The 72,089-nt window shown below is 40.7% G+C and overlaps 2 protein-coding genes and 1 long non-coding RNA gene across 4 annotated transcripts in view; all 3 read right to left on the bottom strand.

Annotated features, from left to right (window-relative positions):
* The window catches only part of LOC131348292 (uncharacterized), a 3,832-nt gene extending 2,145 nt beyond the window's left edge, over positions 1 to 1,687 (bottom strand). The window contains exons 1-3 of the mRNA XM_058383109.1: positions 1,460 to 1,687; positions 834 to 1,045; positions 1 to 143 (exon numbers count right to left, since the gene is read on the bottom strand). The exon at positions 1 to 143 is cut by the window's left edge and continues 114 nt beyond it. Of these exons, the coding sequence (XP_058239092.1) occupies positions 1 to 143; positions 834 to 1,017 (327 nt within the window). The 5' untranslated portion in view covers positions 1,018 to 1,045; positions 1,460 to 1,687. The remainder of the gene's footprint in view (positions 144 to 833; positions 1,046 to 1,459) is intronic.
* Positions 1,688 to 30,819: 29,132 nt separating this feature from the next.
* On the bottom strand, positions 30,820 to 31,932 carry LOC131348319 (uncharacterized). The gene is made up of 3 exons (XR_009203911.1): positions 31,686 to 31,932; positions 31,450 to 31,501; positions 30,820 to 31,362 (listed from the first exon to the last, which is right to left on the bottom strand). It is a non-coding gene; the product is annotated as an uncharacterized LOC131348319 (long non-coding RNA).
* A 2,570-nt stretch (positions 31,933 to 34,502) lies between these two features.
* Positions 34,503 to 40,582, bottom strand: LOC131348256 (trichohyalin-like). Of its 2 annotated transcripts, XM_058383049.1 has the most exons (4): positions 40,342 to 40,582; positions 39,389 to 39,449; positions 37,891 to 38,619; positions 34,503 to 37,373 (listed from the first exon to the last, which is right to left on the bottom strand). In XM_058383049.1, exons 2-4 carry the CDS (start codon positions 39,411 to 39,413, stop codon positions 36,103 to 36,105), a joined length of 2,025 nt encoding a protein of 674 aa, XP_058239032.1. In that variant the 5' UTR covers positions 39,414 to 39,449; positions 40,342 to 40,582; the 3' UTR covers positions 34,503 to 36,102. The 2 variants fall into 2 exon arrangements, with proteins under 2 accessions (XP_058239032.1, XP_058239031.1); XM_058383048.1 differs by lacking the exon at positions 40,342 to 40,582 and having other exon boundaries at positions 39,389 to 39,541.
* Between the last annotated feature and the right edge of the window lie 31,507 nt (positions 40,583 to 72,089).

Below are 72,089 nucleotides of genomic sequence, written 5' to 3'. Positions count from 1 at the left end.
GGATAGCAGTGCTCTTAAGAGACCGAAGAGGGAGAGACCTTGAATGTTTATGATGGCATGCGTTTTTGTTACTTTTAGTGGCTGAATGAGCTCCACATTACCACCAGTCACATGTGCTGCAGTTAAATTAACCTCATCTGTACCTGAAACATATAAACAATCAGTACCAGGCATGTTAGATAATAATGACAACACGATTTGGATATTTTACCTCAGTAGTCTTCAAATGTGCCTAATTAGGCTCACAAGAGGGCTCTTATGTACTAGATTTATTGTTGTATTGCCGTAGATTATTACTTACATTTGCAAATTAGTACTCAGACCTCTTATACTACTGATATCTACAGTATAAAGCACTATTTAACACATAAAAACTATTTGTCGGATCTAAAATGCTAAGCACGATAAATTAGTTTACATATCACACATCACAATCATTCTCTTGAACTGGCATCAGACCAGTAAAATATTAGTAATTAAATATTAGTTTTGATGTTCTGGATCGTTTTTGTCTGAAAGTAGACAGAGAGGAATAGAAAAATCCAACCTTTTGCTATGAATCTAGTTCTGCCTCTAGATATTCTTTAAATATACAAAGGCACTGTTTAACTGATGTTTCTGGCTTTCATTACAAATCTATGTACAGTGTATGCTGTTATCATTTGAAGCTTAATATAAGTCATTTAAAGTCATGTTTACTACATCACTATAAAATGGCATACAGTATTTGCACACATAGATAGTTATTGAGCAGGTTTCACTTTTATTGTGTTGGTTGTAAGAATATTTCATATTTAACCATGAATTTAAAAGATAGCCATGGGTCAACTTACAGATCTCACAATGTGGGAGATGCAGATGACGGATAGAACCTTCAAGGCAGGCAATACTGTACAGTGGTCCTGCAGGCTGCTGTTGTCCTAATCCCTCCAAGGAACAGCTGTCCCAGGACACTATTCTGTACAGCACTTCCCCTTTCCCATCCATCTCAAACACAAGTTTGGTCAATTTGCACATAAACTGACCAGCATGAGGGCAGAGAAACCTTAAAATAATAGGAAAATAATAGGACTAACAACATGTCCTGCTATAATATTGTCAGCAAGAGTTTGTTTGTTTAAATGTATGGGTGGAAAAATAAAACATTTCTTCTCAGAAGAATGGTGGATGCTATACTACCTATGTTTTGAGTATGTTTTTCAAGCATGTATAGGTGTGAGGGCCTTACATTTGGGTGTGCACTGCAGCAGGCAGTGAGATTTGGAAAGAGTAGTTTAATTTTCAGTATACATACAGATAACCTCTTCTGCATAATTGACTAGTATTTCTTTATTTTGTGTGAATCTGCTTGTCTGCTGAGCACTATGAATAAAATCATAAAAGCCTGGATATGAAATCTGCTACTCCAGAATGCCTTGCTATTGACTTTTTCCCACTTGGAATTAAAGAGGCATGTTACCTATATTCATCTTTGCTCTGATTGTCAACATAGTTTTCCACCAATTCTGGAATGAATACTTCCACATCTGCCTGTGAAACAAAAATAGACAAGGTGTGGACAGTATTATTATGAGTATTAGATGAAGATCAGACACCATATCATGAGTATTCATTTCAAAAACTTGTAGCTGTAACTTTACAATTTCCATAAGATGATGTAAATTCAACTTTGAGACCATACAATATTTATTAAGGACATCAGTGCATGAAATGCAATATATTTTTTAAAGTGCATTTTAATGGACAAATTATATGAGTGAAAAAACTGAAAAAGCTTCTTGCAATATCAAATGTTTTATAATAGTATTTTTATTATACAACCCAAATTCCTTTGTTGAACTCGAATAAAATGAAAATTAAAAGAATTTCAAATCACATGAGCCAATATTTTATTCACAATTGAACACTGATAACATAAATGTTTAAACTGAGAAATGATGCACCTAATGTTCTCTGTAGGTGAATGATCTGGACTGCAGCTAGGCCAATTCAGCACCTGGACACTTCTACTACAAAGCCATGCTGTTGCAATAGCTGTAATATGTGGTTTTGCATTGTCCAGCTGAAATACACAAGGGGAGCATGTGTTGCTCTAAAACCGTTATATACCTTTCAGCATTCATAGTGCCTTCCAAATCATGCAAGCTGCCCATACCATACGCACTTATACACCCCCATACCATCAGAGATACTGGCTTTTGAACAGAACGCTGATAACATGCTGGAAGGTCTCCCTCCTCTTTAGCTCGGAGGACTTGGTGTCCGTGATTTCCAACAAGACTGTCAAATTTGGACTCGTCTGAACATAGAACACTTTTCCACTTTGAAACAGTCCATTTTAAATGAGCCTTGGCCCACAGGACATGCAGGCACTTTTGGACCATGTTCACATATGGCTTTCTTTTTGCATGATCAAGCTTTAGTTGGCATCTGCAGATGGCACAGTGGATTGTGTTTAGCAACAGTGGTTTCTGGGCCCATTTAGTAGTCAATGACAGAATCATGCCGATGAATGATGCACTGTTATCTGAGGGCCCGAAGTTCCAACAAAGGTCTTTGGCCTTGTCCCTTATGCCGAGTTCACACTGCATGACTTTTCCATTGCCAAGTAGTTTTGCAAAGTCCCTAACTAGTTTTGCAAAATCAAGTCAGAGTTGAGCGCGTGCACATGAGTGTCAATTGCGCAGTGTGAATGACCAAAAACACGATCTGTCCTAGTCACCGATGATGACAAAGTCGTGCAGTGTGAAAGGAGCTCTGACTGAAACATACCTCGGTGATGACCTACAGCCAATGAGTGCAAGTTACAGGGCAGTGGATAGTTCAGGGAGGAGTTAAAGACCACAATACCAGCAAGCATGGTTGGAGCACAATATTATAGTTTAATAGAGTGTATAGGTTTTTATCAGAAAAAATATCTTAAATATAATTATATCAGAATAAATAAGCTTTACAATAGCATCAAACAGAAATAGCACATTGCAAAATTATTCATTTGTTCAATTATACAGAACGCACAATCCTTGTTCCCGGCACAGTCCATTTGGCTTGGAACTTTTTTGGGGTAACATTTCCAGTCTTGCGCGAAACCTCCGACATCATGTGTGATCTTGCATTATTTTCTTATTATTTCTCGCATATGTGCGGTTGTGAAATGAAGTTTGCGGACCAGACAGAGTTGTCAGCGATTCTTCCTAACGTGAAGTCATGCAGTGTGAAAGCTTCTGACGCCAATCCAGCATGCCGTGTGAACACAGCAACGACTAAATGCTACCCTGGATAGCCGTGCAGTGTGAAAGCAACAATGATCCGATTACTTTGGAAATCGTGCAGTGTGAACCTGGCATTACACACAAAGATTTCTCTTGAATCTTGTGATTATGTTATGCACTGTGGATGATGAGATTAGATTTAATTTAGATTAGATTAGATTAGATGTTTATTGTCATTGTACCATGTTGCATGTACAAGATTTGCAAAGCCTTTGCAATTTGACGTTGAGGAACGTTGTTTTTAAAGTATTATATAAAGTATTCTTTTTACACACTCTTTTATAGATCGGAAAGTCTCTGTCCATCTTTACTTCTAAGAGACTCTACCTCTCTGACATCCCTTTTATAGCTAATCAGGTTACAGACCTGATGTCAATTAACTTAATTAGTTGCTAGATATTTTTCCAGCTGAACCTTTTCAAAATTTCTTGCTTTTTCAGCCATTTGTTGCCCCAGTGCCAACTTTTTTCAGACCTGTAGCTGGCACAAAATCTGAAATGAGCTCATTTGGTGGATGAAAGTGTAAAATTTCTCAGTTTAAACATTTGTTATGTTCTCTATGTTCTATTATGAATAAAATGTTTGCTCATGTGACTTGAAAGTCTTTTAGTTTTCATTTTATTCACATTTAAAAAACATCCCAACATTTCTGAAATTCGGGTTGTAATAATTCAGGTGAAAAAGGTCATCTGTATCATAAATCATGAAAAAGGCCAATATTTTTTGTCACTCAGTTCAGAAAGTGAAACCCATATATTATATAGATTCAGAGTGAAATATTTCAAGCCTTTACTTCATGAAATTGTGATGAATATGGCTTACAGATAAGGAAAACCCCAAATTCTGTGTCTCACTACCTGTATGTGTAACACAGTAAATCTACATAACATTCTGTTACATTGTGCTAATAATAACAATTAAACAATAACATATGTATGTTTTATTAGATCATTTCTATAAATATAAAATTGCTCTGCTATTAGCTTATGTAATTATAGAACCTTGAATGTGGAGAACATTAAAGACTCATCAGTTCATTTAGATCTCCTCCCATACTGAGGTGTGGCCCCTTATTAATGCAGGAGAAAATGGACTGTATAAGATAAGAGACATTCTGTGGGAGTCTGTAAAATGTAGTATATGTAATTATAATGTAAGTTTATAAAATATCAGACTTTACCATTAGTATGAAGTCGAGTTATTTACTTACCGCTGGGAGAGGGATCATGTAAAACAACAGAGAGAAATGTAATGTTAGATAAAATACAATGGGATAACTTATGATTTGCAGTCAGAACAGCTGATAAACAATCTTCACTCTAACTACCATTAGTGGTGTGTGTGTGTGTATGTGTGTGTGTGTGTGTTGTGTGCAGTTCTCTTTCATTATCTCATGTTCGAGATTCACCTATGGGAAGTGCATCCTTCTGCAGACCTCTGACCTTTGCAGAAGCATCCAATTACATCAAGTCTGCCATTACAAGCAGGAGCGTGTGCCCAATGCCAGGTACACGTGTGCTCAATGCCAGGGACTGCTCAGGTGACATTTACCTCTCACAACGCCTGAATATATTTATCTTCCAGATGTTACTTTTACTTACAGCTCGTTCACTGGGTTTTGACTTTACTTTATCTCTGGATCTGCCTCTACCAGATGCAGTTGTCTCTTCAGCAGGGTTAGCTTTTGTATTCTGCAAGCTGCCAATGCTTGCACATTTTATTAGGCTGCCCACCTCTTACCTTGCTTTTCTGCCTCTCCTTCTGCTGTTATGGTGCTTACAAAAGCATCAACAGCTACCCCTGTGGTTAACTAGTCGCAAGCCTCATGGCCACTAAGAATTCACATTCCTACTGCACTGTCTGCATGGGCCTTAAGCATGCTCAAGAAGCTTTCCTCGACTTTCCTGAGAATTATAGTAATGGCTTAGTGCTCCCTAGGAAGCTCCTGTATCGCAAAAGTGACTCAAAGTGGCTGCTACTAAGTCAGCAGTATATATAATCAGTATATTAGGTTCAGATGACAAAGAGGCCATCACTTCTTCTGTAACCCATCAGGCCACTGCTCTCACGGCCCTCAAATGGACAAATGGACACAGAATCACATGTCCTATCTCAGCTTTTCCAAAATTCCAAGAGAGAACCAGTCAGGAGTGTCCACCACAGTCACCTCCATCCCAGCCACCTACCGCTGTGTGCTCTCATTCTGCTCAGTGGTGTAGATATAGCAAGCAGGAAAGTAACTATCAACCACTTCTGATCAACATGGAGTTTGAGCTTGTACTTTTCCCAGTACCTCAAACTGTCTTTTTGCACAGCTCAATTTGCAAAATGTAATAAAAACTGCACACACATTGTACACACACTGCACTTTCTAACAATATCAGAGTCACATTACATCACCATTATAATCTTTGTATTCATATGTTCTATTTTACCATATTTTGAAAAATCATCTGTCACTGAGTTTTTACCCTTACATAAAATAATCTTTCCCTAAAATATGCAAACAATATATACACATATACAAGAGAATGCGACAAGCTGTGAATTTCAGACTACATGCTTACTGGAGATCTTGTTACTGAAAGCTTGCTGCTGATGAATATGAACAGGTGTGTTTACTTCTGTAGCTCTTTCCATACTCACCAATCTGTAGAGCAGATTGCTCCATTTTCTTTCTCTCAACATTTGTCCATTCTTTCTCTAGCTGTGGAAGTGATTAAAACAGTGAAGATAAAGTGTGTTATCTGATTAACAGTACACAGGTTGATTTTATTCTATTTATTTTTAGGAACATCAGGTAGCCATAATCAAAGCAAACAGAATTCCCAGACACTGAAAGCATTTTATATTTTTATATAAATATAAAGAGTGACAGTTTGTTTTTTTGCATTTTCATTTGGGGTGCTATTTATTTTACCACATAGATATTACGAAATTTTTTTTTAATTTGATTAATAAAAAAATATTTTTATGTAAATTCATTTTGTTACTGTTGTAGAGTGTCTGCACAGATTTTCAAATTAAATTGAGCATGTTAAACCATGTCTGTGCCACTTCATATGGAATTTAAGTTGACTTCAATGGGGTGAGGGTCATATTTCTTTTTACATTTCTTTGCTTTACCTCAGGAATAATAAAAACCATAACAATAACACCAGAAATAATAGCATATTACTTACAAACAGCTCAACAACTGTGTTTCTAGGAAAATCAAATGTGATTTTTTTTACCCACAACAAACCATAAATAGGAGTGGTTATCATGGTAACTCATTTACCGCTCACTGAGCACCGGCCTTATTGTAACATAACTTAGATTTTTTTGATGTTGTTATCATCAGTATGACGTTCGTTCATGTATAATATTTAAGAATAATTTACTCACTGTCACAAGGCAGTCTGGGCCTGAACACCAGAGGGAGCCATCGCCCGAATATTAACCGTTTCTGCCCACTTCCGGTCCAGAGGCGTATTTAAGCAGCGCGCTATCTCAGCCCCGTTGCGAAGCATTGTTTCCTCTTTCGTTACTTGCCAAGCCTTGATAAAGCCATTGTCTAGTTTACCTTGTGCATGACCCTGCCCGTTTAGCTTTTGACTACGATTTTCGGATCTGTGTTTTGGTTTTGATCTCAGTGTTGCTTTCTGGTTTTGACCCATATTCTTCGTGACCTCGACTAAGATTTTGCCTTCGGTCCTTTATATAATCTGCATATGGATTCTAACACTCCTACGTCTGACGAGACGTTACAGAATGTTTCGCCAGAAATGAGTCCAGCAGATATGCAAGCGGCATTATGGCGACAGCGAGTCCTCATCCAAGTATCAGGCAGAGGTAGACGCACTGAAAGCCGCAAACCAACAGCTCCAGCAACAGCCACTGGATCAAGCGGCAGCCGCGGCACCAGCACACAACGTACGCAGCGAACTTCCTCGTTTTGCTCTGCCAGAGAAGTTCGACGGATCCGCCGATCGCTGCCGGGATTTCCTTTGTCAATGCGATAACTACTTCGCTCACCAACCTGAGGCACACGGCAACGAGAGAACCAGGTACGCGTTCATATTATCCCTGCTAACTGGCAGAGCGCTAGATTGGGCAGCAGCGGTTTGGGACTCCGACCCTCAAGTCAAATCGTCCACGGATTACTTCGCTAACTTGATCAAGGAGGTATTCGAACACCCGGCTGGAGGCAAGGATGTTTCCGTAGAGCTGCTGGAATTGCGCCAGGGGGTGGACACAGCCGCGGATTGGCAGCTCAGTCGGGATGGAATGCGACAGCTCTCATGGCTGTTTTCCGCGAGGGACTCAACCTGGAATTACAAGCTGAAATGGCATGCCGTGACACCAACGTTACGCTGTCACGATACATTTCCACAGCCATCTGTCTGGATAACCTGCGCCGCCAACATCGACCTCCAGCCACCACCTCACGTTCCATGCCATGTCGTATGATGGAAGTTCAAAACTACACAGAGGATTTTTCTGAACCCATGCAACTGGGAAGGGCTCGGGTTACAGCGGAAGAGCATGAACAGCGCACCAGGCTCAACCTTTGCTTCTACTGCGGGAAACCAGGTCACAGAGTGCTCCGATGTCCCGAAAAACCATCTACATCACAGGTAGAGACCATAGAGCGTTTATCCAAAGTTTCTCTTCTGGCGTACCTGTTCCTTGCTCATTCTCAGTTTTTTGTCACAGCATTAATTGATTCGGGCTCGGCGGTCAACCTCATGGACGAGACTCTGGTGCACGATCTCCACATCCCCGCGGTCCCATGCATACCTCCGCTCAGAGTGACCGCCATCAATGATCAGCCCATCGGAGGGGGTCTCATTTCTCACCATTCTCAGCCCATTGACCTCCAACTCGGATTATTCCATCATGAACGATCATCGTTCTTTGTCATCTCTTCCCCGTCCAACCCCATAGTGCTGGGCCTTCCATGGCTGCAACTTCACGACCCACACATATCCTGGAAGAACGGTGACAGCCGAAGGTGGGCTCTTTTCTGCATAAAGAACTGTTTTCAGAATCATACTCCTCGTCAATGCCTTGCTACGTCCATAGAAAGCCCAGGTTCGTCCAGTCTAATTTCACTCCCTCCTGAATACTACGGCCTACAGGAGGTTTTCAGTAAGGAAAAGGTGACCAGGCTCCCACCGCACAGACCATGGGATTGCACCATAGAACTCCTCCCCAACACCGTACCACCCAATAATCGAGTTTACCCTCTCTCCATCCCGGAAAAAAAGGCTATGGAAGACTACATCGAAGAGGCCCTTGCTGCAGGATATATCCGGCCCTCTACATCTCCGGATGCGGCGGGTTTCTTCTTTGTGGAAAAGAAGGATGGAGGGCTCCGGCCATGCATTGACTATTGCGGTTTGAACGCTATCACAGTGCCATACCCCTATCCTCTCCCTTTAGTTCCAGCCGCCCTCGAACAGCTACAAGGAGCTAAAGTGTCCACTAAGCTCGATCTGTGCAGTGCCTACAATCTGATCAGGATAAGGAAGGGAGATGAATGGAAGACTGCTTTTCACACCACGAATGGACACTATGAGTATTTAGTCATGCCATATGGACTCACCAACACCCCCGTGTTTCAGTCCATGATAAATGAAGTATTCAGAGACATGCTCCACAGTCACGTAATAGCTTACATTGACGACATTCTGATTTATTCATCCGACTTTGAGCAACATATTTCCCACGTTCGAGCCGTCCTCCACCGCCTTGCGGCCCACAACCTCTTCGTGAAGTTGGAAAAGTGTGAGTTCCACTGCTCCTCCATTACGTTTCTGGGTTACGTGATTTCTCAAAAGGGAGTGGAGATGGACCAGTCCAAGGTATCAGCGATCATGTCCTGGCCGGAGCCCACCAGTGTTAAAGGCCTACAGCGATTCCTGGGGTTTGCAAACTTTTATCGCCGTTTCATTCGGAACTATAGCACCACAGCCAGTCCTTTAACCTCGTTATTAAAGGGAAAACCACAGAAACTAAGGTGGACTGATCAAGCCAGTACAGCCTTCAATAAGCTCAAGCAAAGCTTCTCCTCTGCCCCCATACTCCGGCACCCACGACCGGATTTACCTTTTACAGTGGAGGTGGACGCCTCGAACAGCGGCGTAGGGGCGGTGCTCTCTCAACACCAGCCAGAGTCTGGCAAACTACACCCGTGCGCCTTCTTCTCCCATAAACTAACACCGGCGGAGTTGAATTATGACGTGGGCAACAAGGAACTTCTAGCCATGAAGGCTGCTCTGGAAGAGTGGAGACATTGGTTGGAGGGGGCAACTCACCCGTTTCTTATTCTCACCAATCACCGTAACCTTGCGTATCTTCGTGAAGCAAAACGCCTTAACTCACGCCAAGCCAGGTGGGCATTGTTTTTCTCATGTTTCAAATTCACTGTCACCTATTGTCCCGGGTCCAAAAACGGGAAAGCTGATGCACTCTCCAGAATTCATGAGGTCATCGAATCACCCTCACACCCAGACACCATCCTCCCACCATCTGTTCTGGTAGCCCCCATATGTTGGGACATCATGAGAGAAATCGAACAGGCCTACACCTCAGAGACACCACCCCCAAATTGTCCACCATCCAAGCGTTATGTGCCCACTGTGCTCCGTCCTAGACTGATTAGGTGGACCCACGAAAGCCCCAGCACAGGCCACCCAGGCATACATCGTATGACCCAGTTACTGCGTCAGACCTTTTGGTGGCCTTCTCTAAACCAGGATGTGGAGAGGTTTGTACGCTCATGCTCAGTCTGCGCCCAGTCTCGGACCAACCGCCATTTACCTGAAGGCTTGTTGGAACCACTACCCGTCCCACACCGTCCCTGGTCTCACATCTCCATAGACTTTCTCACTGACCTCCCCGATTCGCAAGGCTTCACGACGATCATGGTCGTCATTGACTGGTTCTCCAAGGCTTGTAAATTAGTCCCCATGAAAGGCTTACCCACGTCTATGGAAACCGCCTTGGCCATCTTTCACAACGTGTTCCGGAATTTTGGTCTCCCTGAGGACATAGTGTCGGACCGAGGCACACAGTATACCTCCAGAGTCTGGCAGGAGTTTTGTAAACATTTGAGGATCAAAGTCAGTCTGAGCTCAGGATATCATCCCCAATCCAATGGTCAAGCCGAACGTCTGAATCAAGAGCTGGGAAGGTTCCTGAGGGTATACTGCAGCAAGGAACAGCACAGATGGAGTGAGTTCATCCCGTGGGCCGAATATGCTCAGAACTCCTTAACCCATTCCTCTATGGGGCTGACGCCGTTCCAATGTGTATTTGGCTATCAGCCACCATTGGTCCGAAGAGCCCTCCGACGTCCCCGCGGTAGACGAGTGGTCCAGGCGAATCCAAGAGACCTGGGAACGAGCCCATGTCCGCCTTCAAAGGGCAATACGTCGACAGGTAATTCAGGCCAATCGCCACCGTCAGCCTCACCCAACCTACCAGGTGGGTCAAAAGGTTTGGCTATCCACACGCAACCTGAAACTCAAACTGCCCTGCCGTAAGCTCAGCCCCAAATTCATCGGCCCCTTCAAAATTGTTCGCCAGATTAATCCTGTCTCGTATCGCCTAGAGCTGCCCGCCTCTTATCGCCTCTCACCCACATTTCATGTGTCTCTGCTCAAGCCCTATCATGAACCACAAACTGCGGGCCCCACTGCCCATGAGCCACCCCCTCCCCCGGACATTGACGGCTCCCTCACCTATCGGGTGCACACCATTCTTAACTCACGTCGCCAGGGCAGCCGCCTCCAATACTTGGTGGACTGGGAGGGGTATGGCCCGGAGGAGCGCTGCTGGGTCAATGCGCACGACATCCTGGACCCTGCACTCATAGAGGAGTTTCACCAGAACTTTCCCCACAGACCCGCTCCTCGCCCGAGGGGGCGCCCTCGACGTCGAACACCTGGAGGTGTTCCTAGACGGGGGGGTTCTGTCACAAGGCAGTCTGGGCCTGAACACCAGAGGGAGCCATCGCCCGAATATTAACCGTTTCTGCCCACTTCCGGTCCAGAGGCATATTTAAGCAGCGCGCTATCTCAGCCCCGTTGCGAAGCATTGTTTCCTCTTGCGTTACTTGCCAAGCCTTGATAAAGCCATTGTCTAGTTTACCTTGTGCATGACCCTGCCCATTTAGCTTTTGACTACGATTTTCGGATTTGTGTTTTGGTTTTGATCTCAGTGTTGCTTTCTGGTTTTGACCCATATTCTTTGTGACCTCGACTAAGATTTTGCTTTCGGTCCTTTATATAATCTGCATATGGATTCTAACACTCCTACATCTGACAAGACGTTACACTCACCTGATGAACATGGACATCTTTAAATAGATGATGGACTGTAAAAAATGCAAAGTAAGATTGTTGAGATTACTAAAAACAATTGTTATTATTTTGTTCTGCATTCTGTCATAATAGTATTAGCTAAAGAAATTCTGTGGTTGTTCCAAAGATGTTTGTTTTTATTCTTTACTTGTTTGTTTCTATTCATCTGAAAAAAGAATCTTTTCAGTACTTACGGTCTAAAAAAGAAAAATGAAATCACCAGATCACTTAAATTCTGCAGCATTATCCAGTGCTCATTTCTCTCTCTATAGTTATATACAATTTAGTAATGTTTAACTTTTAATTAAAGTTGTTCTTACCTTGCTCTTCTCTCCTCTGTTGATCCTCTTTGTGACGCTGGATGTGAATAATAAAGTGTAAAAGTGTTGTGCATGATGTCAGACTTTAATGATGAATTGTAAAATGTAGCAAAGAACTGTTACTCTGGTCATAAGACAATATATGTGTCTCTTCATAAACAAAGGTAAGCTAGTTAAAGTTGTACAATAAGCTATTGCACACAGTAAATCTACAAAACATTCTGTAACCCTATGCTGTTAATCATATGCTCACATTGCAGTGATTCATCAGGTACAGAAACATAAGTGCAGTGAGGTAACACACAAGTGCATTGTGGGAAAGAACTGACTGATGGAAGGGGAATATTAACTACTGATCAGATTCCTTAACGTAAACACGATCTGAAAATGCTTTTTATGTTTCGATTTGATTCCTGGATTTGATTCCTGAAGTGTAAAATATGATATAAGTTCATAAAATATCAGCCTTTACCATTAATGTGAAGTTGATCTACTTACCACTCCTAAAGGTGCCATGTAAAACAACAGAAAGAAATGTAATGATTAGCAAAATACAGATGATTGACTGTAAACATATGATTTACTGTCAGAACAGCTGCTAAACAATCTTCCCTCTGTGGTTTCAGTACAAAGATGCTCAACTACAATTTTAAACCTTTTTTTTTTAAATAAAATATACAACAGATTTTGGATCTATATAAATAGTTTATATGTAAATATTGAAATACTTCTCTTTTTTTAGTGCAGTAACACATATCTGTGATCAACTGTTGGACACAGAAAAAATATTTGAAAAAAGTGAAAAAAAGGAAACGAAGAAAATAGTTCAGAAAGCAGGTCATTTGGATTAAGGTTGTAATGGAAGTTAAACATAGTAGAGATATTTAGGAAAGAAGTTATAGCCCAATAAACACTGTCTGGAGAATTTAAAACGAACATAGATGTGGAAATGGCCAAGGTACTGAGGGACGGGAGATTTATTGATAATATGTAAAGCAGAAGAACAGAAAATAAAGCTATACTTACTGAAAATATTAGTAAGAAAACTGTGTGCGAAAGGAGGATTATTGTGGAAATAAATTAACCTAGGGAGTGATAACAGGAATACTGACAGATGAAGAGTATAAGAAGAAGAATAAAGAAGAATAAAGAGGCCACAAGGTTATCACATCCAAATCTACATACACTATATTGCCAAAAGTATTCGCTCACCTGCCTTGACTCGCATATGAACTTAAGTGACATCCCATTCCTAATCCATAGGGTTCAATATGATGTCGGTCCACCCTTTGCAGCTATAACAGCTTCAACTCTTCTGGGAAGGCTGTCCACAAGGTTTAGGAGTGTGTTTATGGGAATTTTTGACCATTCTTCCAGAAGCGCATTTGTGAGGTCACACACTGATGTTGGATGAGAAGGCCTGGCTCTCAGTCTCCGCTCTAATTCATCCCAAAGGTGTTCTATAGGGTTGAGGTCAGGACTCTGTGCAGGCCAGTCAAGTTCATCCACACCAGACTCTGTCATCCATGTCTTTATGGACCTTGCTTTGTGCACTGGTGCACAGTCATGTTGGAAGAGGAAGGGGCCAGCTCCAAACTGTTCCCACAAAGTTGGGAGCATGGAATTGTCCAAAATGTCTTGGTATGCTGAAGCATTCAGAGTTCCTTTCACTGGAACTAAGGGGCCAAGCCCAGCTCCTGAAAAACAACCCCACACCATAATCCCCCCTCCACCAAACTTTACACTTGGCACAATGCAGTCAGACAAGTACCGTTCTCCTGGCCACCGCCAAACCCAGACTCGTCCATCAGATTGCCAGATGGAGAAGCGCGATTCGTCACTCCAGAGAACGCGTCTCCACTGTTCTAGAGTCCAGTGGCGGCGTGCTTTACACCACTGCATCCGACGCTTTGCATTGCACTTGGTGATGTATGGCTTGGATGCAGCTGCTCGGCCATGGAAACCCATTCCATGAAGCTCTCTGCGCACTGTTCTTGAGCTAATCTGAAGGCCACATGAAGTTTGGAGGTCTGTAGCGATTGACTCTACAGAAAGTTGGCGACCTCTTCGCACTATGCGCCTCAGCATCCGCTGACCCCGCTCCGTCAGTTTACATGGCCTACCACTTCGTGGCTGAGTTGCTGTCATTCCCAAACACTTCCACGTTCTTATAATACAGCTGACAGTTGACTGTGGAATATTTAGGAGCGAGGAAATTTCACGACTGGATTTGTTGCACAGGTGGCATCCTATCACAGTTCCACGCTGGAATTCACTGAGCTCCTGAGAGCGACCCATTCTTTCACAAATGTTTGTAAAAACATTGTCTGCATGCCTAGGTGCTTGATTTTATACATCTGTGGCCATGGAAGTGATTGGAACACCTGATTCTGATTATTTGGATGGGTGAGCGAATACTTTTGGCAATATAGTGTATGTCAAAGAATGCAGTTATCATGATCAGGCAGGCATTTCATATTCCAGAATTTTACATTGTGGTAGGAAAAAAAATCAATGATCAATGTCTACCAGCATTCACAGGATAAATTCTGCCAATGCTGGATACAAAACCATGAAAAGCAGTTGTCAGACTGTTCATAATTATCCAGTTTACCAGCACATATTGGGATAGAGAAAAACAAAGTAGCAGACAAGGTAGAAAAAAAAGCCATGAACAAAGTTACAATAGACATTAGGAGAGCAAAAGCCAAGAGTATAATTAAGAGACTGAAGGAAATATGGCAGAAACAATAAACAAAGAAGAAAAGGGTGGTAGTTTTATGAAATTCAAAGAAAAGTTCAGAGAGATGAGATGTGCAGGAAGGAACTAGAGAGGCAAGACAATGCTATCAAGACTTTGAAGAATTTGTTCAGAATTAGTAATTTTAAAAGAACATTATTTAAAATGGGAAAACACGAGGTATATGCAACTATTTTGGACAAAAAGATAAAACAGATGTCAAGTTACACTGAAAGAATTATAAAGAAGAAAGAAAGAAAGACACTAATGCAAAAACTAAGAAATGTTAAAAGGGACTATAATCTAGTAGATATTTTAAGTAAACATTAAGGGTACCTGAGATTTTAATTACGAAGGTAATTAAAAGAATATAATAAGTTTTTTTTTTTATTTAATTAAATCCTGATCCACACCCTTTATCACTTTTTACAACCTTTTAAGAGTGTTTGCCAACCACCATTGTGTATACAATTTTGGAGTTTCTTTGTTAATCAACTGACTTGTCATAGTTTCTGAGCACAATGTTAAAGAGCAAGACCTCTCACTTTCAACAAGAGCTAGTCTTTTTCCTAGCGTTAGCCTGTTAGCTCACACTGTGACTCTGTCTGATTCTGCAGCAGTCTGATCACAGATGTCGTAGTGTAACTCTGCTCATTCTGACTGCCCTCATTCAAACACAGCACACAGTCTACAGAACAAACTAGCAGCCCAATATTACCTAGCTTTTTGTGTTGTTTTGCTTGTCTGTGATGTACATTCAGCTTTTAAGCTTTCAGTATCAGTGTGTAGGTCAGATTTCTGTGTCTGTACAACACTAAATGATAAACTAGACAACAGCATGATGAATGTTCTGCCAGAGATCACAGTCTGTTGTGTTCACTACACTATGCTCATGATGCTCATATATCTATGTGCTATTGCACTCTGAACACACAGCACAGTCTAATCTATTTCATCTGTACAATAAATATATTATTCATGCAGCATCAAGATATCACTAGCAAAAGAAAGGGGTTTATACTTACTTCTACGTGCTGCAAGCTGTGAAAGTAAATAAAACAGTGTGAAGATTTTATGCATGATTACAAGTGTGAATTGTTCCATGTGAAAATATCTAAAGTAACTGTTACTGTGCCCCTCAAAATAACTCAACACACAGCCGTTAATGTCTAAACCGTTGGCAACAAAAGCGAGTACACCCCTATGTGAAAATGTCCAAACTGGGCCCAATTAGCCATTTACCCTCCCTGGGGTCATGTGACTCGTTAGTGTTACAAGGCCTCAGGTGTGAATGGGGAGAAGGTGTGTTATTATTTGGTGTTATTGCTCTCACACCCTCTCATACTGGTCACTGGAAGTTCAACATGGCACTTCATGGCAAAGAACTCTATGAGGATCTGAAAAAATGAATTGTTTGTCTACATAAAGACGGCCTAGGCTATAAGAAGATTGCCAAGACCCTGAAACTGAGCTGCAGCACGGTGCGCAAGACCATACAGCGGTTTTACAGGACAGGTTCCACTCAGAACAGGCCTCACCATGGTCCACCAAAGAAGTTGAGTGCACGTGCTCAGCATCATATCTGGAGGTTGTCTTTGGGAAATAGACGTATGAGTGCTGCCAGCATTGCTGCAGAGGTTGAAGGGGTGGGGGGTCAGCCTGTCAGTGGTCAGACCATACGCCATACACTGCATCAAATTGGTCTGCATGGCTGTCGTCCCAGAAGGAAGACTCTACTAAAGATGATGCACAAGAAAGCCCGCAGACAGTTTGCTGAAGACAAGCAGACTAAGGACATGGATTACTGGAACCATGTCCTGTGGTCTGATGAGACCAAGATAAACTTTTTGGTTCAAATGGTGCCAAGCGTGTGTGGCAGCAACCAGGTGAGGAGTACAAGGACAAGTGTGTCTTGCCTACAGTCAAGCATGGTGGTGGGAGTGTCATGGTCTGGGCCTACATGAGTGCTGCCGGCACTGGGGAGCTACATTTCATTGAGGGAATCATGAATGCTAAAATGTACTGTACTGTGACATACTTAAGCAGAGCATGATCCCCTCCCTTCGGAGACTGGGCCGCAGGGCAGTATTCCAACATGATAATGACCCCAAACATACCTCCAAGACAACCACTGCCTTGCTAAAGAAGCTGAGGGAAAGGTGATGGACTGGCCAAGCATGTCTCCAAACCTAAACCCTATTGCACTTCTGTGGGGCATCCTCAAACGGAAGGTGGGGGAGCGCAAGGTCTCTAACATTCATCAGCTCTGTGATGTCATCATGAAGGAGTGGAAGAGGACTCCAGTGGCAATCTGTGAAGATCTGGTGAACTCCATGCCCAAGAGGGTTAAGGCAGTGCTGGAAAATAATGGTGGCCACACAAAATATTGACACTTTAGGCCCAATTTGGACAATTCCACTTAGGGGTGTACTCACTTTTGTTGCCAAAAGTTTACACATTAATGGCTTTGTGTTGAGTTATTTTGAGGAGACAGCAAATTTACACTGTTATACAGGCTGTACACTCACTACTTTACATTGTAGTAGAGTGTCATTTCTTCAGTGTTGTCACATGAAAAGATATAATAAAATATTTACAAAAATGTGAGGGGTGTACTCACTTTTGTGGGATACTGGATGTCTTAATAAAGAAAGAGGAAAACTAAACAAGTCATCTTACACAGTAAATCTGTATTATGTCGCATTATGCTAACAAACCACTAGTTACCCTCAAGGAAGAGAAATATCTTGTTATTTACTGGAAAATACTATTTTTTTAAACTATGCATGTCTTTACCAACATACAATATGTCCGTATCTGTGCATTTCCCCCTGTGTATTTTAAATATATAGCAAAATAGTTTTTAATATATCTATGTGCTATTGTGGTAGATAATGAATATACAGAGTTTAAGGTTCCCACTTCCTTTAATTAAAACCCAGACATTTATTAATCTAAAAACTGAACACATAACATAATGACATGCTTTGCTGCTATTTTGTCTATATTTGTTATGACAGCATGTGATATGTCTCAGTAGGTTTTGGAAGATGCCTCTTGTTATGTTTTTCTCTCTTTCACTCACAAATCCCTCTTTCCTATGAAGGATGTTTTATAAATGAAGTGAAGGACTTCTGTTCTCAATTCTTTCAGGTCATGTAATGATGAGAATTGATTAACGGAAGTAGAATTTGCAGAGTTTTTTAAATCCGCTTTGGGCGGAGGGGGGGGTTTGTCCATGGTGTCACTATACTCAAAGTTGTGTGGGTAAATTTTAACAAAGAGGCTAAAAGGGGGGTGAGATTTGTTAGGTCAGGGGAAGTTCCAGGTGGCAGGTAACTGAGTTGATACATCTCAGGATCTTGAAAGGACCGATATATCGGGGGCTGAGCTTCCTGCAGGGAGTTGAAGGTGGAGGTTCCAAGTAGACAGCCATACTGTCTGGCCCGGCTGAAATTCGGGGTGCGGTGGCAGCAGCGGTCGGCTTGGAGTCGTTAGCAACAGCAGTGTGAGCTTTTTCTCACACGTTATGCTGCATTCCATCCTGCCAATCACAGCAGGGATGTTGGAGGGTTCTCCTTAGGGGAATAGCGAAGGCTGGAACCCCAAGACACAATGGAACAGAGTGAGTCTGGTGGAGGAGTGAAGCAGCGAATTTGGAGCATATTCGGTTACTGGAAGAAATACACTCCAACTATAGTGCTTATGGCTGCGGTATGACAGCAGGTGTCAGTTAATCTCCTTATTTAGCCTTTCCATTTGACTGGGGATGGTATCCAAAGGTGAGGCTGACATTCATATTCAGGTGGGTACAGAATGTTCTCCACACTTGCGACGTGAACTGTACCCCGTGGTCTGAGACTATGTCCTCTGGCAGCTTATACTCTCTGAAGACATAACAGAACAGTTTGATGGTGGTTTCCATGACCATGGGGGACTTTTGAGAGGTATCAGTCTGCACATCTTAGGGAACCAGTTGATGATGTCAAAGATATACCCCTGTACCTGGCCTTTATTTGACACTCTCACTCGCCAGAGTTAGCAGCGAGTATTATAGCTATTGACTTAGAGTCTGCTCTACCTGACTTTGTTGGTTTATTTGCCTGATGCCTCTTCTGTTCCTTCCAGGAATTAGTATTGGCCAGTTTCAGTTTCTCCTAGCCTTGCCTTCTTTTTTGTGAGAGTGTTTACGAGTAAAAAGGAATCTATTTTCACTAACCTGCTTCCTCTTGGTTATTCTCTGTGGTGCCATGTTACACCAGCTGGTAGATCAAATTCAAATTAAAATTTTATTTGTCACATACAAACATATAACATGTAGTGACATGCTTTTCTCGACTGCCATGGTTCCAAGAGAAAGATAACTAAGATTTTAAAAAAATAGAAATATAAAAACTAAAAAGTAGTAGAAATATTTAAAAATAATATTAAATATTAAAAATATTTTTTAAAATATGCAATGAGGTATAGGACACTGGATGCGCGCATATATATATATATATATATATATATATATATATATATATATATATATATAAACTAGAATCTATCTATATAGAAACTAGAATCTTATATATATATATATAAAAACTATAATCAGGTGTTCCAATCACTTCCATGGCCACAGGTGTATAAAATCAAGCACCTAGGCATGCAGACTGTTTTTACAAACATTTGTGAAAGAATGGGTCGCTCTCAGGAGCTCAGTGAATTCCAGCGTGGAACTGTGATAGGATGCCACCTGTGCAACAAATCCAGTCGTGAAATTTCCTCGCTCCTAAGTATTCCACAGTCAACTGTCAGCTGTATTATAAGAACGTGGAAGTGTTTGGGAATGACAGCAACTCAGCCACGAAGTGGTAGGCCACGTAAACTGATGGAGCGGGGTCAGCGGATGCTGAGGCGCATAGTGTGAAGAGGTCGCCAACTTTCTGCAGAGTCAATCGCTACAGACCTCCAAACTTCATGTGGCCTTCAGATTAGCTCAAGAACAGTGTGCAGAGAGCTTCATGGAATGGGTTTCCATGGCCGAGCAGTTGCATCCAAGCCATACATCACCAAGTGCAATGCAAAGCGTCGGATGCAGTGGTGTAAAGCACGCCGCCACTGGACTCTAGATCAGTGGAGACCCGTTCTCTGGAGTGACAAATCGCGCTTCTCCATCTGGCAATCTGATGGATGAGTCTGGGTTTGGCGGTTGCCAGGAGAACAGTACTTGTCTGACTGCATTGTGCCAAGTGTAAAGTTTGGTGGAGGGGGGATTATGGTGTGGTGTTGTTTTTCAGGAGCTGGGCTTGGCCCCTTAGTTCCAGTGAAAGGAACTCTGAATGCTTCAGCATACCAAGACATTTTGGACAATTCCATGCTCCCAACTTTGTGGGAACAGTTTGGAGCTGGCCCCTTCCTCTTCCAACATGACTGTGCACCAGTGCACAAAGCAAGGTCCATAAAGACATGGATGACAGAGTCTGGTGTGGATGAACTTGACTGGCCTGCACAGAGTCCTGACCTCAACCCTATAGAACACCTTTGGGATGAATTAGAGCGGAGACTGAGAGCCAGGCCTTCTCATCCAACATCAGTGTGTGACCTCACAAATGCGCTTCTGGAAGAATGGTCAAAAATTCCCATAAACACACTCCTAAACCTTGTGGACAGCCTTCCCAGAAGAGTTGAAGCTGTTATAGCTGCAAAGGGTGGACCGACGTCATATTGAACCCTATGGATTAGGAATGGGATGTCACTTAAGTTCATATGCGAGTCAAGGCAGGTGAGCGAATACTTTTGGCAATATAGTGTATATACATATATGTATATATAACTAAAATTAATCTAGCCATGGGGGTCACAGTCCAGTGACTTCTGTGCCGGTGCCAAGCCCGGATAAATAGAGGGGGTTGCGTCAGGAAGGGCATCCAGCGTAAAACATTGGCAAATTTAACCACGCGAATCGTCAGTACTCTAAATTTCATACCAGATTGGTCGAGGCCCGGGTTAACAATGACCGCCATCGGCGCTGTTGACCTACACGGCACTGGTGGAAATTGGGCTACTGTTGGTCGAAGAAGTAGAGGAGGAAGGAGAGTGCATAGAGAGAGAAGAGGAAAGGTAAGAGTGTAGGACTGAGAATAGGAACTCTGAATGTTGGTACTATGACAGGGAAAGGTAGAGAGCTGGCTGATATGATGGAGAGAAGGAAGGTGGATATACTGTATGTACAGGAGACCAGGTGGAAGGGTAGCAAGGCTCATAGTATAGGAGCAGGATTCAAGCTGTTTTATTATGGTGTGCATAGTAAGAGAAATGGGGTAGGTGTGGTCCTGAAGGAGGAGTTTGTGAGGAATGTTCTGGAGGTGATGAGAGTGTCAGACAGGGTGATGAGTCTGAAGTTGGAGATGGAAGGGGTGATGCTGAATGTTGTTAGTGGTTATGCCCCACAGGTAGGTTGTGAGTTAGAGGAGAAAGAGAGATTCTGGAGTGAATTAGATGAGATGATAGAGAGTATTCCAACAGGTGAGAAAGTGGTGATAGGAGCAGATTTTAATGGACATGTTGGTGAGGGGAACACAGGTGATGAGGAGGTGATGGGCAAGTTTGGAGTTAAGGAAAGGAACCTTGAAGGACAGATGGTAGTGGACTTTGCTAGGAGGATGGACATGGCTGTGGTTAACACTTATTTTCAGAAGAGGGAGGAGCATAGAGTGACTTACAAGAGTGGAGGTAGGAGGAATGTTGTGAGGAATTTAGACAGAAGTTGAGGCAGGCTCTGCGTGGTCAGGTAGTGCTGCCAGATGACTGGGAAACTACAACAGAGGTGATCAGGGAGACAGGAAGAAAGGTGCTGGGTGTGTCATCTGGAAGGTGGAAAGAAGATAAGGAGACTTGGTGGTGGAATGAGGAAGTTCAGGATAGTATTCAGAGGAAGAGGTTAGCCAAGAAGAAGTGGGACATGGACAGGACTGAAGAGAATAGACAGGAATACAAGGAGTTACAGCGCAGAGTGAAGAGGGAGGTGTCTAAGGCCAAGCAGAAGGCGTATGATGAGTTGTACACTAGGTTAGACACTAGAGAAGGAGAGAAGGACTTGTACAGGTTAGCTAGGCAAAGGGATCGAGATGGGAAGGATATGCAGCAAGTTAGAGTTATTAAGGATAGAGATGGAAAGGTGCTCACAAGTGAGGAGAGTGTACAGAGGAGATGGAAGGAGTACTTTGAAGAGCTGATGAATGAGGAAAATGAGAGGGAACAAAGAGTAGAAGGGGTGAACTCTGTGGAACAGAAAGTAGATACTATTAGAAAGGATGAAGTCAGGAAGGCTTTGAAGAGGATGAAAAGTGGAAAGGCAGTTGGTCCTGATGACATCCTGGTGGAGGTCTGGAAGTGTCTGGGAGAGGCAGCAGTGGAATTTTTAACTAGTCTGTTTAACAGGGTTTTAGAGAGTGAGAAGATGCCTGAGGAATGGAGAAGTGTATTAGTGCCGATCTTTAAGAATAAGGGTGACGTGCAGAGTTGCAGCAACTATAGGGGGATAAAGTTGATGAGCCATACAATGAAGCTATGTGAAAGAGTAGTGGAAGCTCGGTTAAGGAAGGTAGTGGAAATTTGTGAGCAGCAGTATGGCTTCATGCCCAGAAAGAGCACAACAGATGCAATTTTTGCTCTGAGAATGTTGATGGAGAAGTATAGGGATTGTCAGAGAGAGTTGCACTGTGTGTTTGTAGACTTGGAGAAAGCATATGACAGGGTGCCAAGAGAAGAGCTGTGGTACTGTGTGAGGAAGTCAGGAGTAGCAGAGAAGTATGTCAGAGTGGTGCAGGACATGTATGAGAGGAGCAGGACAGTGGTGAGGTGTGCTGTAGGGCAGACAGAGGAGTTCAAAGTGGAGGTGGGACTGCATCAGGGATCGGCTCTGAGCCCCTTCCTGTTTGCTATGGTGATGGACCAGTTGTCAGAGGAGGTCAGACAGGAGTCTCCTTGGAAAATGATGTTTGCAGATGACATTGTGATCTGTAGTGAGAGCAGGGAGCAGGTGGAGGAAAACCTGGAGAGGTGGAGGTTTGTGCTGGAGAGAAGAGGCATGAAAGTCAGTTGTAGTAAGACTGAGTACATGTGTGTGAATGACAGGGAGGGAAGTGGAACAGTAAGATTACAGGGTGAAAAGGTGAAGAAGGTACAGGAGTTTAAGTACTTGGGGTCAACAGTCCAGAGTAATGGAGAGTGTGGGAAAGAGGTAAAGAAGCGAGTGCGGGCAGGTTGGAATGGGTGGAGAAAGGTGTCGGGAGTTCTGTGTGATAGAAAAATATCAGCAAGAATCAAGGGGAAGGTGTACAGGACAGTGGTGAGACCAGCCATGCTGTATGGTTTAGAGACAGGAGTCAGAGCTGGAGGTAGCAGAGCTGAAGATGTTGAGGTTCTCTTTGGGAGTGACAAGGTTGGACAGGATTATGAACGAGTACATCAGAGGGACAGCTCATGTTGGACGTTTGGGGGACAAAGTTAGAGAGGCCAGGTTAAGATGGTTTGGACATGTCCAGAGGAGGGAGAGTGACTATATTGGTAGGAGAGTGTTGGACATGGAGCTGCCAGGCAGGAGGAAAAGAGGAACACCAAAGAGGAGGTATATGGATGTAATAAATGAGGATATGAAGCTAGTGGGTGTAAGTGTTGAGGATGCAGAAGATAGGGATAGGTGGAGAGAGATGATTCGCTGTGGCGACCCCTGAAGGGAAAAGCCGAAAGAAGAGATATAACTAAAATTCACAACTGGTGTTTGATCCATGAATCGACCAATAAATTTTCTGGTTCAATTAGAATTGGTATTTAAACAGTCCTCTTCATCATGCTGTTGACATCCTGAGACAAAGACGACACCTAACAATTAACAGTACCTCGCCATTGCAAGGCTTCAAACAGGATGTTCTCAGAGGGAAGTGGCCACTGAGCTTAGAGTGTCACAGAGTGTCATCAGCAGGTTGTGACAGAGATACAGAGAGCCTGGAAGAGTCACAGAAAGGCATAGAAGTGGACATCCTTTGGCCACATTCCATGTTGATGACCGCTTCATTGTGAACAGTGCCCTGCGAAACCGGATGATGAATGCCACTCAACTCCAGGTACATTTAAAGGAAGTGAGAGGCACCTAAGTGTCACGTCAGACCATTCGAAACCGTTTACATCAGCGTGGTCTGTGTGCTAGACGACCTGCAAGGGTACCTGACCACACCACCATGCACAGGTGTCGGGCCAGGGAGCATTCACACTGGACGAGGGACCAGTGGGCCTCAGTGCTGTTCTCTGATGAAAGTTGATTCACGTTGAGCAGAAATTATGGCCACCAACGACGTTGGAGACATCAAGGAGAGCACTATGCATCAGCCACTGTTGTGGTGGTGTTACAGTCTGGGCAGGTGTGTCTACTCAATACAGAACTGCCCTACATCTTGTGAATGGTACAGTGACAAGCCAATACTACCTGAATAACATCATTAATCCAGTCATTGTGCTCCTGCATGAATAAAACAGGCCTAATTTCATCTTCATGGACGACAATGCTCCAGTTCATCGAGGTCGCATCATTAGGGAACGGCTGCTGGAGGCTGGGGTATCTCAAATGGAGTGACCTGCACTTTCTCCAGACCTGAATCCCATAGAAAACCTATGGGATCAGCTGAGTCGCCGTGTAGAGGCTCATAACCCTGCACCCCAGAACCTCAATGACCTGAGGGCCACCCTTCAAGAAGAGTGGAATGCCATGCCTCAGCAGACAATAAGACGACTCGTGAACAGCATGAGACGTTGTTGACATTGCCATTTTTTGTTGTGCCAAAAAGTTAAGGATATTTGGCTTTTGGGTGAAATTTATGGAAAATGTAAAAAAGTTCACGCTACAGTGATATTATATCATGAAAGTAGGGTATTTAAGTAGAAGCATGCAATGGTGATTTCCTCATCTCAAACAATTTACTGAAACAAAAGCCAACAACTGTGGTGGGTATACCACAACAAAAAATGTCAATGTCTTAATAATGGCGATGGCAACGGCGAGGTATTGTTAATTAATTTTTAGGTGTCGTCTTGGTCTCATGATGTCAAAATGTGAACAGCATGATGAAGAGGACTGTTTAAATACCAATTCTAACTGAACCAGAAATGTATTGGTCGATTCATGGATCAAACACCACTTGTGAATTTTGCCGTTAAGCACTTTGTTAGAAAACAGCAAGTTATGCAAAAAGTACTGAAACACTGAACAGTTGGACATGTGCATTCAAAAGTGTAGAGAAAGTCAAATTAAGTTCACCTGTAAAGGTTATAGTGCATTTTAGGTGCATCCTGAAATTTCACCCGAAAGCCGAATATCCTTATCTTTTTGTGAGTAGTATATACATATACATACACTATATTGCCAAAAGTATTCGCTCACCCATCCAAATAATCAGAATCAGGTGTTCCAATCACTTCCATGGCCACAGGTGTATAAAATCAAGCACCTAGGCATGCAGACTGTTTTTACAAACATTTGTGAAAGCATGGGTCGCTCTCAGGAGCTCAGTGAATTCCAGCGTGGAACTGTGATAGGATGCCACCTGTGCAACAAATCCAGTCGTGAAATTTCCTCGCTCCTAAATATTCCACAGTCAACTGTCAGCTGTATTATAACGTGGAAGTGTTTGGGAACGACAGCAACTCAGCCACGAAGTGGTAGGCCACGTAAACTGACGGAGCGGGGTCAGCGGATGCTGAGGCGCATAGTACGAAGAGGTCGCCAACTTTCTGCAGAGTCAATCGCTACAGACCTCCAAACTTCATGTGGCCTTCAGATTAGCTCAAGAACAGTGTGCAGAGAGCTTCATGGAATGGGTTTCCATGGCCGAGCAGCTGCATCCAAGCCATACATCACCAAGTGCAATGCAAAGCGTCGGATGCAGTGGTGTAAAGCACACCGCCACTGGACTCTAGAGCAGTGGAGACGCGTTCTCTGGAGTGACGAATCGCGCTTCTCCATCTGGCAATCTGATGGACGAGTCTGGGTTTGGCGGTTGCCAGGAGAACGGTACTTGTCTGACTGCATTGTGCCAAGTGTAAAGTTTGGTGGAGGGGGGATTATGGTGTGGGGCTGTTTTTCAGGAGCTGGGATTGGCCCCTTAGTTCCAGTGAAAGGAACTCTGAATGCTTCAGCATACCAAGACATTTTGGACAATTCCATGCTCCCAACTTTGTGGGAACAGTTTGGAGCTGGCCCCTTCCTCTTCCAACATGACTGTGCACCAGTGCACATAGCAAGGTCCATAAAGACATGGATGACAGAGTCTGGTGTGGATGAACTTGACTGGCCTGCACAGAGTCCTGACCTCAACCCGATAGAACACCTTTGGGATGAATTAGCGTGGAGACTGAGAGCCAGGCCTTCTCGTCCAACATCAGCGTATGACCTCACAAATGCGCTTCTGGAAGAATGGTCAAAAATTCCCATAAACACACTCCTAAACCTTGTGAACAGCCTTCCCAGAAGAGTTGAAGCTGTTATAGCTGCAAAGGGTGGACCGACGTCATATTGAACCCTATGGATTAGGAATGGGATATCACTTAAGTTCATATGCGAGTCAAGGCAGGTGAGCGAATACTTTTGGCAATATAGTGTATATATGTATATATGTATATACACTATATTGCCAAAAGTATTCGCTCACCCATCCAAATAATCAGAATCAGGTGTTCCAATCACTTCCATGGCCACAGGTGTATAAAACCAAGCACCTAGGCATGCAGACTGTTTTTACAAACATTTGTGAAAGAATGGGTCGCTCTCAGGAGCTCAGTGAATTCCAGCATGGAACTGTGATAGGATGCCACCTGTGCAACAAATCCAGTCGTGAAATTTCCTCGCTCCTAAATATTCCACAGTCAACTGTCAGCTGTATTATAAGAACGTGGAAGTGTTTGGGAATGACAGCAACTCAGCCACGAAGTAGTAGGCCACGTAAACTGACGGAGCGGGGTCAGCGGATGCTGAGGCGCATAGTGCGAAGAGGTCGCCAACTTTCTGCAGAGTCAATCGCTACAGACCTCCAAACTTCATGTGGCCTTCAGATTAGCTCAAGAACAGTGCGCAGAGAGCTTCATGGAATGGGTTTCCATGGCCGAGCAGCTGCATCCAAGCCATACATCACCAAGTGTAATGCAAAGCATCGGATGCAGTGGTGTAAAGCACGCCGCCACTGGACTCTAGAGCAGTGGAGACGCGTTCTCTGGAGTGACGAATCGCGCTTCTCCATCTGGCAATCTGATGGATGAGTCTGGGTTTGGCGGTTGCCAGGAGAACGGTACTTGTCTGACTGCATTGTGCCAAGTGTAAAGTTTGGTGGAGGGGGGATTATGGTGTGGGGTTGTTTTTCAGGAGCTGGGCTTGGCCCCTTAGTTCCAGTGAAAGGAACTCTGAATGCTTCAGCATACCAAGACATTTTGGACAATTCCATGCTCCCAACTTTGTGAGAACAGTTTGGAGCTGGCCCCTTCCTCTTCTAACAAGACTGTGCACCAGTGCACAAAGCAAGGTCCATAAAGACATGGATGACAGAGTCTGGTGTGGATGAACTTGACTGGCCTGCACAGAGTCCTGACCTCAACCTGATAGAACACCTTTGGGATGAATTAGAGCGGAGACTGAGAGCCAGGCCTTCTCGTCCAACATCAGTGTGTGACCTCACAAATGCGCTTCTGGAAGAATGGTCAAAAATTCCCATAAAGACAGTCCTAAACCTTGTGGACAGCCTTCCCAGAAGAGTTGAAGCTGTTATAGCTGCAAAGGGTGGACTGACATCATATTGAACCCTATGGATTAGGAATGGGTTGTCACTTAAGTTCATATGCAAGTCAAGGCAGGTGAGCGAATACTTTTGGCAATATAGTGTATATATATATATATATATATATATATATATATATATATATATATATATAACCAATATCCTATATCTGGAACAAGATATAGGCCTTCAGGATCCACTCTCCTGAATGCCCTTCTCACATTGTGCTCTGAGATGATGAACATACTTTCCTCTCCAGCGATCTCTGCATGCGTGCTGCTTATTGCGCTGTTAGTGCTGCTAACTCCGTTAACGATACGAGCTGCAGCCTTGAAGCGAGCATAAAAGGTCTGCTCGTCTGCCAGAGAAGCATATGCATTCACCATTTTTAAAGATTTTGGTGTTCTATAGTCCATTATTGTTCTTAGTCCCTGCCACAGACTCCTAGAGCCACTTGAAATTGTGACCACTTTGCCTACTTCACCACTCTGCGCACGCGGTAGGATGCAGCTTTATACTCGCCCATGTTTCCACTGGTGGAGCAGGATCTCAGGGCATCGCAGAAAGGTTTATCCACCCATGGTCTCTGATTGTGAAATGTTCTGATGATAGTTTTAAATCCCACAACCGCTTCTGTAAACATGTTGACTTCATCAGAGCTAAACATTTCCCAGTCTGCGCCATACAAAGCGTCTTGTAGAGCTGCCACTGATTGGTCCGTCCAGCATGTGACCTCCCACTGAACCAAGTCTTTCTGTTTTAGCCTTTTTTATATTTAGGCATAAGGAAAATGGCAGCGTGGTCCAATTTCCCAAACAGTGGACGTGATTGTGCTTTGTAGCAGTCTTTGTACTTTGTGCAGCAGTGGTCCAGTGTTCTTCCACCCCTGGTGGGGCAGGTGATGTGTTGACGAAAGTTTGGTGCTGCGCGTTTGGGGTTAGCACTGTTAAAGTCCCCCGCCACGATAAGCGCAGCATAATGGTGTTGTGTCTGGTGAAGAGTGAGAGCTTCATGCAGCTCCCATAAATCAGTGTCCGTGTCCACCTGAGGTGGAATATTAAACGGTGCTGTCTATGACCGAACTAAATTCCAGAGAAAGGTAGGAAGGGCAACATTTAATGGACAGAAGTTCCAGGTTGGGTGAGCAGGAGCATGAAAGGCACACTCCACCTCGTTTTGTCTTCCTCGACTTCATTTTTCTGTCCGTGCAGTGAACCGAGAAGAACTAGGCCGGGTGGATGGCATGGTCCGGTACCGCTGGGAACTTTTTTAATCTTGAGTGCATAATTTCTGATAGGTGACGGGGTGTTTGTGATTACACGCAGACCTGGCAAGACTGGATGAATTATTTGATGTCTCCTGCTAGTGAGGGCTTCCAGAAGACATTCTGGACCAAGTGGGTAGTCTGCTGAATCCTGGGGTGGCCCGAGTTTGGTCAGTTGTGGACTCACTGAAGAGTCCTCAGACAAAGTGCCTGGGGACAAATGGTCGGTTGTTGGGGCACTCGGGTGGAGGTGGCTTGGTTTGCTGGGGAGGCAAAATGATCTGGAAGAGCCATTTTCACAGGGTCGGGCAAGAAAGCGGGACTCCTCTGATGCTATTTACAAGCTGGTCAGTCATGGCCTGTAGCATGGTGCGCTGATGATGAAATGCCACTAGCATCTTGCCTTGATGGTTCACGAAAGACATTTGAGTCGCTGCTAGATTCATTTCAGGCGAATTATTCTGTATTGATCAGGACAGGTTAGAGAATGCTGCATGTTTGTTGTGTCTTTTACTCAACATGGTAAACGTTTCTCTCTACATTATTGCACTGCAGTGGGGTTACAAACAGGTGCATTGGGAAAAAGAAGCTGAGTGATGGAAGTTGAATCTCATTTACTGATCAGACTCTTTCACATAAACATGATCTGAAAATACTTTTTATGTTTCTGTTTGATTTCTGGATTAAAATGTAATATATATGAAAAGTGTAGAAAATATCACCCTTTACATTAGTGTGAAGTTGAGTTATATACTTACATACACTGAAGGTACCATGAAAAACAATACAGAGAAATGTAATGTTAGATAAAATACAATGAGAAAAACTGATTTAGAGTCATAACAGCTGCTAGACAATCTTCACTATGTGCTTTCAATACAAATATGTTTAACTACAATTTTAACTATATTTTATAAAATATACGATGTGAATAATTATAAATAGTTTATATTTAATTAATGAAATATATCTGTGACCAGCTGTTGAATAAAACACTCCATATGAAGTGAGCAACTCACGGCTGTTTCATGTCATTAAATGTAACTAAAAACAGGTAAAAATGCAGTATGATGTTCGGTAGAGAATTTGAAGGCAGAGCATTAGTAGTAGAGATACAGTCAAGTGGGGCAGTGGGTCTGTCTCTCACCTACCTATACTGCTGATGGGCACTGTAAATAAACTATGATATTTCAATTAAAGTACTTCTCAAAACACCACATCAGTTAACTCAAAGTGGTAAATACAGCATTATTAATTAATATCAATGAATGATTAGTAACATGTTAAACTCAAATCAGGTATATTGATTTTACTGTTGTAATGAAAAGCTTTGACTCTTGAATTAGTGAGCTGCTAGTTGCTAGCTAGCTGGCATAATTCATAATTTCAATCAAAGTAATGAGTACAAGTAGCTAATGTACCAACTGAAAATATAAACACTGGCAATATTTACACTCCACAAATTATCTTTCAAGGAAAAGCAGTTGCTGCTCTTTAGTGTGTTACTTTAACTCTTATCAAGGTCAAACTCAGTTTATGAAAATGACAGAATGCTATTCTTGAAAATAATTTGTGGAGCTGTACCTTAAATGAAAGTCTGAAGCATGTTTCATTACCTAACATGGGAATGGGAGAAGTTAATAATTATGCTGCAACTAGACACTAGAGGACATCATAGGCATTTTGGCTTTGCAACCTTCAGCAGCTGAGGGTTAAGGGCAGCTTGGTGGTCCTAGGATTTGAACTCACAACCTTCCCCTGAGAAGAGTGGGGAAAGTATGTTAGAATTAGCTAAACTGGCTACTTAACTAGCTAATCTGTGTTCTCTGGACTGTTCATTGGTCATTAGCTGAATTTAAACTCTACCTTTAACCTAAATGTGTCTTGTTTGGTTCTCAGTGCTGTATTTGGCAGTGATCTAGTCTGTTCTACTGGATATCCAAAAAACTGTAACAATTAAAAGGCTACATTTAGTGTGTAACTTAATTTCCTTTCTGATGTAAACAAATGATTGTTTCAACTAATATTAGTAGATTAATAAAATTTTATAAAATGATTAATCCCTATTTACTTCATATTTGTACAAGCTGCTGCTTTTAAGCTCTTGTGCAGGTGTGTATCAGAGTGAAAACCAGAGTTACTGTTTATTCAACTCAAATAAACTTCACTCCACATTAGCAGCCTGTATACTGAACCTCACACTGAATACTGAGTGTGTGTTTCATGTACTGAGATGAGAAGCACAGATGATGATGTGGAGTTTATGCAGTGTGGAGATCAGGAACACTTACCTATCTCTACTGTAATCTCCTCTGTTCTGTCTCCATCAGTGACCTGACACAGGTAATATCCATCATCTGACCCTCTATAGTCTCTCAGCTGTAAGGAGACGTTTCCTCTCTCCAGCTCCTGAGTGAACAGACTCACTCTGCCCCTGTAACCTCTCCCCTCTGTCACCTCTCTGTTCTTATAAACACAAACACAGTCTGTCTCCTTAAACCACCGGATCTCCATGTTAACAGCACTGATTTCAGGAGACAGACGACATGAGAGAGTGACAGCAGAGCGATTATACCGCTCCCAATCTGGACCAATGAGTTTAAACTCATCTGTGTAGAAACACACACACACACACACAATTAGTTTAATATTTAATAAATTATGTTGATAAATTAATTCCTTCAAATATAACTTACTTCTTGCAGTCGCCATCTTTATCTCTTTCTGTAGATTCAAACTAATAAAATCCTAAATACACACATACACACACATACACACACACACATACACACACACACACACACACAGAAGAAAAAGAAGAAGGTCTTCATTTTAAGTAACTAAACTCACATAAATACATGGTAATAAATTAGAAAAAATTGTTTTTGGAAGATTAGTTTATGTACTTTAGCATGATGCTAACTCCTCTTACCTTCTCTGTTCCTCATATAAACACATCTGCTGCTTTAGCTGAAGCGTTTCCACATTTCCGAGCGGCTCATATTCGGTATTTAATTTATTACAGTAAATGTTTGACACGCTGTTTAAACTTTCCACACATCTACGAATATATTTCTCTCCTGTTTTAGTTTGTAAGACCAGGAAGTTTAACGGCGCTGTCACAGCTGTTGATCTGCTTCAGTCCAACATTTCTTCCTTTTCACCTCATTACAGTCTCTGAGACACCTGAGGGATAGCCCCGCCCCTTCTACATGAATAACTCCGCCCCCTGTTTAGTCTTCTTCGTTCACGATAATACTGTATATTTATCAATACAACTACTACTAATTCTACGAATAATAATAATAATAATAATAATAATAATAATGATGATGATGATGATGATGATGATGATGATAATAATAATAATAATAATAATAATAATAATAATAATAATAATAATATGCATCCTTCATTCTCAATGTTAACCAAAACTAATACCTTGAATTTCTTCTCTCACCTACATCTGTATTTTGTGTTGGGACACTAGATTCTGGTATCACTTTATTAAATTCATCTTTTATGTTTGTTTTACTCCAGACACCAGAGTAAAGAGTAAAAAGAGTGACACTGTCACTGTGTTAAAAACATTGTTATGTCTTTAAATTTAAACTCTTTTTTTTTCTACTCCTAGCACAACCAATCATGATGTCAGTAAGATGATGGTGATGTGTGATGGTACCATTCAACCACATGTATATGGTTATGTATGTGTTTTTTTTTTAATACCTGTTATATTAGACAACATATATATGTTTTGATTATAAGGATTATTACACATTTAGTGAGAAACCTAAGCTTTATTGAGATTACAGTACAGTACAGATTATTGAGTTACAGGCATGCACACTGTCTGCTCTCTGCTCTGTTGGTGTACTTTGACTTTGTGCTTGTCTTTACAAAATATCACGTCAAATGAAGACAAAAAGTTTATTGATACAAAAGAAATAACTTTAATTTAAGAGTAAATCAGTAAATCCAAAAACCAAAGAACAAAGAAATATCCAAGACATAGACCTACACAACTGGTTAAAGTCTACGCATACAGAGATTACAACAACATCAACACTCCACTGACTTCCACTGACTTTATGAACCAGGCAAAGAACCCAGAACACAGGGCATCTTCCATAGACTAAACAGAGAACAGGTGACCAGTAATCAGTAGAACATGTGACTTAAAAAGAAACATAGAGAACAGAAAACACAGTGAGGACATCTAGTGGACAAAACAATAACAAGGACAGATACTGACAGTTGTGAAAGTGCAGTATTAGTGTTGGGCAAGGTAAACATCTCCTGTACTTAAGTGAAATTAGAGATATGCCAGTGAAAGTGTTACTTCAGTAAAAGTCCTCATTCTGAATTTCTACTCGAGTTAAAATACAACAGTATGTGTATCTAAATGTACTTAAGTAAAAAAAAAGAAGTGCTACTTTTATCTTAGCTTTAATGCTGTAATTCTTTTGTAATTAACTACTAATTATATGTGAGAAGAATCTGTCACTCTACTCACACATGCCTGTTAATACAAGTTCTTAGAAATAAACATGACAGATGTCAGTTAACATTTTTCTGAGCTGTGACTGTGTCCAAGGGGAACATGTGGGTGTAAAATAGCAGGATTTTAGAACAATTAGGTTTTGCTGTTAAGATTTATGTTATATTTAATATAAGAACAAATTAAAACCTGATGAAACACTTTACCATGCAGATGTTGAGATGACAAACTTGTCAGTTTATTTGTGTGTGTGTGTGTCTTTGTGTTTACAGGGTACAGGAACTTGTACATGGGCACTACACTACGACAAGGACCCTTATATAAAAACTGTGGCATGTAAATTGTTTCCTAAAGTGCATAAAAATGAAGTAAATAGTAAATACTACAGTGGGACAGTCTGAGCTGGTAACTCTTACAGAATAACGAATGTGTGCTGGACATGCCTGTGTCCTGGGGAATCAGTTTTAAACAAATGACAAGCAAGGATATAAGCAGATTAATGTGTGTTGGTGCAGTGGTAGTGTGTGTTAATGTGTGTTGGTGTGTGTTAATGTGTATTAGTGTAGTGTTAATGTGTGTTAGTGTGTATTAGTGCAGTGTTCATGTGTGTTAGTGCAGTGTTAATGTGTGTTAATTTGTGTTACTGTGTGTGTTAGTGCAGTGTTGATGTGTGTTGGTGTGTGTTCGTACAGTGGTAGAGCATGTTAGTGTGAGTGCAGTGGTGTGGTGTGTTAGATAGATAGATAGATAGATAGATAGATAGATAGATAGATAGATAGATAGATAGATAGATAGATAGATAGATAGATAGATAGATAGATAGATAGATAGATCCACATTAACCTTTTACACACAAATCTTTCATCAGTCACTCTGTCAGGATTTATTTCTAGTAGATTGTAGGTTTGTTTAGAATATTCTTTCTCTTTAAGTTACAGTGTTTATCTGATCATACCTCAATTTATTAGACTCATGAATCTAATAAAACTGAAACTGTTTCCAGGTTCTGAACTGAACATGACGTGTGTAATTAACTCTCAGTGTGGTGTGATGAAGCAGGGGATGGATCCTGATAGAAAGCTGCAGTGTGGAGCAGCAATAAGAGGGAGAGGAGGAGCTGAACAGGAAAAAGGATGTTTCAGTGACTACACCTACTGCATGGATCTGTACTGATAGAAATAAACATCTGATCTGCCTTCAATAATAAAAAAGGAAAAAAAACAAGAGACTTGTTGACCTCTACTGGTGGAGGCATTTATTACAATTATTCTGTACATTTCCAAATACAAAACATTCCATAGAACTTTCATTAATAATACATTACACATATAGAGTATGTGGAAATGTGTCACTCATACACCATAGGAAAATTATTAATGATCTGGTTAATGTTTTCATTCTTTTTTTACTATTATAAAAATTGTTTATTGATTAAAGAATGACACACATTACTTTCCCCATTTAGTTTAACATGTAATGCTGTAAAAAGTCTGAGAAACAATTTATTTCTTCTTATTACTTATTACAATTATAGGTATGTGGTTCCTTCATCAGTCTCTCTGCTTTCTCTGTCTTGAAGCTAATAAAAAGAAAATACTGCAGTCACTTCACAGGGAAACCTTCTGAACTCAAGACTTTCCCTAACATGGAAAACTTAAAAAAAACATCTTTACCTCAAACATAGGCAAAGTGCTTTTTGTACTGTCTTCTATCATAAAGTTTAGTGTTATAAAATTCTCTACACAAAAGCTTATCAGTTTATCGTTATCTAAACACTAAAAATGTTTTCATTGTGCCTTTGCTTTTAAAAAAAGTTCTGCAATCACAGTACCAGTTTGCATGATGTGACATTTGGTATAATCCAAAACCCTCCTCATGTAAGTTTTAGATGAGTATCACAGCAGCACTCACACTCTGACATTTTAAAAGAAAATTTCTCACAATGCCTGAACTTTACAACTGTCTTTCTTTACAAATGTCACAAAAACCGTCCTCTGGTGAGCATGTTGCATTAGGAAATATAAGAACACTGATCTCAAGTCATGATAAAAGAATTCTGTCCCGATGTGTGATTTTTCCCTGCAACAGCAAAACTGAGCCCAAAGTCATGCAGTGTAAACTCAGCTTAAACCTGCTGCTGGTTCTGATCCGTTAAACTCATCACTGTTGTCCTGTAGACTTCTTCTCTCAGTCTGAGATATTCTGTGAGATCTGAATGCTTCTGTTTAAGAATCCTTAGCTCTCTGTGTTCCCGTCCATCTGTTCTGCTCTTCCTGTATCTTTGGGGTTGAGGCCAAAATGTTTCTTTGAAGTTCAGGCAGGATGATTATCATGAGGTTATATAAATGCAATGAATTTATTACACAGATTATGCAGTGAAGTGTAGTGAACTCTGACCTTTCACAAAACATCAACCCCTTCAAACTCCAAATGTTAAATGATATAGTACAGTTTCGTGTTTTTGGGAAGGTCAATTCTAGAAGTAAGGATAAAACACTTGGGGTGTGCTGTTATATAAAAAACAATCAACAAGAGAGTCACTGATTCCAGAGTGTTTTCATGTAACAGCACAATTTAAAGTGATTTATTTCTCTAATACCCGAATACCACAGCAATCTGCAACACATTGTTTTGAATGTTTAAACATTTTTTCATTAAATAATGATGTATCTTACTTTATATCCATTTACACCAATCAGAATGAAGTATTCAACATCCTCATCAATGTGTCAAACCAGCGTATCATCAAACCATTAAAATGAACCATCGGCTTTCCAGTAAAGTGTTAATGTCCTCCCTGACCCTCTCAGTCTGGCAGGAACCCCATTCTTCTTATTATTCACTAAATTTACTCTTGTTCTGGGTTTGTTACGCTCAACACCGTTATATTATATGCTTCTTTCAGCAGACTGAGATGTTCTGTGACCTCGAAAAGTCTGTGGTGAAGAGTCTCCAGCTCTCTGTCCCTCTCCTCCATCTGTCTGCTGAAATCTTCCTGCATCTGTGTTTTTGAGACTAAAATGTTTCTCCGGAGTTCAGGCAGGATGATCTTCATGAGCTTTCGCTCTGCCTCCATCATGGCCTCTCCTTCATATTCCTCTCTGATCTCCTCCATCTTTTGTTTATGTCTCTCCCCCATCTGTCTCCTCTCCCTCTCTCTCTTTTCTTTTAGTTTCTTCACCTTTTCTTCCATTTCTGTCCGTCGCTCAGCCTCTCGTTTCAGTTCCAGATTCAGTTCTCTCTTTTTCTCTTCATCCCTCTCTTCTTTCATCTTTCTCTCCAGTTCAGTTGTTCGGTCATCAAGTTGTCTGATGTCTCCTTCATGCTCCTGAATCTCTCCCTTTATCTTTCTCAGAGAGTCCTGTCCCACCTTTTCAATTTGTTCCTTCAATTTTATCTCCTCTCTCGTCCTTTTCTCTTCTCTTTCCTTTAGTATTTTTGCCTTTATGGCTCTAATCTGAGATTCTGTCTCCAGGTAGATCTCACTGCTGTAAAATTTCTCTCTGCTTCCTTCCACCATCTTCTCTATCTTCTCCAGCAGTTCTGAGACCTGAGAACCATCTCCACTCTCCTTAATGTTGAGACAGTGAAACCTGTTCCCACATTTCTCTACAAGTCTCTGGACCTCCTGGTCTCCTGATTGGATAAACTCCTCAATGTTCTTCTTCTGAAGTTCATCTGTAACACTGAATATGATCATGGTGTTTCTCCAACATCTCTCTCCAAAGATCTCCTCCATTTTCTCCAGCATCCCTCTCTCCTCTCCTGTATGCTGCATTACAGGTATGACCAGGAGGAAGGCGTGGGGTCCTGGAGCAGACAGATGGACACAGATTCCCATGTCCTGTCTCAGCTTCTCCAGAGAGAGTTCAGAAGAGAACCAGTCAGGAGTGTCCACCACAGTCACCTTCCTCCCAGACACCTCCCCCTGTGTGCTCTCACTCTGCTGGGTGACTGTAGATGTAGCTGTAGATGTAGCAGCCTGGTTCTTCTCCTTTCTGCCCAGGATGGTGTTTCCTGTTGCACTCTTTCCAGATCCCGTCCTCCCCAGAAGCACCAGCCTCAGTTCTGCTACAGAAACCAACACTGAAGAATGAGGACTAGATGATTCTCCACCCACTGAAAATGAATGAAGAATGAATCATTTAATCCAGAATTATTTTAATAAAGAACTTACTGTATTTTGGTGATTACACTGTTCATAGTGTAGTAGAAGCATAGTGGTGGTCAATTTTTGAGGAAATCTGGTGAGCCTACATACTTTTGAAGCATTCATGCATCTATGTTCACAGATGAAAAACAATGTTACATAGTTTCTTCTTTTTAGTCATTTGCAATTCCACCCACTAGAAAGCTTTCTCTTATCTCATGACAGCTAACAATCATAGCAGGGAAAGGATTACATTTGCTTCCTCTGAGACACATTTTCATTATTTGTTACTGTCCCTGTTTTATACCAACTTTTAAATTCTGATATTTACACTGGAATCAAATTATAAATGGTACTATTAAGTATCACTGCAATATATTTAAGATATTTACAAATTATTTATTATGTATATTCGGGATTTCCCATTTGGAAACACTAACATTCTTCAAAGCATATTTTAATTGCTTAATTTGACAAATTACTCACATGTTGGAAGTAACCATTCTTTGCTGTTTCTTCTCCTGATGGGGGCTGATGATTCTGGATCTGTTTGTTCCTGCAGCTGCTTTGTTTTCTCCTCCAGAAGTCTGTCTTTCTCCTGAAGCTGTTTGTCTCTTTCCATTAGCTGTGTCTCTCTCTCAGTTAGGAGACTCTCTGTCTCTTCAAGCTCTTTGTTTTTTTCTGCTAACTGTGTCTTCTGTTGCTTCAGTCCGATCATCATTTCCTGTAGTTGATTCTTCTTGTCCTGCAGCTCCTGTCCCAGGGTCTCCAGTTTATTTTTACTGGTTTCCAGCTCTATATTTGTGCTCTTAAGCTGTGTTTCTTTCTCACTCAGCAGTTTGTACAGATTCTCCATTTCCTTCATTTGTACTTGTGCCTCCTGTATTTGTGTTTCTTTTAGTTTCAGATGTTGATCTCTCTCCTGTAGAGCTCTTTCTCTCTGCTGTAGCTCTTTAGTCTTCTTCTCTAATTTTATATTAGTGTCTTTGAACACTGTGTCTTTTTCCTCCATGATTTTCTCTCTTTTTCTCAGTTCTGTATCTTTATTCTCTATTTGTCGTTTATAATCTTCTAACTGCTGTTCTTTATGTTCCAGTGATTTAGACATGCTGTCCAGTTCCAGTTTAGTGTCTTTTAGCTCTTCTTCAGTTTTTTCAAGGTTTCTGATCTTCTTTTTAAATCCAGCAAAATCATTTTTCTCATGTATTTTGTATTCTGAAATTAAAAGAAGTTTTAAGTGGCATAATGGGTAACGTTTTATAATAACTGCACACTATGAAGCATTAGTTAATCGGTTAATCAGAGCATCAGTAAATACTTCAGCATGAGTATATACTTCATTCAGAAGGCATTGCTTCTATATTAATAGGCATAGCATCCAGTTTACGAATGTCATTATAAATCCTTTATTCTTGATGAACCTCTGACAAGCCCAAAATATCAGGTTTCTATGTAATGTAATATTAATTTCAAAATTATAAATTGATCATTAATAATATATGTATATGCAATTATCAAATACTTTAAAGATAAGCTTTTTGATCAGGAACAAAGGATTTATAATGGCATTTATTAACTTGTTGCTAATGCCTATTAATGTAGAAGCAATGCTTTCTAAATGGTGAAGTAAGTATTTAGACATTTACTTAACTAAAGCTTTATAGCGTGCAGTTACTAAAAAGCAAAACCCAATAATGTGTGCACAAAATGCTATTTTTCAAAAAAACATAATACTTTGATACTTCAGTACAGGTTTTATTTGATATTTGATAGGATATCAAGGATTATTCATTGAAATACAATTTCTTGCAATAACAGTCACAACCATTTCCCTTTCTTTATCTCCTAAACTTCATGCTATTTGTGCAGTGTCTTTATAGCTGTGAAGTTCAGACTACATTCTTACTGGAGATCTCATTACTGAACACTTCATGCTGTGAAAATGTAGAGGTGTGTTCACTTCTGTAGCTCATTCCATACTCACCAGTCAGTAGAACAGATTTCTCCATTTCTATTCTCTCATCTTCTGTCCATTTTCTATCCCTCTGTGAATAAAAGAGTAAGAAGGTTTCATACATGACTCCATACTGTACGTAAATAAAGCATTAAATAAACATGAAATGTTTCTCTGTTTAGATCACCGTTTGTGTGTGTGTGTGAGAGAGAGAAAGAGAGAGAGAGAGAGAGAGAGCGAGGGAGAGAGAGAATGAGAGAGAGAATTATCCATACATCCATCCATTCATTCATCTATTGATCCATTTTCTGTACCCTTTATACTACACAGGATCACGGCAAGCCTGGAGCCTATTCCAGGGGATTCTGAGCACAAGGTGGGGGAAACCCTGGACAGGGTGCAAACCCATCACAGAACACAATCACACACACACACACACACACTATGGACAATTAAGAGATGCCAGTCACACTACAACACGTCTTTACACGATGGAATGAAACCAGAGTACACGGAGTAAACCCCTGAATAATGGCACAGCACACCTATCAGAGTAAACAACAGAATTCCCAAACACTGACAGCGAACCCCACTGTTGTAGGGTGTGTGAACAGATCTGTTACATTGAAATAGAATTTAACCCAAAGTTTGCAGATGGACTTCAACGGGGTACATTTTTTTCATACAAATTTTTTTTTACTTTTTTGATTTGTTTGAATTTCCAAAAAGTGTTTACACTCATAGCAAAAATAATAAACATAACAACAATTGTATTAATAGCAATTTGCTAACAATGGCTGTGTTTCGAGAACATGTTTAAATGGCTATGTTTCTAAAACATTTTTTTTGTTATGCATAATAAACCATCACTGGGAGCTATTACCATGGTAACTCATTTACCTATAAATGATCACTGGCCTAATTATATTATGCTCTTATCAAAAGGATTCATGAACTTTTATTTTGAATAATAGTTTACTCACCTGATGAACCCAGACGTCTTTAAATAAAGGATGATGTAGGAAAAAAACAAAAAGTAAGATTGTTGAGATTATTAAAAATGTATTGTAATTTTAATTATTTTGGTATTTTATCCTGTAGTATTAGCTATAAGCATTCTGTAATTTATATCAGGAATTCTGTTTTTATCCTGTACAAGCTTGTTTCTCTGCTCTTTCTACTGATTTGGAAAAATACCTTTAGTCCTTACAGTATTAGAAACAAATCTTTGAGAGGGAGTTATTGCTGTGAAATCACATTCAAACACATTCAACTTTTTGTACCACTGTGTAGGTCTGATTTCTAGAATGCCTAATGAGAAACTAGAAAACAGCATGATGAATGATCTGCTAGCGATCACAGTCTGTTGTGTTCACTACACTATGATCATGATGCTCAGTGGTAAATTAACACTCACCTGTCTTGTCTGTCCTTTGAGGAGCTCCAGACTCCTCCTGTAGTTGTGAATAATGTTGATGATATCAAAATATAAAATGAAATGAAATTATAAAATGTAGATAAGAACTGTTACTCTGGTCATAACATAGTTAATATGTCTCCCATACTGAGGTGTAGCTCAAGTTATTTACTACTTACCCTTGAGGACTGCTCTGTGCAAAACAACAGAGAGAGATGTAGTGTTAGATAAAATACATTAACGGCTGCTTCTTTTTCTATAATCATTTATTAGCTGTTGATGAACAAAAATCATTACTGCTGTTTCACTTATAATTGTTCTTCATCATTTACTGCTTTATTTATGATACAGATGCCGATTGGATGATTTAGGAATTTCATCCTCTCTGGGACAAAAATGATATTACATGCCCGGTTATTAGCTGCTCCAGGGCTCTGACACCACAGCCAGTTATGCTGGTTGCTTCCGCACCCTAGCAGCGCAAACCCTACACTCTAAGCATAAATGGGCGCTAAGGATGAGTAGCAGGTGCTTTACCAGTACATCAACCTGGCCATCCGCATGGACATCATGATCTGCACCCATCCAACACCCAGTGTTCTGCAGACCTTCGCAATGTATAGTGACACCCCACAGCCCATGCCCATCCTGATATTGCCCCCAATATCAGGACTTAGTGGAAATATTCAGCAAGGAAAGGACTGCCCAATTATTCCCTCACTGGCTTGGGACTGTTCCATTGAACTCCTTTCTAGATCCTCACCACCCAAGAAAAAGCTCTACCTGCTATCTGTCCCTGAGACCTAGGCCATGGAGGAGTACATCGAGGAGGCACTGACTGCTGGGTTCATCAGACCACTTCTTTAAGATTCACTTTTTTTGTGGAGAAAAAGGAGGGAGCCTGCAACCTTGAATCTATTATCGTGGCCTAAATGCTGTGACCACCAGGTACTCTTATCCTCTCCCATTGGTCCCACCTGTCTTGTAACAGCTAAGGGAAGCCCACATATTTACTAAACTGGATCTATAAAGAACCTACAAGCTTACAAGAATCAAAGAGGTGGATGAGTGGAAGACCGTGCTCATCACCATGAGGGGCCGCTACGAATTCCTGGTAATGACGTATTGGCCCAGGAGGTGGGGGGGAGGAACACCCCGTGCTGTACATAAGCAGGAAGGTCTTGGTCAGGGAGACCAAGTACAGCACTATTAAGAAAAAGTGTCTGGCCATGAACTGGCCACTCCTCACCTGCCAATACTACTTGCTGGAGGACCCTTTACCCTCTATTTCAATCACCAGTGCTATACTTGGCAGTGATACAGTATATATATACATATACATATATATATAAATAGGGGGTCCTCGACTTACGTCGGAATTCCGTTCCTACGGAATTAATTAAACGTAATGCGATTTTATATAAACATATATATATATAAATATATTGTAATTGCATTATGTAATTACTTGCTTGTGCTAATTGTTCATGGTAGATTAGCACTGAGCATCATGAGCATAGTGTAGTGAACACAACAGACTGTGATCTCTTGCAGAACATTCATCATGCCGTTGTCTAGTTTATCATTTAGTGTTGTACAGACACAGAACTCTGACCTACACACTGATACGCTAAAAAGCTGAACATTTGTTTACAAATGGCACATTCATTAGTGAACAATGTGAACTAATAATCAGAGATCAATATAATTTAAATCTGAATCATTCAGAGGGGAAATTAAATTGCACACTAAATGTGGTTTTTAGATTGATACAGTTACTTGATATCCAGTAGATTAAAACAGATCACTGGCAAATACAGCACTGAGAACCAAAACAACACATATTTAGATTAACATTGGAATTGTACAGTTTGTGCACCCCTGTGAAATTACACATCTTCAGCAAGTATTTTCAAAATTATATTTAAAAAGTTGCCACACAGTTTATATTTGACAAACTGTTAAAAATATAAAAAAAATAATACAGTAATAATGGCATATACTAAAGTTTAGACACCCAGGTGTGAATCTCTGAATTTATTAGGACTCATAGGCAGGTCTAGAATTGTCATTAGTCATTATCAGCTGGACAGAAATACAGATAAAAACTCCCAATTGACACAAAGGAGCAGCAGGAAGGTTTGAGACAGGTTTATATTCTGAGTAACGTTCTTGTTTATTTTTTGTTTGCATTGTGAAAAGGGATGATGTCTCTCTCAGTTTCATGATTAGCTAACATTATTGTAGTGTGTACTTAGCTACAGAGAGAGATGATTAAGATTTTTTGATTGGATAATGCTACATAAGGTGGGCATGTGGCTAGTAATCTAAAACTAAATAAAATTAACTTCTTGAGAATAGCTATAGTATGTTTATAGTAAAAAGAATAAAGCAAAAATGTATTTTTAATATGAAAAAAACTTACTTTGCATTCTTTGTTGTCTGTGTTGTCTATACAAAGATTCCTGCATTGATCAGGTAAGTAAACTATTATATTTATCTATTACAAGGTACATTTTTAAAAAGAAGATTCTAACTAGTCAGTGAACGTGCAAAAATATTATTATAAAACTTATATTATTATAATAAAATGTTATTATAAAACATAAGATATTGCAAATAGCTTTTTCAATTTTTCCACTCATATAAATTGAACATTAAAATGTTCATTGTAGGAGCTTTAGAGTGGTGGACCAGGGTCAGCATGGACACTTTAACTTTGAGAACTGGCTGTTTACTTGCTCTCTAATATATTCAATATGTTGACAGGCAACACTTTAGGATGATGATCATAATAATACTGTCCACACCTTGTCTCCTATTTTTGTTTCACAGCCCTTGTCAGATGTGCAGATATTCATGCCAGAATTGGTGGAAAACTATGTTGAAAATAAGAACAAAGATGAATATAGGTAACATGCTCTTTAATTCCAGGGGAAGAGGGGAGTCAGTAGCAAGGCATTCAGGAGTAGCAGATTTCATATCCAAGCCTTTAGGTTTTTATTTATAGTGCTCAGCAGACCATTAGATTCACAAACACAAAACATAAAGAAACACTAGTCAGTAATGCAAAATAAGTTATCTGTATGTCCAGTATCTCACAAAAGTGAGTACACCCCTCACATTTGTGTAAATATTTTTATTATATTTTTTCATGTGACAACACTGAAGAAATGACACTTTACTACAATGTAAAGTAGTGAGTGTACAGCCTGTATAACAGTGTAAATTTGCTGTCCCCTCAAAATAACTCAACACACACCCATTAATGTCTAAACCGTTGGCAACAAGAGTGAGTTTCACAGAGTGAAATTTTTCAGTTACTTACAAACATATAAATGGCTAAAGTCTGATTACACTGTATTCAGCACAAACTGGGCTACAATAATACACTATATTGCCAAAAGTATTCGCTCACCCATCCAAATAATCAGAATCAGGTGTTCCAATCACTTCTATGGCCACAGGTGTATAAAATCAAGCACCTAGGCATGCAGACTGTTTTTACAAACATTTGTGAAAGAATGGGTCGCTCTCAGGAGCTCAGTGAATTCCAGCATGGAACTGTGATAGGATGCCACCTGTGCAACAAATCCAGTCGTGAAATTTCCTCGCTCCTAAATATTCCACAGTCAACTGTCAGCTGTATTATAAGAACGTGGAAGTGTTTGGGAACGACAGCAACTCAGCCACGAAGTGGTAGGCCACGTAAACTGACGGAGCGGGGTCAGCGGATGCTGAGGCGCATAGTGCGAAGAGGTCGTCAACTTTCTGCAGAGTCAATCGCTACAGACCTCCAAACTTCATGTGGCCTTCAGATTAGCTCAAGAACAGTGTGCAGAGAGCTTCATGGAATGGGTTTCCATGGCCGAGCAGCTGCATCCAAGCCATACATCACCAAGTGCAATGCAAAGCGTCAGATGCAGTGATGTAAAGCACGCCGCCACTGGACTCTAGAGCAGTGGAGATGCGTTCTCTGGAGTGACGAATCACGCTTCTCCATCTGGCAATCTGATGGACGAGTCTGGGTTTGGCGGTTGCCAGGAGAACGGTACTTGTCTGACTGCATTGTGCCAAGTGTAAAGTTTGGTGGAGGGGCGATTATGGTGTGGGGTTGTTTTTTAGGAGCTGGGCTTGGCCCCTTAGTTCCAGTGAAAGGAACTCTGAATGCTTCAGCATACCAAGACATTTTGGACAATTCCATGCTCCCAACTTTGTGGGAACAGTTTGGAGCTGGCCCCTTCCTCTTCCAACATGACTGTGCACCAGTGCACAAAGCAAGGTCCATAAAGACATGGATGACAGAGTCTGGTGTGGATGAACTTGACTGGCCTGCACAGAGTCCTGACCTCAACCCGATAGAACACCTTTGGGATGAATTAGAGCGGAGACTGAGAGCCAGGCCTTCTCGTCCAACATCAGTGTGTGACCTCACAAATGCGCTTCTGGAAGAATGGTCAAAAATTCCCATAAACACACTCCTAAACCTTGTGGACAGCCTTCCCAGAAGAGTTGAAGCTGTTATAGCTGCAAAGGGTGGACCGACGTCATATTGAACCCTATGGATTAGGAATGGGATGTCACTTAAGTTCATATGCGAGTCAAGGCAGGTGAGCGAATACTTTTGGCAATATAGTGTATATATATATATATATATATATATATATATATATATATATATATATATATATATGTATATATTAAAAAAAAACTGTCCATAAACATACATGCAGGGTAAAACTGCAACAGGAACAGTGCAAAATAAAAACTGGGAAAAAAGACATGCAGGGTAAAACAGTGCAAGATAAAAAAAAAAACTGTGCAAAAACATACATGCAGCTGCAACAGCAAGCCATTGTCCGTGGGGCATGGCCTTGTATGTAGATTACCCAGACTGTTTTCCCTTTGAATAGCATGTGGGCATGTCCTGCCTCAGGTCATTATCAGATAATGAAGTGCGACAGAAATTCTGTGCGTCTCCTTGGTTTCACACGGAGTACATAATCTGAGAATGTTTGTTTTCGATGTGACTTACATCACTTAAAAGTAGACCATTTAAGCTTTCCATAGATATATTTCTCATGTGTGCAGTATTCGCAGAGTTTCAGTTCATTTTAGTGATGCATTTCAAAAATATTTTCATGGAGACTGAGACGGCTGAAAGCGCACCCTGTTTATTTTATTTATTTTACAAAAGCACAATGTTTTGTGGATATTGTGAGTGTACATAAATAAAAGTAGACCCTTTACAGATTCATATGATGTACTACACTTATGTGTATGATCAAAAATGACGGAGCATTTTAAGTTCTTTTCACGGTTACCAGAAAAAAAGCAAGTGTTCCTGCCGGTGGGTTTGCTGACTCTTAAGGGTTAACCCTCTGGGGCATGGAGTTCACCAGAGCTTCACAAGTTGCCAGTCCTCCATGATGACATCACAGAGCTGGTGGATGTAGAGAACTTGCGCTCCCCCACCTTCCGTTTGAGGATGCCACACAGATGCTCAATAGGGTTTAGGTTTGGAGACATGCTTGGCCAGTCCATCACCTTTACCCTCAGCTTCTTTAGCAAGGCAGTGGTCGTCTTGGAGGTGTGTTTGGGGTCGTTATCATGTTGGAATACTGCCCTGCGGCCCAGTCTCCGAAGGGAGGGGATCATGCTCTACTTCAGTATGTCACAGTACATGTTGGCATTCATGGTTCCCTCAATAAACTGTAGCTCCCCAGTGCCGGCAGCACTCATGCAGGCCCAGCCCATGACACTCCCTCCACCATGCTTGACTGTAGGCAAGACACACTTGTCTTTGTACTCCTCACCTGGTTGCCGCCACACACACTTGACACCATCTGAACCAAATAAGTTTATCTTGGTCTCATCGGACCACAGGTCATGGTTCCAGTAATCCATGTCCTTAGTCTGCGTGTTTTCAGCAAACTGTATGCGGGCTTTCCTGTGCATCATCTTTAGTAGACGCTTCCTTCTGGGACGACAGCCATGCAGACCAATTTGATGCAGTGTGCGGTGTATGGCACTGAGCACTGAGCACTGACAGGCTGACCCCCCACCCCTTCAACCTCTGCAGCAATGCTGGCAGCACTCATATGTATATTTCCCAAAGACAACCTCTGGATATGATGCTGAGCACGTGCACTCAACTTCTTTGGTGGACCATGGTGAGGCCTGTTCTGAGTGGAACCTGTCCTGTAAAACCGCTGTATGGTCTTGCGCACCGTGCTGCAGCTCAGTTTCAGGGTTTTGGCAATCTTCTTATTGCCTAGACCAGTTGTGGGCAACCTTAAACACTCAAAGAGCCATTTGGACCCATTTCCCAAAGAAAAGAAAACACCGGGAGCCACAAAACCCTTATCTAAAATAGTACTGGTCCTGACTGACTCAGCTGAGTTAAATGATCCAATTCTGCATATTAACTCATGATTCATGAGCCAGAGGTCTAAATTAACCCCATTCTTATTTATCCTATGGCTACTGTAGTCTTTTTATTATTATTATTATTATTATTTCTATTGTTATTATTATTATTAAACAACGCAGAACATTATATATTATACATTAATATTAATACAGTTATTAAACATAGCAGAGAAAAAAAACAGTATAAGAAATTGATGTATTAAGAAGATGGCTGCTACCGTGCTCATAGACTGATTCAGCTGATTCTCAGTGGACTCATGGAGTCGGGTTATAGACTGATTCAGATGATTCTCAGTGGACTCATGGAGTCGGGTTATAGACTGATTCAGCTGATTCTCAGTGGACTCACGGAGTCGGGTTATAGACTCATTCAGCTGATTCTCAGTGGACTCACGGAGTCGGGTTATAGACTGATTCAGCTGATTCTCAGTGGACTCACGGAGTCGGGTTATAGACTCATTCAGCTGATTCTCAGTGGACTCATGGAGTCGGGTTATAGACTCATTCAGCTGATTCTCAGTGGACTCACGGAGTCGGGTTATAGACTCATTCAGCTGATTCTCAGTGGACTCACGGAGTCGGGTTATAGACTGATTCAGCTGATTCTCAGTGGACTCACGGAGTCGGGTTATAGACTCATTCAGCTGATTCTCAGTGGACTCATGGAGTCGGGTTATAGACTCATTCAGCTGATTCTCAGTGGACTCACGGAGTCGGGTTATAGACTCATTCAGCTGATTCTCAGATTCAGCTGAGAATCTTATGTTTATTCTCATCACCCCCTAAGTGCATGAGCTGACATTCTTAAATGCCAATTTATAGGCAAAGCACTTTATGTATATAGGTATACTTTTTGCACATTTTGCATTTTTGTTCGATTTGGTTGTTTTATTCCTTATTTAAGAATTTATTTTTATTCCATTTGGATACTTTAACATTTAACATATTTAATTTTTGGATAATATTACTGATTTGCACATTCTTCATTTTTATATTTGTGTTACAGTGTGTGTGTCTGTGTGTGTCTGTGTGTGTGTTTGTGTGGCACGTAATAAATTATTAATACATTTTTGTTGCACTGGTATGTTTGTAGGGACATGTTTATTGCCCCTGTCAGTGGTGGAACAAGCGCACATAGCACCCTGGGGCAAACATTCGGTTGGTTACCCATCATGCAATAGTCAAAGATTTTCTAAAAACTTGCAATTACTATAACATACACACCATAACATTACAGTACATAACTATAGTCATTAAATTATTAACCACTATTTCCCACCATGATTAGAGTTTGTATAGGAAACAAGGGCTATAAAAGAATCACTTTTCAAAAGGAAGTAACTCAAAAGGAATCACTGACTCGATTCATTTCAGTGAGTGACTTTAAAAAGAATCGTTCCACTGATCTAAAATGAAGATAACAATGCATATATTATTTTTTACCTTTATGCTATGTATAAAAACAACTATAGTGTGTTGCATTTATGAAATCAATGACCTGCTACAGAGAAAATTTTGTTATTTCTGCATGCAACAAAAACATTTTCAACTCCGAAAAAAAGATGCTGGGTTGAAGGTTACTTTCTCCTCGTATTTATGAAATAAAAAGCCAAACTTAAATTATCCACCTGCAGCAAACCAAAAATGCCATCTGCTTCTGAAACTTCTGCATCAGTTCTGAAACAGATTTTTTCTCTCATCTCCATCCGGATATTTTTCAGTAAAGGCTGTTTGTTTATTCTGGAAATGTCTTGCAACATTGGACTTTTTGTTGTTTGCCAATTTGTCACCACATATTAAGCATACTGGTAACCCAGTCTTGTCAGCAGTGAAAGCAAATGAATCTGCCCACATAGCACTTTTGGATTGACTTTGAAAAGCTCAATAAATCGTCCTGGCGGGTGTCACACATCGGCGGTTGTGACCCATATTTTGACCGACAAAAAATTAAACACGTTTTATTTTAATGTTACAAGATCACCATAATCTACAGATTTAGAATTACATTTAAAAAACTAACGGACAAAAATAAAATAAATTTAAATTAAATACTCATTATTTATTTTCCAAAGCCACAGGGAGCCACAGCAGAGGGATGAGAGAGCCACATGCGGCTCCAGAGCCGCAGGTTGCCGACCCCTGGCCTAGGCCATCTTTATGTAGAGCAACAATTCTTTTTTTCAGATCCTCAGAGAGTTCTTTGCCATGAGGTGCCATGAGTATGAGAGCGATAACACCAAATTTAACACACCTGCTCCCCATTTACACCTGAGATCTTGTAACACTAACGAGTCACATGACACCGGGGAGGATAAATGGCTAATTGGGCCCAATTTGGACATTTCCACTTAGGGGTGTACTCACTTTTGTTGCCAACAGTTTAGACATTAATGGGTGTGTGTGAGTTATTTTTAGGGGACAGCAAATTTACACTGTTATACAGGCTGTACACTCACTATTTTACATTGGAGCAGAGTGGCATTTCTTCAGTGTTGTTACATGAAAAGATATAATAAAATATTTACAAAAATGTGAGGGGTGTACTCACTTTTGTGAGATACTGTATATTGAAAACCAAACTACTCTTTCCAAATCTCACTGCCTGCTGCAGTACACACCAAAATGTAAAGCCCTCACACTCATACATGCTTTCAAAACATACCCAAAACAAACTCTTTCTTGCTGACAATATTATTGCAGGACATGTTGTTATTCTTATTATTTTCATATTTTGAGGTTTCTCTGCCCTCATGCTGGTCAGTTTATGTGCAAATTGACCAAACTTGTGTTTGAGATGGATGGGAAAGGGGAAGTGCTGTACAGAATAGTGTCCTGGGACAGCTGTTCCTTGGATGGATTAGGACAACAGCAGCCTGCAGGACCACTGTACAGTATTGCCTGCCATGAAGGTTCTATCCGTCATCTGCATCTCCCACATTGTGAGATCTGTAAGTTGACCAATAGCTATCATTTATAAATTCATGGTTAAGTATGAAATATTTTTATAACCAACTTAATAAAAGTGAAATCTGTATGCCATTTTCAAGTGATGTATTAAACATGACTTTAAATGACTTTTATTAAGCTTCAAATGATAAAGAACAACATACACTGTAAATAGATTGGTTTGTAATCAAAAACAGAATCATATATTAAACACTGCCTTTGTATATTTGAATAATATTTGGAGGCAGAACTATATTCATAGCAAAAGGTTGGATTTTTCTATTCCTCTCTGTCTACTGTCAGACAAAAAATGATCCAGAACATCAAAACTAATATTTCATAATTAATATTTTTACTGGCCTAAAGCCAGTTCAAGAGAATGATTATGATGTGTGATATGTAAACTATTTTATCATGTTTAGCATTTTAGATTTGTCAAATAGTTTTCATTTGTTAAATATTTGTTACATTTGTTAAATAGTGCTTTATACTGTAGTCATCAGTAGTATCTGTGATCTGACTACTAAGTGTCACATGTAAGTAAAAAGTTATGGCACAGTGCATACAACAATGAATTTATTAAATCAGATTCCCCATTCTGAGCCTAAGTAGGCAGAACTTGTAGACTACGGGGGTTTAATATCCAAATCATGTTGTCATTATTATCTAACATGCCTGGTTCTGATTGTTTATATGTTCCAGGTACAGATGAGGTTAAATTGACAGTGGCACATGTGACTGGTGGTAATGTGGAGCTCATTCAGCCACTAAAAGTAACAAACACACATGTCATTATAGACATTCAAGGTCTCTCCCTCTTTGGCCTCTTAAGAACACTGCTATTCCGAGAATATTCCATCACAGCCCAAGTACTACTGTTCTATAAAAAAATAAATGGAAAGCACCAGATGATTAAACTGCATATGCACCTTTTGCCAGGGAATGTGCCAGTTGAAGAGGTAATTGGCTTTAATAAGTAGTGCTAAATATTTATATTATTATTGTTTACATGTTTTGGTCATCATGGGAAGTGACTAAAAGTTGCATTGCTAGATAATTTAATGGTAAGCACATTTTACTAAAATATTATTTCTAGATTTTATCATTAACACTGAATACTATTTCATTTGGTTTTCTTTGAAGGTGCACAAACGGCATGGGTGCAACACATACATTGAGACAAGCTCCAGATGTAAACTGACTCCTGGCAAAAAATACCGGCCATGTTGTAAAAATACTGACCATGATTATGTATTCCAACCCAAGGTAAGGTACAGCTCATACTATTATACAAAAGACTGATCAAAACTTTGGTCCTTTTCAATCGTAGTTGACCTTGGTTGACAATCATTCTGAAATAATCTCTGCATTACCTGTCTCCTTAGATTGAGAAGTTTGAGTGTGACTATGGCCCTAATTATCATCCTACATTTGAGATGCTCTGTAATATTCAGATTGATAAAGTCACTTTAGGTCTCTCGGATGAAAATGACCAGGAAGTCTGGGAGCCTCGATTGGTCTTGCTTACAGGTAAGCAAATGTTTTTTTATATGTGCATACATACAGAAACAGCTAGTATATATGGGTTATTAGGGCTATTGGTCTATGGGTTAAGGATTTTTTGGTAATTACTTGCTCGGCAGTCAAGTCAAGTGATTTCACAGTTACTAAATTAATTATATTTGCTCTAGGTGTACATTAATTATGTAGTGTTAAAGTCTTATTTTCTTACTTGTCAAAACAGGTACAGATGCTGCAGCACCCAAATCAGATACAACGGGTAAGGCTGCCTGTAAATTTTACTTCTAACATTCTCACTGTAATTATGACACTCCACAGTCTTAAACAATAAAATGTCCATGTAAAAAGTTACTGCAAAGTTTTATTTAGTGTTCTACCACTTTTTGCTTAGCAATGTAACAGGAATGCATTTTTAAAAAATTACTATGTAAATATTGTGTACATTGTTTGCAGACTTTATGGATCGATACAGAGAAAAGCTCATTCAAGATTCAAGATTCAAGAAGCTTTATTGTCATTTCAACCACATATAGCTGACGCAGTACATAGTGAAATGAAACAATGTTTCTCCAGGACCTGGTGCTACATAAACATACAACAACAAAATTCAACATAAAAACAACACCACAGAGCTAGGACAGAAGTTTGTCTTAGCCACGTAAAGTGCACAGTGTGCAGCTAGGTGCAAACAGAGCATAGACAAGACAGTGCAAAAGACAATAAATACAAGAAAGACAACACAAAAGAACACAGGACACTTAGCGCCGAAAAGAAAGAAAAGAACATGTGTACTGGAATGTAAGTGAAATAAGATAAGATAAAGTGAAATGATGTAAAAAAAAGTATTGTGCAAAAAAAATTGTGCAAAAATACACAGCAGCGGTTGAGGTAGTGCAAATAGAAATAAACATAAATATAACTATAGCAGCAGATGACAGGTAGAGGTAGTGCAATAAGTAATGAATAATATAAATTATGTGTGTATGCGTCCACACAGTCAAGAGAGTGTGTGTGTATCTGTGTGTGAGAGAGACAGAGAGTTGATATACAGTTCAGTCCTGAGTGAGAGAGTGTGTGCGTGTGTGTGAGAGAGAGAGTGTAGAACAGTTCAGTCCCGGGTGTTGAGGAGCCTGATGGCTTGAGGAAAGAAACTGTTACACAGTCTGGTTGTGAAGGCCTGAATGCTCCGGTACTCTTTCCAGATGGCAGGTGGGTGAAGAGTGTGTGTGAGGGGTGTGTGGGGTCGTCCACAATGCTGTTGGCTTTGCGGATGCAGCGTGCAGTGTAAATGTCCGTGATAGAGGGGAGAGAGACTCCGATGATCTTCTCAGCTGTCCTCACTATCCGCTGAAGGGTCTTGCGATCTGAGACGGTGCAGTTCCCAAACCAGGCAGTGATGCAGCTGCTCAGGATGCTCTCGATGGTCCCTCTGTAGAACACAGTAAGGATGGGGGAAGGGAGATGGGCTTTCCTCAGCCTCCTCAGGAAGTAGAGGTGCTGCTGGGCTTTCTTGGTGATGGAGCTGGTGTTGAGTGACCAGGTGAACACCAGATGGACACCAAGGAATTTGGTGCTCTTGACAATCTCCACCGAGGATCCATCGATGGACAGCAGAGAGTGGTCACTCTGTGCTCTCCTGAAGTCAACAACCATCTCTTTGGTCTTGTCAACGTTCAGGGAGAGGTTGTTCGCTCTGCACCAGGCTGTTAGATGTTGCACCTCCTCTCTGTATGCTGACTTGTCGTTCTTGCTGATGAGACCCACCACGGTCGTGTCATCAGCGAACTTGACGATGTGGTTGGAGCTGTGCATTGCTGCACAGTCGTGAGTCAGCAGAGTGAACAGCAATGGACTGAGCACACAGCCCTGAGGAGCTCCAGTGTTCAGTGTGGTGGTGCTGGAGATAGTGCTCCCGATCCGGACTGACTGAGGTCTTCCAGTCAGGAAATCCAGGATCCAGTTGCAGAGAGGTGTTCAGGCCCAGGAGACTCAGCTTCTTAATCAGCTGCTGAGGGATGATTGTGTTGAATGCTGAACTGAAATCTATGAACAGCATTCGAATGTAGGAGTCTTTACAGTCCAGGTGTGTGAGGGCCAGATGGAGGGTTGTGGTGATGGCGTCGTCTGTGGAACGGTTAGGACGATACGCAAACTGCAAGGGGTCCAGCGAGGGTGGTAGCTGTGATTTGATGTGCCTCATGACGAGCCTCTCAAAGCATTTCATCACGACTGGTGTGAGTGCGACGGGACGGTAGTCATTGAGGCAGGAAACCGTAGACTTCTTTAGCACAGGGACAATGGTCGTTGTCTTGAGGCACGTAGGGATGATGGAGCTGCTCAGCGAGATGTTGAAGATGTCAGTGAAGACATCTGCTAGCTACTCTGCACACTCCCTGAGAACTTTGCCAGGAATGTTGACTGGTCCAGCAGACTTCCGTGGGTTAACTCTGCATAGAGTTCTCCTCACGTCAGCCGTGATGAGACAGAGCACTGGGTCATTAGGAGGAGGGCTGTTGTGTTGTTCTGTGCCTCAAACCGAGCGTAGAAATCATTCAGAGCATCTGGAAGGGAGGCATCACTGTCACAGGCAGGTGGAGTTGTCCTGTAGTTGGTGATCGCCTGGATGCCCTGCCACATGCTCCGGGAATCTCTGCTGTTCTGGAAGTGGCCGTGGATTCTCTGGGTGTGTGCACGCTTCACCTCTCTGATCGCTCGGGACAGTTTGGCCCTTGCTATTTTTAAGGCCTCCCTGTCCCCTGATCTGAAGGCAGAGTCTCTCGACTTCAGGATAGCACGCACTTTCACAGTCAAATAAAATTTGACTCAGATACATAAAGTTTCGGCAGTAATGGAGATAGCAGACTGTCTAAAAAGCAAGAAGATGATTAGTGATGAAAAGTACAATAAAATTCATGCAGAATCAACATCATGTGAGCGAATGAGGCTTCTGTACAGTTCTCTCGATGCAGGAGGAAGATTTGTGAAAGCAGAAGCCTATAAAGTCCTTAAAGAGAAAGAGCCTTACTTAGTGGAGGATTTGAGTGAGGATTGATCCTCGGTTTTTGGGCCCTGCACACAGTGTAATGGCACATTTAATTTTACTTACTGTATTTGGTATATTTTTATAATTGGGTTTTATTTTGTAATGTTTGGTCTTTCTTAACTTTCTTTTAAGAGTATATCTCATATGTAGAATAATATCAAAAATGCCTTTTCTAGATACTATTCTAGTATTTTGTGCTCCAGTGATTTGATGTTATGATGTTATTGCTCATATGAACATCTTCAACATTACATAATTTAATAGCATTATCTGAATCTCTACACCGAGAAAATTCACTGAATTTACTTGGTTTAAATAAAACATCAGTTCCACACAAATTCTTTATGTTATACATAATAAATTAATCTTTTCAATTTAATTTAATTGTTTTGCTCCGGTTAAAATAATTGATATGCATTAACACATTTTAAATGCAGTTTGCATTGATTATGATTATAAATAATAATTATAAATAATCATGATTATTTGATTATGTATATGTAAACCTTTTTCATAAATATTTCTATGTTTTTTTTTCCTTTAATTTTGTTTGTGGTTGTATCACATTAAAGGTGGACAAGGGTCTGACATGATTTATCTTAGATTTATTATTTAAATCACAAAAACTCAGTTTTAACAGGGCTTTGTAATATTATATCATCTATAACTTGAAATGCTTATTGCTTAATGCTAATGTGCCACTGTGACCAAATTTTTTAAAATTGAAATCTCATTGTGACCTGCTTTGAAGGTCATCTGAAAGCAAACACAAGGAGGATGGCAAGGGATTATGAGAAACTCACAGGACAGCTACACAAAGGGATGGAAAGCACCCATTGCTATGTATACCATTATATACTCTTTACAAGTATTTATGAAATATAACATCAGTCAGTATGTGTTTAGTGTCTGTTTTTTATGCATGTTTCTTAGTTGTATTTTTAAAAACTTATTATTTGCTTCAAGATAGAAAAGAAAAAAACTGAAACTAAACTGCTTCATAAACATTCACTTGATGTGTTATTATCAGACATGTATTTATTTCAGGGTGCTAAAAGTAACAAACCTCATTACACCACCCTGTCATAAATTATTCCCATTCATTTCATAAGCAAAAAATTTAATACTTGACCTACTGTGTCACGCTTGACCAAGGATGAGGACCGAGAAAATACAGGTAAGTACAACGTTGTTTATTGAAGAAATGCAGAAATCAGGTGAAGGGAGCGAAGAACCACAAAATACTAACGAAGGATAATCCACACACAGAGTCTAACAGAAGATTAATCCAAAATGGAAGAATGGGCTGGAAAGTAAGTCTCATAGAGAGCAACCTTAATACTAGCCGCTGATGGTGTGGAGTGAGGGTGCTATATAGTGTTCTGGTGATGGGTTGCAGGTGTCAGTGTTAGAACTCTGGTGATTGAGGGCGTGGTTGTGTGGCTGAGGTTGGTGCATCCATGACATACTGATGTATTTGTCATTTATTGTCTGAAGAGACAGTTTAATAAAATCATATTTTATTATCAAGTGCTTATTAAAACTTCAGAATGCTTACACTTGTGCTAAAAATAGACAGGATTAATGTCATAATCATGTCTATAAATCTTGATATAAAAATAATGATCAAAAGCTAAACTCTGTCATTTTCTATATATTTTGTAATAATAATTTTATATTTAGATCGATATTTCCTCCTGCTGTCTGCTGAAGAGTTTAGATACCATGAAGCTGAATCTATCCAACAGTATGTGTTCTAAACTGTGTAGAAAAAAAAATAGCATTTTCACCTTGGATATATGAGCCATTCTCTCAGTGTAGATAGTAGAATGAAATGTTATGTTCTCCTACCTTTCTTGGCAGCTTTTGGTGAACTTTTACTGTTGTGCTATGGAGAGTGTGCTGACATATGGAGTCTTGGTGTGGTTTTCCAGCTGCACTAAGGAGGAACAGCAGGCACTGCATCGGGTGGTGAAAGCAGCGGGGAAAATCATCAGGACTAGTCTCCTGGAGATTAGCACCATCTACACCACGCGATGCCTTCGTCGAGTGCACAACATCTTGCGTGATCAGCATCACCCTGCACATCACCTGTTCCAGCTACTGCCCTCGGGTAGAAGATACAGGTCCATACGCGCTAGAACCATCGGACTGTCCCACAGCCTTTTTCCAACGGCTGTGAGGCTGCTGAACGAGCAATCACCCCCCTCCCTGCCCCCACCTATCATTATATACCACACATCACTATGACAATAACTGTGAACTGTACTTTGCATTGCTGCAGTACACATGATAACACAATTTCTTGGTTCAACCCTTCCCCCCATATTCTATTTTTTGACATAACCGTTAAGAATACTGCACTTCTGCACTATGGTTGCACTTTATTATATGCCTAGAAAGATGATGCTTTAATGATATCTCGTTGTTGTTTATACTCTTATTTATAACAATGACAATAAAGTGAATTGAATTGAACAGTATATCATTGTAGAAAAAATAATGTATTAAAATGTCAGAGCTGCTATTATAGAAATTTAAACACCATCTGACTAATCACATTCAGCAGTGCTTTAATTGCACAATTTTAGCTTGCAACATATGCTTTTATGGAACTAATATTTTGCTGGTTCATATGTATTTGGAAACAAAGCACATGCAAGCAGACTAGAGTTTAAGAAGAGGCTACTAAACAGGAATACTGATACTCAAAGATACCCAAGCAGCAAAGATACCCAAGCAGGGTATTGTGTTACATTATTAAAAGCACCATTTTCTCCATCATTATCAGCAATCCCAATTGAGTCAACTGTAGCAGTCAAATGTTCAATGGGATTGGCAGTTGCAAGTCCAGTGAGGTGACCTGCTGTCCAGTGTGGAGTGTGCTGTCTGTTTTGGTGTGACAGGAAGACAAAGAATGTATCTGAGATTGATCTTGAGAAGTATCGATAACCTCAGCATTTACAGCAGAGACACCATCAGTGAAGCACACGGCCTGTATGCACATTTGGCCTGTTAACATCTGAAGGATTTCTGAGGCATGTTACTGTTCTGTGTTGATCCACAGTGTGAATCTAGGTTTATTGCTTCTACCTGAATTAGAAAGAAATGATTTGAATTTCTGCCATTTTCCTGAGAGATAGAACAAGAGAGGAAATGTCAGACCAGTCAGAACAAGTGCCAGTCAGGTCAGAAGCTGGGGAACAATAGTCTGTTTCGGGTGGGGAAGAAAGAAAAAAATTGGGGAAGAAGGGGAAGGAGGAAAAAAGAGAAAAGAGACCATGTTTGGTCATGTGTATGTGTAAGTGTGTGTATGTGTTTGTGTCAGTACTCTGCTGTTTTGTGTGTACGACAACGCCTTATGACCCAGCAGACAGCAAAGATGGCAATAACTGTGAGCAGCAGGACAACCACAAATATGATGAAAACATCAGAATTTATCCACTCGGACATGGGGCTCACCCTAGTGCCATCCATACCTACACACACACACACACAGATTATACTTTGAATGAATACCATTCATACCGACAATGGTGTACAGTAATTAGGTAGAAATGATTAAGTGTTTTGTGATTTTTTCTAAATACCTCAAGCGTAAATCCGTTTGACAAGTTTAGCTTTCCTTCACTACCTGTTCAAAGTAACCACTAAAAAGATATGTTTCTACATAAGCCTTCAATACTCACTGTAATAGACTCGCTTACACAATTTCAAAATCAAACTTGAATGTTAATTAATTGTTAATTGAATGCACTCTGATAATTTAATGACTCTATGAGCCGACTCCCAGGGTATAACTCAAAAAGGCAATTTGAAGAGCCGAGGAAAACAGCAGAGATAAATAGTGTAAGAAAGTTGCTGACTTGATTGTTTTGCCCACTTTTTACATTTTCAATCTGTCAATTTTTATGTAATTTGCACTTAAACAATTATATCAATATCTATTTTATAAAATTTTCAGGTCACATTTCCAAAAGTAAAATTACCTCAGCGCAGTTAAGTAGCTAGCTAAAATATTACCTCAGTTAACTTGCTAGCTGTTTGCTACCAGAAAGTTAGTGGCACACCAGCATCAGATGCTTGAAAACCTTTATTTTATTTACTTACTTACTTACTTACTTATTTATTTATTTATTTGCAGAAAAAACATCAAGATTTTTGGAAGTCAGCTTGTCAGGTAGATGTCTACGACTACAGACATATTGCTTCATTCAGAAAAAAATTAGTTAATATTACCGTCCTTTTTTAGACTAGCTAATATTAACTTATTAAGAGCTCAGAAGACTGTAATCGGCCTAGTGTTCATTTAAAAAATCGACGAAAAGGTAAGAGGACTTAGCATCATGCTAAAGTACATGTAGTCACAAATGAGTCAATAACCTGTTAAACTAATAGACTTTGTGTGTATTAGTGTGTTCAGTGTGAGGTTCAGTGTACAGGCTGCTAATGTTGAGTGAAGTTTATTAGAATAAAATAAACAGTATCTCTGGTTTTCACTCTGCTACACACCTGCACAAGGGTTTGTGGAGTGTAAATGTTTCCTGCTCTTTAAATTTTCAGTCAGTACATTACATTACCTGCTTATACTACTGATCTATTTTTACTCTTCTTCTTGGAGTCATGGTTTAACTCCCCATCCTGAATGTGTTTGCAGATATTCACTATATGATATTTCATCTTTTCCTCCATTACCATGTTTATTACAAATCACACTTTAGGTGTCCTATAGAACTGCTAGATTTTATTATTTTTTATATGTGTGTGTATATCAGTGGCGGGCCTTCTCTGCTGGCCTAAACAGCGGTGATCTGAATCACTGACTTGTATTTTAATATTTTTAACATATTTTTCCATGAATGTCTATTAAATTACTTCCAGTAGTGTATATTTATGATAAGAGTATTTATCCAATGATATTTCAGCCAGTGGCTGACATCATGGTTTGCGCAGCTGTAAGGCCTTCAGAATTAAAAGTGCAGGTGTCCGAAGCTTAAAATAAGTGGCAATGAAACTGTTCCATTAACCAATCAGATTTCGAGTTGGCATCACTGGGGCCATCTAGCAGGCATATGATTATGTCAGCAATTTTCCGTCCTTTGATTGGATAATTGGAGTAGTCAGAGGCAGCGACCCGCCCATATACATTGTTTCTATATTCACTGCATGTCATTTCGGATGCTGAATCCTCTGGTGATTGCAGTTTGCTGCATACGGCATCAAGAATGTCTTTTTCAGAAAAGTAGCTGTAATAAAATTGACTGTTCCTTGTGAGGTGTGAAATACTGTAGCCTAATTTATTTTTTACTTTGTTATTTAACGGGTGATTAGTATTTATTGCCGTGGCTTCCAGGGGCGATTCTAGAATTTTCATTTAAGGGGGGCTCAGCCCCCAATGAGGGTTTAATTAATTAATTAATTAATTAAAATATAGGTTTGACTAACAGGGTGGTAAACTTATTGCAGCATTCCACTGTATTGCACAAATGTGTGTTACATTTGAGTACTGAACAAGCCAAATATGAGTCTTCCTGATCTCTCACACACACACACACACACTTGTCCTCTGATCCTCGCTCTGTGATGCTGTGGTCTGCGGATTGAAGAACGCGCTGAAAAACGGGGAGGAGGCAAAGTCTGCTGCCGTTTTTATATGAACTTTAAAGGGGACTGAGATCATCAATTTGTGTACAGTTTATGGAGAATCGCAGAATTTTAGGAGGGCTGAGTAGAAAATGTCAGGGGGTCATAATGATGGTATAGATATATAGCTCTGGAAAAAAAATAAAAGACCACTGCAAAAGAATCAGTTTCTTATGTTTGTTTCTTACAGGTTCATGTATTGGTGAGATGAACAGTTTTTTTTTTTTTTTTTTTGTGAACTGCTGACAATATTTCTCCTAAATTCAAAATATAACTATTGTTATTTAGAGTGTATATTTAAAGGAAATGACAACACATCAAAATAACCCAAGATCATGCAGTATTTGCAGAGCTTTAATAACTCAAATAAAACAAAATGCAAATAATTGGTAAGCAAATTGTGTTAATGCTTTGGCTAAATAACATTACGAAATCAGTATTTGGTGGAATAACCCCGATCTGCATGTGTTTTGGCTCCATGCTCTCCACCAGTTTTTCACATTGCTGTTGGGGAAATTTATACCACTCTTTTTGCAAAAAAGCAAACAGCTCAGCTTTGCCTGATGGTTTGTGACCATCCATCTTCCTCTTGATGACATTCCAGAGGTTTTCAATAGGGTTAAAATCTGGAGAGATGTGCACCCCTTGAAGACGCACGTGGGCTCATTCCCATGTTTCCTGACTTCTCCTTGCCCAGTCATCGATTGCCGGGATGTCAGATGGTTCGTCAGACCGGAGAAAGAGTGGTGGTTGGAACCCGAGAACGCACTGAAACGGAGTTAAGCCTGTGGATGAGTGAATCAGGGAGTTTTGCACGTACTCAGCCCAGGGTATGAATTCACTCCAGAGGTGTTGGTCCCTACTGCAGTAAGAACGAAGGAATCTTCCGATTTCTTGGTAAAGCCTTTTAACTTGTCCATTCGATTGAGGATGATAGCTAGATGTGAGGCTCAAGTTAATCCCTAGTCTACTGCAGAATGGATAGGTGCCAGGATAAGGGCAGGTGGAAGAATGGGTTCTGGATGGGAAACAACAGTCCTGATTTCTTGCTGCCTGGAGAGAGTTTCAGCTTTACTGTTCTTAGACCCAGGATGATATGTGAGTGTAAACTGGAACCTGGAGAAGAACAGGGCCCACCTAGCTTGGCGTAGATTCAGTCGCTTAGCCCCTCGAAGATATTCCAGATTACGGTGATCCGTGAGGATCAGGAAGTTGTGACGAGCTCCCTCTAGCCAATGACGCCACTCCTCCAGAGCCTGCTTCATAGACAGTAACTCCCTGTTGCCCACATCATAGTTTATTTCCGCCGTGGTAAGTTTTCTTGAGAAGAAGGCACAACTTACTGGAATAGGCACAAGAAGGCACAACTTACTGGAATTCCCATGATGTTGAGAGAGCACCGCCCCTATACCACAGCTTGAGGCATCGACCTCCACCACGAACGGAAGGTCCGGGTTAGGATGATGGAGAATAGGGGCAGATGGTGCTGTAATTCCTAATGAACCGTCTGTAGAAATTGGCGAATCCCAGGAAGCACTGTAGTTCCTTGACAGTGTTCCATTAGGGCCACTCCATGACTGCTTTAACCTTGGTTAGATCCATTTCCACATCTATGGGCGAAAGCACATATCCTAGAAAGGTAATGGTTTGCTGGTGGAATTCACATTTCTCGAGCTTAACAAAGAGGTGGTTCTGTAGCAGTCGTTGTAATACCGTATGGACATGCTGAACGTGGGTTTTGAGGGAGTCTGAGTAGATTAAGATATTGTCGATGTATGCAATGACAGTCATTGAGCACATCCCTGAAGATCTCATTGATGAAACTGATGATCTCATGAAAGACTGAAAAACTGCTGGAGTGTTCGTTAGTCCATACGGCATAACTAAGTACTCATAATGTCCATTACTGGTGTGAAAGGCTGTTTTCCACTCATCCCCCTCCTTGATCCTGATCAGATTGTAAGCACTTCTCAAATCTAACTTGGTGAATATCTTGGGTCCCCGTAGTTGTTCGAGGGCTGCAGGGACAAGAGGTAGTGGATATGGGTAATGGACTGTCATGGAGTTAAGACCCCTATAGTCAATGCATGGGCAGAGGCCATCATCCTTCTTTTCGACGAAAAAGAAACCCGCTGCGGCTGGTGAGGTGGATGGACGGATATAACCTGCCGTCAGTGCTTCCTCGACATACTCCTCCATCGCTTGATGCTCCGGTAGGGACAATGGGTAGATCCGGCTTTTGGGTGACATGGCAGGTATTAGGTATGAGATCAATTGCACAATCCCAGGGGCGGTGAGGAGGAAGGTGGGTGGCCTGCTCCTTACTGAACACCACCCTTAAATCTCTATATTCCCCAGGTAGGACAGTTGTTTCAGCGGCTCCTGGGCTTTCAGCTGAGGTTGTAAGGCATGGATGTAATGTGGGACTTTGAAAGCAGGTGTTAAAGCATTGTGGAGACCAGCTCTTGAGCTCCCCCTCTCTCCAGGAAATCACTGGGTCGTGATGTTGGAGCCATGGAAGGCCCAAGATGATAGGGTTGGTGGGTGATGAGATGATGTAAAACAGAATTTCTTTGCAATGAAATAATCCAATATGTAGTTCAACAGGATGAGTTTGGTGAGTGAGATACCCCTCTCCTCTCCTATGGGTTGATCATTGATGGCCGTCACTCTTAGCAGAGGGGTGCAGAGTCTGGTGGGAAGATTCAGAGTCCCGACTAATGCTTGGTCAATGAGGTTGACGGCCGCCCCAGAATCTAAGAGTGCTGAGATAGGGACATCATGAGGAACATGGCATAGCATAGCTGGTAGTATTACACGAAATTTTGGTTTAGTCGTGCTTACCGGTGTTTTGGAGTGCAGTTCAGGACATCGGTTCACCTGATGGCCGGATTGTATACAGTAATAGCAGAGTATAAGCTGAGTGCGTCTCTGGCGCTCCTCCTCTGAAACTCGGGTTCTGCCAAGTTGCATGGGTTCGTCATTGCTCTCACGCAAGTCTGGGATGTTCACGTGGTGTCTGGGAGAGTATTACGTTCTTGGATGATGTGGGTGTTGACGCCTCAGATTATCCAAATGAATTGCAGTGGTGATGAACTGAGAAAGAGTCATGTCATCATCCCTGCATGCCATTTCAACTTGTAAAGCGGGGTTCAGACCCTCCAGGAACACTGCGAGCAAAGCCATGTTATTCCATCCAGACTGGGCAGCTAGTGTACGAAACTTGATGGCATAGTCAGCCGCTGACTGATTGCCTTGCCACAGTTCTAAGAGCTGTACGGAAATGTCCTTTCCCCCTTCGGGGTATTCAAACACCTCGTGCAGCAGATTCGCAAAGTAATCAGCAGAAGTCTTTACCAGAGGGTCTTTATCCCATATGGGGGAAGCCCAATCCAGTGCCTTTCCCGTGAGAAGTGAAAGTATGAAAGCGCACCTGGTGCGTTCCACGCTGTAAAGCTCTGGTTGATGGGAGAAGAAATTATCACATTGTCGAAGAAAGCCACGGCAGTGATCAGCTGACCCATCGTACTTTTCGGGTAGAGCCATGCGCGGCGTTTTGGTGCGTGGTGTTTGCGCGGACGTGGCTGAAGCAGCGGGAGTAACGGCGGCTGCAGCGGGAGGCGGCGGGTTAGCACTCTGTAGCAAAGCTACCTGTTCTTGGTAAGCCTGAATGACAGCGCCTCGGCTTTCGATGATGGCTTGTAAATCCGCTGGATTCCTAGGAGGCGAAGTATCCTGTAAGGATGCGCCGGAGGCGGAAGGTTCAGAATTCATTTGCAGATTTATTTATACAAAAACACAGCAGGCAAAAACATAGTCAAAACAGCAGAGCAGACAAGGTCAAAACCAGGAAGTCAGAGGTCAGAGACAAATCCAAATCGCTAGACTAAATAACAAGATCAAGGTCACCAAAACAGGGTCAAAACACAGAATATCTCAATACAATGATCAGAAAGGCTTGGTACATGCAGAGTGGTAAGATACTTCGTGTGGAATAACGTGAATGAGTCCCTTTTACGAGCGTGGGAACCGGAAATGAGTTAGAAATCGGGAGAGGGCTCCCTCCTGTGTTCAGTCTCTTTGTGTGACGTGACATGCTGTCTTTTTTTTCTTCAAGAAAAAAAAGCTAGGCAATGATGAAAATAAAAAAGAAAATTGTGATGAAGAATATCTTTAGATGAGATTAAAAAAAAGAATATTGCTAAATTAAAAACAAACATGATTACAGTCTTGTTTAGTCATCTGTTAGCTGTTCATAAATGTTATTAATATTTTGGATACTGAATTAAAGTGTTCTCAATTAGCAGACATTACAGATATCTTTTTAAAGGATGAACAGGAGATGCTTTCAAAATATATGTTTTGTCACATAAATATGCTTTCTGGCTTAAGCTTAAATGTAAAAAAAAATGTATATGTTTCCCTTTAAAAGACACCTATACTCAATACTGTATACTAAAATAGAAAATATCCATATTAAACATGAAGTTAATTATCTTGGTATTTAAATATGTAGAATTCAGACTAATAGAATTTATTTAAATATTAATCCTTTAATCCATTTAAAAATTTCAGGGATTTCTCCTTCAAAGTCTAAATATTATTAACAGTCTGAAGGTTTATCATGTTTATTTTATTTTGCAAAGATATTAGACGTTCCAAACACAATAATTAAAAAGTAGATTCTTAATTACCTAAATTTATCTGGAAAAATAAACTACATTATTTAAAGAAATGAACGTAATGCAATTCCTATTCACATGGAATCTTAAATTTTTGTGTCTTCTTTTTGTGTACAAATATATATTTTTTTTCCCCACAAACAATTAATATGAAATAAAAAATTTATTGGATATTAACATGAATACTTTTGTTTTTACATAATTGTGTTAAAATGATATTAATTTTGTTTATTTTACAGTTAATGAGGAAGATAAATTACTTACTTATTCAACAGTTCTTGTTAGTGATACAGTACCATCAGGATGTGTGAGATTGTTGCAGGATCGGATTCCTTCCAGTGTTCAGGCTTTAAATTTGACATTATGGTTCACTGAAATATACAATTAATTTAATGGACAGAAAATGCAACAATATTCAAGTAAGGCTACTGTTCATGAACCTATAAGCCTACTTGAAAATTCATTTAGAACACTAGCTTTACTAATTTAGATTAGAAATTAATCTGAATGTATATTAACACATTTCCATTGAGATTCCCAGTTTACAACAGTTTCAGAAATACATGTTTATTTTGAAAAGGAGTCGTGCTGCTGTACTTCCCTCATGGAAGAAGGAAGCCGTCGTGTTTACAGCTGTAACAGTGAGCGCTTATGAGGATCAGTTAAATGCGTATTGTCCTGTTTATTTTAATAACTTTTAGACTATTATAATTATGTGCTTTGATTAACCTTTATTTCTGTAGGCTTTGGAACGTTATACTGCTCCAGGTAAGAGCTGTTTCTTGTATAAGTTCATGTCTTGATGTTAATCATGTGTTGATTTGTATTATAATAAGTACTTTATGGTACGAATTACAATCTAGAAGGGCTGGAAATTGTACAAAATTGCATTCTGTTCATTTTCATTTATTTAATAATTGTATGTTATGGTTTAATTATTATTATTCAATTCAACCTACTGAATTTAACTTTCACACTGCCTTTTGTCTTCATAGACACTGTTCAGAACCTATAGTGGGGAAGACAGGGGCAAAGATGACCAAACAAAAACAACTAGGCTGGTAAAAATAGAAATTGAATGAAACCCAGGCTGTTTTAGAATAATAACTGTAGAATTTGTTTATTTTTTAAACAGGTTTTATACTACTGAGTCTTTGGTGAAATCCTCAATATGTCCAAGCCTCAAAAATCTCATAAGGCCATGGGGGATGAGGAGTGAACGTCCCACCTGTAACAGTTTTCCAGCAAAGGTATGTGGCCCTCTGCAGCTGGCAACAGACCTGATCCTCACCAGAAGTTATAGTGGTATGACTTATTTCAGAGGGTATGTATAGAAAACATAGACATAAAAGCATAGCATGCAATCTATAGGTTTCATGCCAACTGACAGTGTTTTTTTTTTTTTTTTTTACATCAAAGATAAGTAAATGTCCAATGCAGGCCTATGGAGAGACATCACTTTTTTCCAGATCCAAGTTATTGAGGAGAATTTGGTTCTTAAATATCTCAATCTATCCATCCATCCATTGACTATACCCGCTTATTCCTAATTAGGGTCACGGGGGTCTGCTGGAGCCTATCCCAGCACACATAGGGCAAAAGGCAGGGGTACACCCTGGACAGGTCTATCTCAATCTATTATATCTCCCACTTTGACATTGCTTAAATTTTACTGCCATAAATGTAGACTTTGATGTATATTTTATTCATCATGTTGTTTTAGGCATCATGGGGCAATTTTCATTTGACCCAGCACTTCTATCAAGCACGGTCCCCTCACCAAACCCACATTCGCTGTGTTTGTGGACCCTGGACCCTCAGCCACCAGCACTCCCTGCACTGCCCATCAGCCAAGCAGTGTTCCTCTAATTTCAGCATTTAAAATTTAAAATAGAAAATCACAGTCAGGGAAGACTCGATATCACACAAACCCCCTCACAATTATTTTAAACAGATTAAAATCTCTAACATGAGCTGTGTTTTCTGTACAACATTTTATTACATGATTCAAACTCACATGTGCAGAACACACAAGCTGAATCCCATAAAGAAAATAATCACACCACTGACTGTGACTGCACTGAGAAAAAAAAAACACCTCATGAACTATTTCATTATTTAAATATAAACTATTTATAATGATTCACTATGTGTTTTTATATTTTTATTAAAATCATTAAAATTGTAGCTAAACGTCCGTCAGAGCACAGAGTGAAGATTGTTTATCAGCTGTTCTGACTGTAAATCATAAGTTTTTCTCATTGTATTTTATCTAACATTACATTTTTCTCTGTTGTTTTTCATGATCCCTCTCCCAGAGGTAAGTAAATAACTCGACTTCACACTAATGGTAAAGTCTGATATTTTATAAACTTGTCACATATATTACATTTTAATCCAGGAATCAAACAGAGACCTAAAAATCATTTTCAGATCATGTTTAAAAACAAGTAAAAAGAAATCGTAAAACAGAATAAATAAGAACAAATACTGTACAAATCATAGTGTAGAACTGTAATATGATCATACAAACCTTCAATGGAGGCTCCAATGTTGGGCTTGAGACCACTACTGCAAGCTAGATTTATTCTGTTCTTCATCCTGAGACGAATTCCTATAACTCGTAACCATCATGTAACTACTGATTTATTTATTTATTTATTTATTTATTTATTTATTTATTTATTTATTTATTTATTTTATTTTATTTAATTTTTTTTTTATATTGGACTGTTCTTCTTGGAGTCATGATTTAACGCCTCATCCGAATGAGCTTCAGATTTTCAGTATACAGTAATACCTTGACTTACTAGTTTAATTCGTTCTGTGACCGAGCTTGTAACTCAATTTGCTCATATATCAAATTAAATTTCTCCGTTAAAATGAATTGAAATGCTATTAATCCATTCCAGCCCCCCAAAAACCACACCCATTTTTTTGTTATGTGTTTTTAAATAAGAAAAATGTACTTTAGAAATAGCAAATAATGTATAAAAAATAATAATACATAATAAAAAAGAATGTAAATCTAGCCATGGGGGTCACAGTCCAGTGACTTCTGTGCCGGTCCCAAGCCCGGATAAATAGAGAGGGTTGTGTCAGGAAGGGCATCCGGCGTAAAACATTGCCAAATATAACCATGGAAATCATCAGTACTCTAAATTTCATACCAGATCGGTTGAGGCCCGGGTTAACAACGACCACCATCGGTGCCGTTGACCTACAGGGCGCCGGTGGAAATTGGGCTACTGTTGGTCGAAGAAGTAGAGGAGGGAGAAGAGTGCGTAGACAGAGAGAAGAGGAAAGGTAAGAGTGTAGGACTGAGAACAGGAACTCTGAATGTTGGTACTATGACAGGGAAAGGTAGAGAGCTGGCTGATATGATGGAGAGAAGGAAGGTGGATATACTGTGTGTACAGGAGACCAGGTGGAAGGGTAGCAAGGCTCATAGTATAGGAGCAGGATCCAAGCTGTTTTATTATGGTGTGGATAGTAAGAGAAATGGGGTAGGTGTGGTCCTGAAGGAGGAGTTTGTGAGGAATGTTCTGGAGGTGAAGAGAGTGTCAGATAGGGTGATGAGTCTGAAGTTGGAGATTGAAGGGGTGATGTTGAATGTTGTTAGTGGTTATGCCCCACAGGTAGGTTGTGAGTTAGAGGAGAAAGAGAGATTCTGGAGTGAATTAGATGAAGTGGTAGAGAGTATTCCCACGGGTGAGAGAGTGGTGATAGGAGCAGATTTTAATGGACATGTTGGTGAGGGGAACACAGGTGATGAGGAGGTGATCGGCAAGTTTGGAGTTAAGGAAAGGAACCTTGAAGGACAGATGGTAGTGGACTTTGCTAGGAGGATGGACATGGCTGTGGTTAACACTTATTTTCAGAAGAGGGAGGAGCATAGAGTGACTTACAAGAGTGGAGGTAGGAGCACACAGGTAGACTACATCCTATGTAGAAGAAGCAATCTGAAAGAGATTAGTGACTGTAAAGTGGTAGTGGGAGAGAGTGTAGCCAGACAGCATACAATGGTGGTGTGTAGGATGACTTTGATGGTCTGTAAGAAGAGGTCAAAGATAGAGATGGAGAAGAAAACCAAGTGGTGGAAGCTGAAAAAGGAGGAATGTTGTGAGGAATTTAGACAGAAGTTGAGGCAGGCTCTGGATGGTCAGGTAGTGCTGCCAGATGACTGGGAAACTACAGCAGAAGTGATCAGGGAGACAGGAAGAAAGGTGCTGGGTGTGTCATCTAGACTGGAAAGATGATAAGGAGACTTGGTGGAATGAAGAAGTTCAGGATAGTATTCAGAGGAAGAGGTTAGCCAAGAAGAAGTGGGACATGGACAGGACTGAAGAGAATAGACAGGAATACAAGGAGTTACAGTGCAGAGTGAAGAGGGAGGTGTCTAAGGCCAAGCAGAAGGCGTGTGGTGAGTTGTACACTAGGTTAGACACTAGAGAAGGAGAGAAGAACTTGTACAGGTTAGCTAGGCAAAGGGATCAAGATGGGAAGGATGTGCAGCAAGTTAGAGTTATTAAGGATAGAGATGGAAAGGTGCTCACAAGTGAGGAGAGTGTACAGAGGAGATGGAAGGAGTACTTTGAAGAGCTGATGAATGAGGAAAATGAGAGGGAACAAAGAGTAGAAGGGGTGAACTCTGTGAAACAGTAGATAAGATTAGAAAGGATGAAGTCAGGAAGGCTTTGAAGAGGATGAAAAGTGCAAAGGCAGTTGGTCCTGACGACATCCCGGTGGAGGTCTGGAAGTGTCTAGGAGAGGCGGCAGTGGAATTTTAACTAGTTTGTTTAACAGGGTTTTAGAGAGTAAGAAGATGCCTGAGGAATGGAGAAGAAGTGTATTAGTGCCGATCTTTAAGAATAAGGGTGACGTGCAGAGTTGCAGCAACTATAGGGGGATAAAGTTGATGAGCCATACAATGAAGCTATGGGAAAGAGTAGTGGAAGCTAGGTTAAGGAAGGTAGTGGAAATTTGTGAGCAGCAGTATGGCTTCATGCCCAGAAAGAGCACAACAGATGCAATTTTTGCTCTGAGAATGTTGATGGAGAAGTATAGGGATGGTCAGAGAGAGTTGCATTGTGTTTGTAGACTTGGAGAAAGCGTATGACAGGGTGCCAAGAGAAGAGCTGTGGTACTGTATGAGGAAGTCAGGAGTAGCATAGAAGTATGTCAGAGTGGTGCAGGACATGTATGAGAAGAGCAGGACAGTGGTGAGGTGTGCTGTAGGTCAGACAGAGGAGTTCAGAGTGGAGGTGGGACTGCATCAGGGATCGGCTCTGAGCCCCTTCCTGTTTGCTATGGTGATGGACCAGTTGTCAGAGGAGGTCAGACAGGAGTCTCCTTAGACAATGATGTTTGCAGATGACATTGTGATCTGTAGTGAGAGCAGGGAGCAGGTGGAGGAAAACCTGGAGAGGTGGAGGTTTCCGCTGGAGAGAAGAGGAATGAAAGTCAGCTGTAGTAAGACTGAGTACATGTGTATGAATGACAGGGAGGGAAGTGGAACAGTCAGATTACAGGGTGAAGAGGTGAAGAAGGTACAGGAGTTTAAGTACTTGGGGTCAACAGTCCAGAGTAATGGAGAGTGTGGGAAAGAGGTTAAGAAGCGAGTGCAGGCAGGTTGGAATGGGTGGAGAAAGGCGTCGGGAGTTCTGTGTGATAGAAAAATTTCAGCGAGAATCAAGGGGAAGGTGTACAGGACAGTGGTGAGACCGGCCATGATGTATGGTTTAGAGACAGTGTCACTGAGACAGAGACAGGAGTCAGAGCTGGAGGTAGCAGAGCTGAAGATGTTGAGGTTCTCTTTGGGAGTGACAAGGTTGGACAGGATTAGGAACGAGTACATCAGAGGGACAGCTCATGTTGGACGTTTGGGGGACAAAGTTAGAGAGGCCAGGTTAAGATGGTTTGGACATGTCCAGAGGAGGGAGAGTGACTATATTGGTAGGAGAATGTTGGACATGGAGCTGCTAGGCAAGAGGAAAAGAGGAAGGCCAAAGAGGAGGTATATGGATGGAATAAATGAGGATATGAAGCTAGTGGGTGTAAGTGTTGAGTATGCAGAAGATAGGGATAGGTGGAGAGAGATGATTGGCTGTGGCGACCCCTGAAGACGAAGATGCTGGCGGGGGTGGAGGAGATAGGCGGAGGAGGGCTCCGCGGCTCCGGAGCCGCATGTGGCTCTCTCATCCCTCTGCTGTGGCTCCCTGTGGCTTTGGAAAATAAATAATGAGTATTTAATTTAAATTTATTTTATTTTTGTCCGTTAGTTTTTTAAATGTAATTCTAAATCTGTAGATTATGGTGATCTTGTAACATTAAAATAAAACGTGTTTAATTTTTTGTCGGTCAAAATATGGGTCACAACCGCCGATGTGTGACACCCGCCAGGACGATTTATTGAGCTTTTCAAAGTCAATCCAAAAGTGCTATGTGGGCAGATTCATTTGCTTTCACTGCTGACAAGACTGGGTTACCAGTATGCTTAATATGTGGTGACAAATTGGCAAACAACAAAAAGTCCAATGTTGCAAGACATTTCCAGAATAAACAAACAGCCTTTACTGAAAAATATCCGGATGGAGATGAGAGAAAAAATCTGTTTCAGAACTGATGCAGAAGTTTCAGAAGCAGATGGCATTTTTGGTTTGCTGCAGGTGGATAATTTAAGTTTGGCTTTTTATTTCATAAATACGAGGAGAAAGTAACCTTCAACCCAGCATCTTTTTTTCGGAGTTGAAAATGTTTTTGTTGCATGCAGAAATAACAAAATTTTCTCTGTAGCAGGTCATTGATTTCATAAATGCAACACACTATAGTTGTTTTTATACATAGCATAAAGGTAAAAAATAATATATGCATTGTTATCTTCATTTTAGATCAGTGGAACGATTCTTTTTAAAGTCACTCACTGAAATGAATCGAGTCAGTGATTCCTTTTGAGTTACTTCCTTTTGAAAAGTGATTCTTTTATAGCCCTTGTTTCCTATACAAACTCTAATCATGGTGGGAAATAGTGGTTAATAATTTAATGAC

The sequence above is a fragment of the Hemibagrus wyckioides genome, linkage group LG28, assembly GCF_019097595.1.
Source record: "Hemibagrus wyckioides isolate EC202008001 linkage group LG28, SWU_Hwy_1.0, whole genome shotgun sequence".
In the NCBI taxonomy this organism is placed as follows: domain Eukaryota; kingdom Metazoa; phylum Chordata; class Actinopteri; order Siluriformes; family Bagridae; genus Hemibagrus; species Hemibagrus wyckioides.
Note: the sequence above shows the minus strand (reverse complement) of the source record. Positions and strands in the feature narration are given on the sequence as shown.

Excerpts from the sequence above, each read along its gene's own strand:
- LOC131348256 (XM_058383048.1), bottom strand. The coding sequence starts at position 39,482 with ATGTATGAAACCTTCTTACTCTTTTATTCACAGAGGGATAGAAAATGG. Across the intron at positions 38,620-39,388 it reads GAAATCTGTTCTACTGACTG|AATACAAAATACATGAGAAA; the intron begins GTGAGTATGGAA and ends TTTTAATTTCAG. Across the intron at positions 37,374-37,890 it reads AGAATGGTTACTTCCAACAT|TGGGTGGAGAATCATCTAGT; the intron begins GTGAGTAATTTG and ends ATTCATTTTCAG.